Here is a 72,089-nt window from a genome sequence, read left to right on the forward strand (position 1 = left end):
GAGGCGGTTGAGGTGGTGCTCTGGGTGGTGTGATGGCTGTGGATTTGGTCCAGCCAGGGAGATCAAGGGAGAGGGGGAAGCTCAGCTCGGTAGAGAGAGAGAGAGAGAGAGAGAGAGAGAGAGAGAGAGAGAGAGAGAGAGAGAGAGAGAGAGAGAGAGAGGGAGAGAGATGGTGTGGTGGCTGTGGATTTGGTCCAGCCAGGGAGATCAAGGGAGAGGGGGAAACTCGGCTCGGCGGGGTGGGGGGGAGGAGAGGGAGGGAGAGAGAGAGAGAGAGAGAGAGAGAGAGAGAGAGAGAGAGAGAGAGAGAGAGAGAGAGAGAGAGAGAGAGAGAGAGAGAGAGCAGTGAGGGAGAGGGTGACCGAAGCTTGCCTTGGTGAGCTCGTCGAGTAGCGGTGAAAGGTGAAGGAGCGATTGGCGGGGCTTTTATAGCCAGGCAGAGCGGGTGACAATGCCAGCGGTGGTGCCCACGGTGGAGCTCGCGTGCGGTACGGTGCATTGAATTGTCAAAGGCGACAGTGCCGGTGGGGTGGTGTCGCAGATTTTGAGCGGCACAGGGCGGGATAAGTCGGGCTCGGCAGTCGAGGTGGTGCTCTAATTCTTTGCGTGTGTGCTCGAGCCGGTGGAGTTCTCAGGATTGATCTTTGTGCACGACGACCGTGAGAGAGGAGCATTGAAGCTGGGCGGTACGGGGCGGTGGTGGCGAGGTTAGGTGGGTAGCGGTGGTTGGTTCGGCGGCGGGGTCCAGCAACCAGCGGCTCGGGAGCACGCGTGCACGAGTGGGAGGGCGTGAGAGGAAGACGAAGGCTGGCTCGGGCTGGGCTGCGTGAGCGGCTGCGGAAGTGAGGGAGAGCAGGCTGGAAGGTGAGTTGGGCCAGAGGAAAAGAAGACGGGCCGTACCAGGAAAAAGAAAAGAGAGGGAGAAACGGGCCGGGAAAGGATGTTGTGTTGAAATGAGACCAAGGGGAAGGAGAGAGAGGAAAAAAGGTTTGAAATTTTTGTTTGGATTTTGAAAATTATTTGGATTTGATTTCTTTTGGAAATGATTTTTGGATTTTGATATTTGCTGAAAATTTGGAATGTTACAAACCTACCCCACTTAAAAAGAATTTTGTCCTTGAGATTCGGGATCTTCCTCAAACAGAAAGGGATACTTTTTTCTCAAAGCATCTTCTCGTTCCCACGTGGCTTCCACTTCAGTGTGCTTTCTCCACTACACGAGACATAGGCGTACCATTGATCCTCTGGTCTGACGGGTGACTGCATCCAAGATCTTCATTGGAACTTCCTAGTACCGGAGATCATCCTGTAAATCCAGTGTTTGCATGGTGACATGCTCTTCTGATATCATCAGACACTTCTACCGCTGGGAGATATGGAAGACATTATGCACATTTGCCAACTCTTGCGGTAGTTGTATCTGGTCGGCCACTGCATCAACTTTTCTCAGAACTTGATAAGGTCCTATGTACCGGGGAGCCAACTCTCCACGAACTCGGAACCTTCGGCTTCCTTGTATTGGTGAGACCTTAAGGTACACATATTCTCCAACCTTGAAGTCTAGGTCCCTTTTACTTTTGTCCGCGTAGCTCTTCTGACGGGATTGAGCTGCCTTCAGCTTTTCTCTTACTTCCGCGACTCAGTCTTCTGCCTCTTTGATCAGGGATGGTCCAAGTAAGATATGTTCTCCAACTTCAGACTACATTAAAGGTGTTCTACACTTTCGGCCATAAAGAGCCTCAAAAGGTGACATCTTTAAGCTAGCCTGGTAGCTATTATTTTATGAGAACTCTGCATAGGCCAAGCTTTTGTCCCAATCCTTTCCATAGGTTGGAGCATAGGCTCTTAACATGTCTTCTATGATCTGGTTGACTCTTTTAGTTTGTCCATTAGTCTGTGGATGATAAGAAGTGCTAAAATCTAGCTTGGTTCCCATTGCTGTATGTAAGCTCTTCCAGAACCTTGAGGTGAACTAAGAACCTCTGTCAGAGACAATCCTGCTGGGGACTCCATGTTGCTTGACTTTGTTGTCGATGTATAGCTGGGCTAACTTATCTCCACTGTAGTTGGTTCGTACAGGTATGAAGTGAGCAACCTTGGTGAGGCGGTCCACTATTACCCATACTGAGGTATTTCCCCTCTTGGTCTTAGGGAATCCGACTATGAAGTCCATGCCTACTTCGTCCCATTTCCACACAGGGATTGGTAGGGTTTGAAGTAATCCGGTAGGTTTCTGGTGTTCTGCCTTGACTCTCTGGTAGGTGTCGCACTGGGCAATAAACTTAGCTATGTCTGCCTTCATCCCATTCCACCAGAATTTTCCGTTTAGGCCCATGTACATCTTTGTGGCACCGGGATGGATAGAGTATGCCGAGTTGTGGGCCTCATCTAGAATTACTTCCTGGAATTTCCCTTCCTGGGGCACACAAAGCCTATCATTATACCATATGATTCTTTTTTCATCTACTCTAAAATTTAGAGCCTTATCTTCTCTGGTGTGCTTTTAGATCTTCATCAAATCCTAATCTGTGTGTTAGGCTTGCTTGACTTGCTCATCTAGGGTGGGTTGTACACTCAGGTTATGGATATAGACTTGAGGTACTATCTGTAGATTGAGTCTCTGCATCTTTATCTGCAGTGGGGCACTCTGGGCCTCTAAGTGATGGTAGTAAGCTTTTCGGCTTAGGGCGTCTGCCACAACATTAGCTTTTCCTGGATGATAGTGTATTTCCAGATCATAATTCTTGATTAACTCTAACCATCTTCTTTTTCTCATGTTCAAGTCTGACTGGGTGAAAAATGTATTTTAGGCTCTTATGATCAGTATAAATTTCACATTTATTTCCAGTCAGGTAGTGCCTCCAAATCTTGAGGGCATGCACTACTACTGCTAGTTCCAGGTCATGGGTCGAGTAGTTCTGCTCATGGGGTTTGAGCTGCCAAGAGGCATATGCTACCACCCTGCCCTCTTTCATTAGGACACATCCAAGGCCTTGCCTTGATGCATCACAGTAAAATACAAAGTCTTGGTGGATGTTGGATAAGATATGCACTGGGACAGTTGTCAACCTATCCTTTAATTCATGAAAACTCTTTTCACATGATTGTGTCCATTCAAACTTCTTTTCCTTCTTGAGAAGCTCGGTCATAGGTCTGGCGATCTTGGACAATCCTTCAATGAATCGGCGGTAATACCCCGCTAATCCCAGAAAGCTTCTGCAGACACGTTGGTTGGTTGCGGCCAATGGGCGACAGCTTCTACCTTCTCGGGGTCTACAGCAACTCCTTCCGTTGTTAGGACATGACCAAGGAAAGCAACCTTCTTTAGCAAAAATTCACACTTACTGAACTTGGCATACAACTTATGGGCTCTGAGCTTCTCCAGAATTACTCTTAGATACTGTTCGTGCTCTTGGGCACTTTTAGAATAAATTAGTATGTCGTCAATAAAGACTATGACAAACCGATCTAATTCCTCTATGAACACCTTATTCATGAGATTCATGAAGTACGCAGGTGCATTGGTTAAGTCGAAGGACATTACAGTAAACTCGTATTGTCCATATCTGGTTACAAAGGCTATTTTTGGGACATCCACTTCTCTTATTTTCAGTTGGTAGTAACCTGATCTTAAGTCGATCTTGAAGAAATACTTGGCTCCTTTCAGCTGGTCAAAGAGGTCATCTATTCTTGGCAAGGGGTACTTGTTCTTGATGGTTACTTCATTTAGGGATCTGTAATCCACACACATCCTCATGCTTCCATCTTTCTGCCTAACAAAGAGAACTGGTGATCCCCAAGGTGATGAACCAGGTCTAATGTATCCCTTATGTTGGAGTTCCCTCAACTATTCCTTCAGCTCGGCTAGCTCTCCGGCTGCCATGCGATAGGGCCTCTTGGCTATAGGGGTTGTCCCAGGGATGAGATCAATGATGAACTCAATATCCCGGTCTGGTGGCATACCAGGTAATTCCTTCGGAAAGACATCCGTATACTCATCGACCACTGGTACTTCTAGGGTCTTAGCCTCCAGATTACACACTATGGGGTCTGGCTTACTCCCAAGGGTATAACAGGTTACTCGTGTCCCTTCATAGTTGGTCAGGGTCACTATCCTAGCTGCACAGGCTATGGTGCCGTCATGCTAGGTTAACCAGTCCATTCCAATGATTAGATTTGTCCCTTTGGATTTAGGCACTACTAGGTCTATTAGGAATACTAACCTACTTAGAGTGATCCTTACCCGAGAGCATCCAAATTGACACTTAATGTTAGCTCCAAATGATCTTGTTATCAGGGGGGGGGTTTAAGTAATATTGTAGGTATAGCATGCTTTGACACAAAACTTGATGATATGAAAGAGTATGAGGCTCCAGAATCAAACAGTACTATTGCAAGTATTGATTCAACTCAAAACTCACCAAGCACAACTTCAGGCGCATCTTGAGCTTCCTGCGCGTGAATGTGGTTGACGTGAGCTCGTCCAAAGGACTATTGTGACCTCGCTGGTTGACTGGGGGCGTGTGAGGTTCCACGGCTGGCCCCATACATCACGGGCCAGGGTCCATTCACAGTGTTGGACTGGACAGATGTTTCTTGCTTCACTACTACAGAACAGTGAATCACTGCCGGCTCCAAAACCCCCTTCACTACTGGTTTTTGAGCAGGCAGTGAAAGGGGTTATCACTGCCGGTTGATAGATTCGGTCGGTAGTGATTCACTGGGTATCACTACCGGTTGGTGGTTTCAGTCGGCAATGTTGTGCCTACCGCCTTCTACTCGAGCCATGTCCTCCCTCTCTGTCCTCAATCTCTACGTCTCTCTCCCACTCAATACATACATACAATGAGACATGTAATGTAAATCAATAATAAAGGCACCTTCATTAATACATAGTAATTCATGTCTTATATTAATACATAGTAATTAATATCCTTCATTATAATAGTGTCATTTGGTGATATATAAGCTGTCTAACCCTCCGGTAGACTTCCTCCTCGTCGCATACTCTGTACTCGAAGGTACGATGTAATCTGAAGGTTTGTCACTGGTTGACAGCACAATCGGTTCATGAAACTCGTCATTTAGGTTGATAAAATGTTCTATGAAGAACCCAGCGATATGTTCTTGAAGGGCATTTATTTCTACAGGTTGTAACTCATTTGTGCGTAGTTTGGAGCACTGCGTTTGAAGAATCAAAAGAATTAGTCCTTGAACACGTCTAGAAATTAAATAGAAGACATCGATATGTTATTTCGTACCTCAAGATCATTGAACCTGACAGCGCCTCTATCCGGGCTGAATCCGTGCATGAAAGTTAGAACATAAAACGCGCAGAGATTCTTGCCGGGTGGCTGCCTCATACACTTCAAGAGGAAATGATTCGTTAGTGGAACTAATCAAACCTTTTTATTCAGTAGGAAATGCAAGACATGAATATTCCGTGCGTACTGGAAAGTCGGTTTTTACATTATACTCCTTCCTGAATGGAAATTGAATAACACTCTTTTTGTGGTATCTTGTGTATGCCCTGTACATGAATATGGATACCAATTAAACTTAGATACAATCGTCGAGACGATGAAATGATTGAGTTTACCTGTTTAGCATGTTGATGAGGTTTTGGTAAATTGTCTGAGCTCTCTTTTGTGAGTCCAAGACAATGATCTTGCTTAAGTCTAAGTGGATGACAAGGAGGATCCAATGAAAGCTGCAGGAATATTATGTCACCATAGCAAATTAGTACTAGAATCAAGTTGCCCATAAAAGCAGAACGCCCAGGCGTGCAAGCACGTACTCATAGCTGTAGGGTAAGAGTATGAGTTTCTTGTTATGGTGGTGAAGCAGACACTTCAATATGTAGTTCTCGGTGAAGTCTGGACTATCCCTTACAAGCGTCTCGTTCACAAGCCCAGGATCGATGAATCCTACTTTACGACCAAATTGTTGTTTGCATGCGCGGTTGTCCATTCTATGAAATAGAGAAGTTAGCTATGCAATTTTAAGGTACAAGATCATATAACGTGATTTATATACATAAGTCACTTACAGAGTCCACACTATGACTATAGCTATGTCGAGGGCATCTTCCTTGTACAGTTCATACAAGTCCTTGAAATACACCCAGAAGGAGCTGTCCCTGTTGAGAAAATATTCGTCTGTGTATATTACGTGGAACGCCTGCAAACCCTGCCTGGATTGCTCCAAGTACCACTAATATAATCGGCGCATTTGAGTTGTAAGGTTTCTTTCTATATTTGGTTTGACCAAAAGTTTGGTCAACTCAAATGGCCATGTAACATCTAACTTTACAATATTCACTCCCACAGTAAGCTGTGCTAGTTCTTCTGCTGATAGTCCAAAAGTAGCCAGGAAGTCCCTAATGCTTGGTGTATCCTGAATGATTGGAGTTGATTTGCTCTTGGCCTGCTTCTTACTAATACGTTCATAGTCACTCAGCAGCTTACTTGAAGCCACCTCTGTTTGTTTAGATTTGGCCATATTCATGAAAAATTTCATGGTATCTTCAGGCACAATAGGCTTCGGTGGAGGTGGTGGAGGATTAAAATGAGCCGTGAAACTAGCGTCCACAATCTTTTTGGTTTCCTTAGCAGTGAGTGAATAGAAATCCTTGGGTTCCGCCAACTTCTTATGTACCACTGACTTCTTAGATGATGTCGTCTGCTTGGATCTTGCAGAACCTGATCTTGTTTTTCGAGCTGATGGCTGGCTTGTTGATAGTGTTGGCTTATTGAGTAGTGGACTTCTTCGAGGCGATGGCTGAGGAGGTGGACTTCTTTTGGGAGATGGTTGAGGAGAGGGAGATCTTCGAGGCAACGGCGGCCCAGGGCGTAGTGGAGAGTAGAGATTCTCGATAGCTGTCCCTGGTGGAAACACTATGTAGGTCTTCTCCCACACGATGAATGTGTGCTCATTCTCTCCTATAGTGTTCGCCCCCTCCTCTACGGGGTAGTCCACCTCAACATGACGGTACTGGTCAACTGCCTCGTCTACTTCAACCACGGCGTAGCCCTCCGGTATCGGACGTCCATGCAAATGTTCATGGGAGCCGCGGGGATAAGCCACACCGGAAGCCACCTTGATGGTAATGTTCCTAGCACCAATATGTAGTTCACACGATGTCCGTGCTGTGATGAGGTCCACGGGATAAGTGATGGGGTCAGCTCCTGGAACTCCCGTGGATGCACAGCTACTCCGACGAGCACCGGGGCTGGAGCGCGCAACATTAGGAGATGTTGCAGGCCGTTCCCGATCGCTCACAATGGCGCCCCGTTCATGCATGAGGGCTTGTTGTACCGCTTGTGCTATGTTTTTGTCTGTTTGTTCCCTCTCACGTTGTAGCGCTTGTTCAAGTATTTGCATCATCCTAGCTTGTTCTGCCTCTCGCTCTGCTTAGGATCTCTTTCGACTCTTGTAACTGTCGATGCCGCCTGGGAATCCATATTTCCAACCCATCACCCCAACGTCTCGAGTGCAACCACTGTGCTCCACGTTTCCCAGGGCCAAAGTGAGCTCGTCCCTATCCCTGTCTGGCTTGAAAGAGCCTTGAGCAGACTACTTGTGGGCTTCCGCAAGCTTTTTGCAAGAGTTCGCGTCACTCCCTGGTCTTTGGAGTTCGTAAAGCATAAGCTTCCATCAGATGAGTAATAAGCACCCCTCCCAAGAAGGAAGCACGTCGATCGATCGCTCCAGCCCTCCATCTCAGGCGTGACACATCTCTCTCGTAGTTGATCTAGCTGTTATTGCCACTGCTGTTCTTTCCTCATGTACCCACAACTACGGACATTGTGGGGGTAGAGGTTCTTGTTTGAGTTTGCTTTGTTCACCTCACTCAACCTCTGTGCTTCTTCCGACGACTTGTACTCTGCAAAGGCTTGCCAATGATCTTCCAGTTGCGGCCACTTGCGGAAATCTGGTGTTGCACCTTTCTGCACATACGTTTTGTTCAGTGTGCCCTTCCAGTTCTTAAATGAAAGGCCCATGATCATTAGAGTCTTACGCTTAACTACTTCCACATCTGTGCCTTCAGGGAAGTCGAACTTCTCTAATATCTTGGGCCACAAGATGTTGTTCTTGATCGAATCAAGAACCATGTGCGGATCACCACATTCGCCAATTCACAATCTGTAGCTGATGGGCACGTGATCCTTAACAGTATTCCCACAGACTGACTTGTAGGGCCCCATAACTCTCTCTGGTGCAATTGGCTCGCCTGCTGGTGAGACCTCTATGATCACAAATCGTCCTGTAGGCATCTTCGAGGGACCTCGGACATGATGCCGCTCCTGGGATTGCTCGTTGTCGTGACCCTCTGGAGCATCAAGCATCTGCGCATAAGCGAAAAAACTATTGAGAACCTATATGATAATATGTAGAAAAGATGCATTCATCTACTTATGAATTACCTCATCGCCTCCATAGGTGTCTCTGTTTGTTCCAGGTTGAGGTAGTGGCTCGGGCTACATTCTTCAATGTTTGACGGTGGCACTACATCTCCTTCTAGAACTTGGGCTGGATCAACAGTTGGTGATGCCATCCATTCCTAGCAATTTTGCATATGATGACGATGAGCAGTTGAGTATTCTATATATAAAGAGCAGAGGAAGGAGGGAGATAGAGATAAAGCCGACGAGGGAGGGAGGGAGGCTGTCAAAAGAGTGAGATAACCATGAAGGAGTCGATAGATAGAATGCATACACATATAATATTGTAAATGAGTACGTTACGACCACATTTAATAAAAAAGTCACATCTCACATAGCAAAATAAGCATAAAGGTACTGACAGTTGACACATTGATATTACAAGTCACACCATCTTACATAGTAAAATAATAATGATTACAACCAGAATTAGGATTATGACATCTTTACACGTGAAATCACACTTCTTATTTTTGAAGTTAGCAAATTTTAACTCAGCTTGGATGACTTGACTGTTGTATACCGCAACAGCTTCATGTTTGGACTTGTATACTTTGTAACATGCTCTTTTGAATCCATTAACTTATACGTGGCATTCCTCCTAATTAGAGAACACTCCACTTTGCCGACCACGATGAATAACATACCATGTCATAGCAATCCTAAATTTCAGAGAATATGCAAAAATGATATACTACAAACCATAGTAACACCAAAGAATATTCTTGCAAGAAACTATTAGGCAAAGTGGCTCTAGCAAATAGCCTTATTAGGACTTTAGTACTGATTACTTATTCAGAGAGAAAGCATTGTCTTGAGAGAAGCTACTCTCTGAACTAGTAGGACTGGCACATAAATGCTAACTTGAGAATAATGCTTCCTCTCCGAACAGGTAATCAGTACTAAAGTCCTAGAAGTAATAAAGAAATACGGCCTCGAGCCATATCATCATCGCCACTATTTTATTGTATTTCAAAAGAAGAAAACCAACAAAGAGTCTATTATTTGATTGATCCGTATCAGATTATGGAGATAATTATATACAACTGCAAGCTCGACTGGGATAGTGAAAAGACGTGCAAGGTGCATATGTAATAACCATCCCAGTCGAGCTTTGCAGTCATATGTATGGTAAATAGTTCTCCAATTTCATCATGTGTAAAAAACTAAAACAAGTAAGAAAACAGTGCAGTTAAGATATGCAGAAACAAGAGATACAACTTTGATATAAAATTGATATGCAGAAAAGGTCATTAACAAGGCTCCATGATCTTCATCGCATCAGATGTTCGATCCTTATTCTGTTCACACAAGCACTTGACATAACCTTAACATTTATACCAACATTTCTATCCAATAATTAGCACCCTCCCAACTCATACCAGTGTTTACCATTTTATGGCTATCACCCCAGCAATCAAAATATGAAACTACCCAAGAGGAATTTCATCCAGATAAATGATAATGTGCTTCGCATTACAGTGACAAGCATTCCTCATTCAAAATTTTAAACTACACCATGAAACTTCCATTCTAGACCTTTCCCCCCTTGACGATTGCAGAACTGCATAAGCCAAGGATTTGCAGCTAAATGTGCAAACATACACCAACACTTCCACTCCTACAAGAACATACATTTTGCTTGTTCCAACATTACACCCCAAACTGGAAATCCAGAGTTAACAAATTCAATCAACATGTTCCTCTATTAAAATTCAATCCACGGATATTAGCAAATGAAATGTTTCAATCTACAGCAAATGTGTACCATTGGCCACCTTTCCGCGAGCTAATTTCTTAATACCCCGGTATCATTTCAGCAATACCAGAGGCAAACATAGACCAGTACCTAATTTACAAATTTGGCTAATGCATCACATTCCAATGAAACAGGAGCGAATAATCAAATATGAACAAGGAAGCAAACAATCAAGCAAATGTTAGATGTTCAACAACAGCTCAGGGCGGCAAATACCGCCACAACTTTAGAAACTCCCAAAAGGAGAGGAGAGGAGAGGAGGAGGATGGTGGGAGATGTCGTCACTAACCTTGGGACGGTGGGGCTCCGAGACGGGGACGACGGGGCTCCAAGAAGGGGAGGCTGGGGCTCCGAGATGGGGACGGCAGTGTCGGGGCTCCGGGACGGGGACGGCCGTGTCGGGGCTCCGGGACGGGGACGCTGCGGCTCCGGGATGGGGATGACGACGTTAGGGGGGGCTGCGAAGAAGGGGAAATTTTTTCCAAGTGTCAGAGGGCGCGAGGTGTCGAGCAGTTTTATAGGGGGAGGACATTCACTGCCGGCTGAAAAAGTCCACCGGCAGTGAAAGGTGACCTTCACTGTCGGCTCAATAGAACAACCGACAGTGTAAAGGGTTTCACTGCCGGCCCAAAGTCCACCGCCAGTAAAAGTAGTTTCACTGCCGGTCGAATATGTGCATCGGCAGTGAAACCCGTTTCACTATAGGTACGGGGAGGAAAAAAAATTGATTTAGCGCACCGAGACTCGAACCCACGGCCTGCTCCAAGTAAAACTGAACAAACCGCTATGCTACTCAAATGTTTTTGATTGAGTTTGTACTATATATTTTATTAACACTTTAATAACCTAAAATCCTAATACATATTTCACTACTGGCCCATGTAGTCCACCGGCAGTGAAAGTTGTTTCCCTGCCGGTCGAATATGTTCACCGGCAGTGAAACCCCTTCCGTGCTCCTTACCTACCGCAACCTCATCGGTGCCACCGCTGTTGCGCAAGTCACCCTCATCTTCGAGAGGTACGCAGTGCACAGCACCAGTGGCGGACTCAAAACAAAAATAACTGGGTGTCTTACTTATTAGATTAGATATCTAAGTGTCCTCCTTGTTAGACTAAGGAGTGTTATATGAGCCTGATACATATGATGGATCATTGAAAGACGAAAAATTACTTGATATCTTGTACACCCTCCACCTATAAAGTTGGTCCGCCCCTACATAGCACAACATGTCTTGTTCTCTTGCTAGCTCCAGTAAATGGGCGTGGGTGTCGGATAGGTTGGACTTGACTGTCCTTCGCAATTGTTTTCATATTTTTCGTTGTCTTCACTCGAGTAATATGGCTCTTGGTGTGACAATTTCCAATGGGTCTCCTTGATGAACAAGCTAGGACAGGAACAAGTTCTCCTTTATGTTAGGAATTTTGGATAGGTGAGACATGGATTTAACGTGAAAAACACTCCAATATGGAGGTAAAAAGTCATGGGAGACAAATATCTATTATGATGACTCAGGGTATAAGTACAGGAGTTGACTTATGTTTATAGATGCTAGTTAGACTTATCTGTAAACTTTAAGGCATAATATCTAACACTTTAGACTTTTTGTTTTGATGATCAACCCTGCTATAGTGCTATACCATACTTGCATATAGGAGCAGAATAGAAAACTTTTGACAGTCGTCTACTCAGTAAGAGAGCAAGTCTAGGTAACATTGATAGACATGCTGGACCTTGGAAACATGAGATTATGACATGTTCCATTCTACCAGGGGTATTCAACACCGGCGTGGCATTCATCCTGGGCAGTCAAGCATCATGGGCCAATCTACCCTCCCATGTTCAACTTGTTGGCGATGATCGCCACAGTAATCATGGACTCATTGTTGCTTGGGACCAGTATCTTTTTAGGGAGGTGAGTACTTGTTGTTGACCAGAGAGATGGAAGCCTGTTTGCTCAGAGCTGTGTAATTGTGCACTGTAGCAAATACGGCAAATGTCAAGAAGGATACAACATATATAATTTGATGCCACTGGCTGCTTGCCTCCCTGATCTGCAGCATACTGGAGATATTGCTCGTCATCTTAGGTCTGTATGCGTTTCTATGGGGGAAAGTGAAGGAGCTGCAGTGAGCTGCTGCCGAGCAGAAGGCTGACCAGAAGCAGGATACCGCAAATGGCGAGCAGAGTGGACATGAGCTGCAGGTGCAGCATGGAGATGAAATAGCGTAACCCTAGCGCGAACATAAAAAAAATGAAGCATACTAGCATATAGATCGCAGGCTAGTCATTCCTGTGTTGGAACTAATCTTGATACTTTGTATCTCTGTATGTTTATTTCCTTTGCATGTAGTTAGTGTATTTGTGTAGGTCGTCGCATACTGGCTGGTGTACGTGTGAGACGTGCAAAGCTAGTATGATGTCAGGTTCCAGTACATGCATAACGAGTGCCAACGTGTCGTGTGAAGCGGTGTTGCATGCGAACCATGGAGCCAATGGACTGCAGAGGAATTAGTGGTGATAAGCATTCAGTTGCACGTAATTAGGAGTGTGATTAGTCATGGGAAGCCAAGCCAAAGAGCCACGTTTGAGGATATGTTAGTGCATGCATGTTTTAGATTGTTAGTGGAGTTAGTGGGAGCTAGTCTCCTGAGTTGTTGTGTAAGTACCGGATCGAGTTAGAGCTTACCGGTTGAGTCCTTTATATACTTGTACTTAGTGGTTGCATCAGAAGAAGGAGAAAGAAAGAAAATGTGGTGTTGCTGTGCGAGACAGCACGTAGCCAAGATACTAGTGTCTTCTTCCTCTTGTGCTTGAGTGTTGTGTGAAACAATAGAGAGCAAACTTTCACAATAGAGGGCAAACACTGAGAGAGAGAGTGTGTACTGTGCGCGAAGCACACTGAGATAGAGAGGTGGGCCTTCATCCTGACCATTAGTGGCAATGATAATGAACATGTGTAGTGAGACTCAGTAGTTTGGCATAACATTCCATGACAAGTTTCGGTGGAAACAAGGACACATAATAGAGTTGAAAACAATGAAGGGTTGGACTATTGCATCGTGTTTTTGTTCGATGGGTATATAATCTCTGATCCATTTCATTTTTAATTTGGAAAAATATGTTCCGACATGTAAATGCTACCACAAATTCTATTCAGCTTGCGTAGAGATTCGTGCAGCAATTTCCCCTGTTGTCGTCCAAACCAGGCTTCACAATTTCGTTTTAAAAAAAAAGACCAGCCGGTATGACCGGTAGCCGAATTTCAGAAAATTTCGGTCCGAAATTCTTTTAAAATCCGAATTTCGGATGGTTTTTAACTGAAAATATCATATTTTTTCAAATTCAATTAAATTTCGTCCAAAACCAGTACCTGTATACCCGATATGTCCATTTTTCGGGATGGTCCTGTAAGACCGAAATTGTGGACCCTGGTCCAAACAAGCAAGAGGATGAGCCTTGGAGTCCGGATCCCGAAGGGGTTAGGGAAGGAAAGTAGTAAGAATGTTGTACTCTTGGGTGGGGTTATTATTGAGCATAATTAGATCCAGAGCCTTGGTGCAGCAATTAATTATGCTAATGAAACCACTAAATAATTACGTGGGCCTCATGTAAGCTTAGTGGTTTGTCAGACTAATTACGAGCTTACCTGAATAGGATAATAATATCCATGGCCCACATGTCATGCATACCCTTGGATTTATTATGTCAAAATATTATTGCGTGCTAACCAATAGGGATGAGTGTAATAGTATAAAATATTTTTGTTCTTTCAAGCCCACCAGTAAGGCAGTAAGTCACATTCATGAGTACTACGCTTGGATAGTTGGGCCATCAGCTTCCAAAAAGACAGCGCGTACACTAGTACACAGAGGCCAGAGGCCAAGTGCAGTTGGTTCGGAACCCACACTCAAGCGACTGAGATAACACAATTATTACACTCCATTTCTAGGTAGAACAGATTGGGATAATCGTATTATGGCACTCAGTTCTTGAGACACTGCACTAGTATATATTCTATCATAGTCAGTTCTAACTATGAACCGACTATATTTTAATGTATTTATACAGTTAGTTCTCATTTAGTACCGATTGTATTTTTCTACACATGCATCATAGAAATTTGAATTTCGGTCTAGCCTTAGGAATTTGCTAGCCATGCCCTATGAGGAAAAAGCACATCACAAGCAGTCCATTCATCAGGGGCAGTATATATCAAAGTCCATTCATCATCACAAGCAATATATATCGAGTTCATTCATCATAGGCATTAAATTTAGAAGGATTATCAATGAACCACAAGTGTATCATTCACATTGAACCACAAGTTTACCATTCAAGCAAGTTTATAGAGATACACTGACCAACCAAGTCGAGTCATGAAACTCTCCTTTTCTATTGATAACCTCCCTCAATATGAAGGAACACAACTAGCCTTGGATCTTTCCGAGCTCGGAGTCATGAAGAGCCCTTTGGTCACATTCTTGGGAGGCCATCTGTAACAATCAATTCAACTTAGAACAAATATGTAACAATCAAATTAACATAAAAATGTGAAACAAGTCACATAAGTGGTAGAATGACAAACCTAGGTGACTTCTTTGAAGTTCATCTTCATGGTACGCATGTAGTGGCAAACGTAGTACCCACAAAGCATGGTGCCGGGTGGTTGCTTGTTGCACTATAAAAATGAAGTTACATAATCATCCGTTCAAAATACTCATTAAAAAATGTGACATATATGAGAAATATGTGATTACCAGAAAATGTGTACGGACATACATTGTGTCCTTGGATCCATTGTGCTTCCCTCCTTTTAGGATGTATGTCTTGAAAGACCTATATGTAAACGAGTTACAAAAGTTATCATCTAGATTATATATGTAAGAGGACAATTTATACATGAGTTGTTTTACCTCTAGATTATATATGTCAATCAGTTCTTGGTAGCTAGTTGGATCATAGTCCAAGGGGTCCAAGTAGTATCCAATGGTCGTTGCGCAGTATGAGGACAAGTAGTATCCAGTGGTTGTTGCACATGTACATATTAGGGTTTGGTTCTCGATAGTCAGTTTAATGCGCAGGGTTATCATCGAATAACTTACTTAAAGCTGTAAGCTCTGAGTATATGATCCTTATGTTGTTGCTGGAGCATAGTATTTGTTATGTACTACTCGACCTCATATGGCTGCTTTTGATGGTAATCCTGGCAGATTGTTTGTGGGTCAAGGAATCCAATTGCCTTCTTGAGGACTTTGGCTTCCTGATACATGTATTTGTAGACAGGAAAGGAGTTAGGGACACGTGATTTATTGGTACTAAGATGAGCATAGCCTGAGGTTGTAGACACTTACAATGTCCATCATCCTAGAAGACTGTTGTCCAGGCGTTGGAGGTGGTAGATAAAATGCAAGTCATCAAAGTCGATAATCAATTTACCCTCCTAGTAAAGAAAATTCTTATACTTGTATGAAACAATGAGGCAATACTATTCCATCTCGTTGGTAACCTTCATGTACCTCTTCCTTTGTCCTATGAACAAATGCCCTCTTCATATTGTTGTATTTGTGACCCTGCATAAGAAATGCCAGTGATGCATGTACATAATTTTGTGGGAGTGATTTAGCCACACACAGTCAGTTTCATCATAACACTGCACACACATGCTTCCCTTTTATAGTCTGTCCCGATAGGTTTCCAGGGGCTGGGAAATCATTGATGGTCATGAACAACACGACACGTAGGTTAAAGTACTCTTTTTTTTTACTCATCCCAGGCATGAACCCCTTCTTTCCACAATGTTGTAATATTTTTCATTAGTGGTCATAGGAACACATCTATATCATTGTCAAGTTGCGTTGGCTCTTGGATAAGTATTGACATCATAAGGTACATTTGCTTGTTTCCTCAAGCCAAGTGTTGTGTTTGTTGCTGATGTTACCGAAGGGATTAATTCCATTAATACTCATCCTAAACCTTAAATTCCTTGTTTCCGCACTGAAGCCTTCATAGATTATGTCGATCTTTATCCATTGGATAACATCGGCATGGTGTCACAGTTTTCCATCTTTCTTATGCTTGTCGGAGTGCCACCACAGCATTGCGAAGTCCCTTGGGTTTATGAACAAACGCTGGAAGCGGGGATTATAGGTAGATACCACACCTTGGTCAGAATTGCTTTCGTCATCCCACCTCGTAGTCATCAGAGTCATCCTTTGTCTTGTATCGAGATGCCTTGCACACCAGACAAGCAACCATATCAGCATACTCTTTACGATAGAGGATACAGTGGTTCTAACATGTGTCGATTTTTTTGATCTTTCAATCCCAATGGACATATAATCTTCTTTGCCATGTACGTGCTAGTGGGCAACACGTTTTCCTCCAGAAGCATGTCTTGTAAGAGACGTAGCAACTCCGTGAAACTTTTATCGTACTAACAATGGGTTGACTTAAATTTGAGAAGTTCAAGCACTGAATGCAACAATGTATACTTCTCATCACAACCCAGAAACAAAGGTTTCTTCGAGTCCTCGGTCAAATCCGTGAATTTGTCAAACCCTTTCTCTTTACATAGAGCTTCTGCATCGCGCAACACGTGATACACATTAATATTGTCATCTTTGTCATTGGCACTGTTATAACCACCTCCCCGCTCTTCTTCATCGTGCTTGCTCCAACATATATATCCCTCAATATAACCCCTTCGAATCAAGTATGATCTAATATGCCTTGAGTTGTCCCACATCTTCTTATTGCCACAATCAATGCATGGGCAAAGTATATGCTCCTTCTTCTTCTTCAACTTGTCCTCCTCAGCGGCTCTTACGAAGCTAGGCACGCCATTTATGTATTCATCACCATATCTCAACGCATCATACATCTATCCATGATCCATCTATAAATTTAGAAAATAAATTGTCAATCAATCTATATATTTTTATCTTTTTAAACTTTATGTAATTAAAATTCAATAAATTTTTTGAAAATAAAATATAACCAAAATGAGATGGAAATTTTTCTTATTTCATAGCTACATACCTTGCCATATTCGACCTAATTAAATGCATGAATCTTCTTAGATTAGATCTAGATTGAAATACTAAATTTGATCAAAATTGTTGATCTCCACATGGCTAGAAAGCTAGACTCATATAGATCTCTGCCATGGAACAAGAATTTGATCTAAGATACAAGCTCTAAATGGCTAGAATATGATGCAGCTCATTCTACACCTAAACCCTAATTTACTAACAATTCTAGATCTAATATATGGAATCAAGATAGCTAGATCAATGTTACTTACCTTGCATGACCAAGAATGACTACCAACTCCAAAATTCAGTTTCTCCAAAAAAAAAACCTCCAAAATTCAGGCTTCCTCCACTGAATCATGGAAAATGGAGGTTGCCTCTGAGCAACTCCATTTCAGACCAATCATCTACTATTCGGGTAGTTCTGCTCGGTCTGAACCGGAGCTACTCGAAGAAGATATATTGATTTTATTCCAGTTGGTTCTCAACCAGAACTGACTGGAATATATACAATAACACAGTCGGTTTCTAGAAAGAACCAACTATCTATTATCATAGTCGATTCTTTTTGCATACCAACTCTGATAATATATATATATATTCCAGTTGGTTCTAGACAAGAACAGACTGGGATAATATGCAGTCGGTTGATGAGCAGAATCAACTGGAATAATTCCTATATGACCAACTACTATATGCTGATTCACCCCGTGGAGCAAAAACCGACTGGACAAACCAGTTGGTTTTTCAAAACACTACGTGAAAAACGAACAAAGAAGACACAATTTAGTGACGGGTGATTACACTACCCGTCACTTATGTCGCCTCTGGTCGGGACCGGATATATACCCGTCACTTATAATATGTAATAGGTGACGAGTAATAATATTATCCATCACCTATAACATAAGTGACGGGTCTCCCGACACTAGTCGTAAGTGACTGGTCATGGTACAACCCATCACTTATGACTTGGCATAGGTGTCGGGTCTCCCTGAACCAGTAATAAGTGACGGGTGATAATATCACCCGTCACTTATTACTTACATCTGTTATAAACCTAGCTGGCAGCAACTGTACGGGCCGAACAGTAGTCAACAGTACCGTGCGCTTAGTTCTGGCGATTTTCTTCGGTTCCACTAGAGACTCTCTAATATTTTATTAATTTAAATTTTGAATTGATGCTAGGTCTTTGAAGGTTTGTATCTCCCCCTTTCCTTCTCCTCTAATCCCTATTTGGTAGATTTGTTGTGCTTTAAGTTGTAATCGGTCATTTTACATCTTTGTCCAAAATATTAGTACAAGTGAGTTATATTTATGTTAGATTTGGTACTAGGTTTGGCCGATCTACCGCGAGATGCCACAGATCTAGTGTATTTGTTGGAGTTCTTAATCGCGTGCTTAACCACGAAATTAAGGTCATTATTAATGAAGAATGAATGTTTTTACATTAATTGTAGATGACGGACAGAAGTTGGATGTACCTCGAGACCCGGACTTGTACGGAGTACCTGAGCGGGGTGAAGCATTTCATGAGTGCTACCTTGGTGGATATGAAAGATCGTGGTATAACGGCAATGTATTATCCATGTCGCAATTGCAGGAATGAAAAGAAGTTCCCGAAACCAGACAATATCCATTCACACTTGGTCATGCGTGGATTTAAAGAGAATTATACATGTTGGAACAAACATGGCGAAGAAGGCCTTAACGAGGGAGAGATGGATTGGGCCCTCTATGCCGATAGTGTGGATCAAGGACTTACACCTGATGAAATGGATCATGATCTCAGGGATGAGGACATATTAAGTTTGAATGATAATGATCTTGAGGATTTTGTGGAGAATGTGGACCAGATGGTGCGGGATGTTGAGCGGCATGACAAGTATATTCAATGGTGAGTTTGCTAAATTCCAGGAATTTGTGCGGGATTCTAAAACGCCCCTTTATCCCAACTGTAAGGAGAAGTACACACGGATCTTTGGGAACCTAAAGCTTCTACAACTGAAGGCAACCCATGGTTAGACTGACAAGAGTTTTGAAGCATTGCTGGATCTGCTAAGGGACATGTTGCCGAAGGGGAACTTGGTGCTCGAGGGCATCTACGACGCAAAGAAGAAATGTCTTTTAAGATTGAAAATAGAAAAAAATACATGCATGTAAGCAGGATTGTATCTTGTTTCGTGGAGAGTATGCAGAGCTGGATCAATGCCCCGTGTGTAGAACCCATCGATATAAGCGTAGAAATGACGGTGGTGACGGGGATGAAGACAAGAAAAGTAAAGGTGGTCCTAGGAAGGTGGTGTGGTATTTTCCTGTAATTCCTCGTCTGAAGCGTCTATTTGCCAACAGAAAGGAGGTCCAATTGGTGCGTTGGCATAAGGAGGGTCGTAAGAACGACACAATGATATGGCACCTAGCAAATTCCGCTCAGTGGTGAATCGTTGATTCCACATTTGGTTGGTTTGCCGAAGAATTGAGAGATATTAGGTTTGTTATGAGTACGGATGGCATGAATCCATTCGGTAACATGAGTACCTCACATAGCACCTGACATGTTGTATTGTCGATCTACAACCTTCCACCCTGGCTTTATAACAAGTGGAAATACATTATGTTGTCAATCTTGATATCAGGACAGAAACAACCTGGCAATGATATAGATGTGTACCTCAGGCCTTTAGTCGATGATCTTAAAAAACTCTGGTCGGAAGGCGTCGAGGTTTGGGATTAGTACAAGCAAGAGTACTTTACCTTGCACGTCATGTTGTTCTTCACCATCAATGATCTGCCAACACTTCGTAACTTGTGAGGTCAGAGTAAAAGAAAAGGTGCAGCATGCCCCTATTGCTTAGATGACACATGCAATTTGAGATTGAACAACTCAAAGAAAACAGTATACTTGCGGCATCGACATTTCCTTCCTAGGAAACACCCGTATTGAAACATGGACAAGCAATTTGATGGCACAAGGGACAAAGTGTTACCTCCGAGGTATTTCAGCGGGAAAGATGTCCACAATCAGGTTTAGAATATCAATGTTGTCCTTGCCAAGCGAAATCAATCCTCTAAGGATGATGAACAGTTAGGAATGTGGAACAAGAAATCAATACTATTTGAGCTAGAGTATTGGAAAAAATTAGATGTTCGTCATTCTATCGACAACATGCATGTAAAGAAGAATATATATGAGAGTCTGATCGGTACATTGCTCCAAATGAAATGAAAAGGAAAGGATCATGAGAACGCATGAGTTGACCTTGAAGAAATGAGCTTAAAGCTGGAGCTCCATGCACAAGATACGGACAAAGGAAAACACCTACCCCCAGCAGCTATCGCTCTCTCCAGGAAGGAGAAAAACGATATGTACAGGCCGAGTCGAAGTAAAAGGTGACGGGTAATATTATCACCCGTCACCTATGACTGATATATATAGGCTGAGTCGAAGTAAAAGGTGACAGGTAATATTATCACTCGTCACCTATGACTTTTTTGTATATAACCCTAGCTAGTCCCCGCGCGCGCAGTCTCGTTTTGCCTAAGTCTTTTTGCCTGCACAAAGCTAGGGTTCGCCCTCCACCCACCGCCACGAGCCGTCATCGTCCACCCGTCGCCATCGACCCGTCGTCGTCGCCCCGTCGCCATCGACCCGTCGCCGTCGCTCCGTCGCCACGCGCCGTCGCCCCCCGACCGATCTTTGTCCCCACCGTCACCCCGTCGCCGTCGTCAAGGTTTGCGCCCTCTTCCTCGCTACATGCAGTTCAGTTCTAGGAGATAGAGAGGAGTCACAAGGTGTGATGCACAAGGAGAAGGAGATGGTGCTCTAGTTCTTGTTGTTCTATACAAGAGTCATCGGTTCTGGTGTGGTAGTCATCGGTTCTGATGGTGCACAAGGAGGAGATGGTCCATAGGATTTCATTATCCTTGAGAAAACAATATTGAACAGTACTGGTTATATATTTACATATATGTTATTATTTTTAGACATGTGATAGGAATGTATTCATAGATATATGAGTATGGTGTACATACTTAGCGGTATTGTACGTATGTTACCTTGTAATAGGGAAAAAACATGGGTAGAGGTCGATAATCTTGGTATGTTGTCGATGTAATTCATGAATCAATCCCCCCTTCTCCTTCTCCCTTAGAGAATCATATTGTTATTTCATGAGATAATTAAGGGTTAAAGTATTTCTTGCATGAATGGTATTGTCCAATAGAGAAAACCCAACTATGTTATAACTGACCGTTTTTACAAATTACAGCTAGTGTATGTAAATACACACACACACACACACACACACACACACACACACACACACACACACACACACATATATATGACTAGTATAGTAATCAAAAAGAGATTCACCACACACATATAGCTAAACAAACATATCAAGTAGCAGCTGTGTGTCAGTCCATGTGCATGCATCTTTGAACTTTTTGACCAACGTACATACTTAACTAGCATAGCCGGCTACCTCAAGTATGTTTGAAGTGTTTCCAGCACATTGTATGTACACGCATGGCATCACCACAAGCCATAGATCCAATTATATGCATATAGTCATGATTATTTTTCTTTCACAAATATGCATGTACTCTAGATGCCCTCATGCTAGGTTTAATCTTGAAAGAAAGTCAAACTGAATTAGTAAAGATGAAAAAGTATGTGGTAGTATACTACATGAAGAACAACTATATATGCCATCAGTACGTCCAAAAAAGAATCTTGGAGATTCTTCATACTGCTGATCGAAACCATTGGAGTTAATTAATTACAGGCAGTCCTTACTTTCTTTGCCTGGACTTTACATTCCTCTGCTATTAGTGTTACTTTTCGGTTAATTATATATGTTAGTTGGGTGATAAGGTTTGTTAGTTGGAGCCAGTGGTGAAATTTGGATCATAATCGTTAACCCTGATTCCTTTTTTTTCCTCTAAGAAACCATGGGGAAGAAGATGACTGTCACCCCTAAGAAACCAAAAGCACAGAGGATGCTAGCACTAAAGGCCACCCTGGCACAAGATGGGACGGATAGGAGCCTAAGCCCGCCCCCGACGTCCTCCTCCAGCAGCAGCGAAAGCCAGTATCACAACCCGAGCCCTGACCCGTCACCGAATCGGGAGAGCCGACGTTGGGCAAGTGACGAAGAATACAATCTCGCCGAAGAGGTATTGATACAAGCGAGTCAATATATTTTATACTTGTTGAATGGAGGAATATTCTTTATTTATGTCAACTCCCATTTTTTCTCTCTAGGTGGCGGCAGCACAGTCTCCAAGCCAGACAGTTGGTAGTGTTGCACGTGCCCGAAAGCCAAGGATACAAACACAGTGGCCGACGGACAAGGTTACTGTCACAGGAATCGATGCTGATGGGCTGCCTACGGATGAAAAGGCCATGAAAAGATTTCGGAGGGTCGCATGGCTCATTGCTCGGGAGAGGGTGCCAATAACGACTAAGTTCAATGACCTCAGTGACGAGTCGAAGAGGGACTTGTTCAATAATGTCGTCATGGAGTATTTGGAGTACCCTAAAAACATGAGCGAGTGTCAAACGCCGCGGTTAATGCAACAATGAAAGCGATCGCAAAACTTCAACGAAGCTTTAAGAGCAAGCTTGTGAATCGGTACTTAGCAAAAGGGGTGGCACCCTATGAGAGCTACAAACACTTGAAACCGGAAGATTGTGATGCTTTTGTGCAGATGAAGAACTCAAAGCAATTCAAGAAGGAGAGTGAGAAGAAGAAGCAGTTTCGGGCTAAGAACAAGCATGGCCATAGGACCGGCACAGCAGGTTACGCTGGGAAAAGGGCGCAATGGCAGGCAAAGGATGATAAATTAGCCAGAGAAGGCCGCGAGAATCCTTGGAATCAATTCCCGGGACGATCACAATCATATTTGTGTGCAAGGGGTGAGTTGTCCGATAGCAGGGAAATCACATTCAAAAACAGCAAAACCTAGGCAGTAGCAGAAAATGTCAAAGAAAAGGCAACCGAAGCCAGCCAAGGTTCTTTCACTGGGGTTAGGGAAAGTGATGTTCTCACAGCGACACTGGGAAACCCGGAGCACCCAGGTCGAGTGCAAGGTGTATCAAGTTCACAGGGCTAGAAATACGGCTTTCCCGAAGACATCGGGATGTACAAGAAGAGGAAGAGGTCAGATGCAGTGGATGTGGATGCATTGACACGGGACATCACCCAGAAAGTTTACTCAAGCATCATGGGGCAGCTTACAGCAAAGGGAATAGAGATTTCCATGCCACAGGATTTTAGCCCTGGAGCTGCAAGGAAAAGTAGTTGCGCCTCCAGGGAGGTCGAGCAACAAGTAGCTGCTATCGAGACTGAGCTGGATACAATCGACCTGCTAGAAGGGCTCATGTCCTGCAGCCTTGTAATCAGGCCTGGCAGATATCACATCGAGGTTGCAAGGGACCAGGTGCTTCCAGGCGTCCATATCTTATATACGGTCCCGATACGTGCAGGCTATACCGTTGTTACGGTGGATATGGTAAATATCAATGCCATTGATCATGTGTTGGAGGTCCCCCCCTAATGAGGAAGTCATAACTCTCGGTGAAGCTCTTCATCAAAGGATCCAGTGGAAGAGAAGTGACATCGTGGTCTCCAGTGCATCCTAGTCTGGACGAGCTCCAAGTGCACCACCACCGCATCGGTCACCTCCTGAGAAGGCAGTGCCTTCTCCTCCTCCAGAGAAGCCGGCTTCACCACATTCTCCTTGGCATCTGTTAGCCTCGCTTCCAGACCCAATACCATCTCCCAGAGAGCCCAAAAAAGAAGAAAGAAAAGGAGGTCGAGAAGAAAGACTCTAAGAAGCCCCTGTCGGAGATATCGAAGGCTATTGTACCGGCAAAGTCGAAGTCCATTGTATCGATGAAGAAGTTCACAGACATTGCACCAGTGTGGACTCAGGCCAACACGAAATTCAAATATGGGAAGCCCTTGATGACGGTAGATGAGCTAGCAAGGGCGGGAAAAGCATGTATCGACCTGCATAATTATTACGTACAGACTTGTAGAGATAGCAATGATCAGTCCATAGTCGTACATTACAAACGACGACACTTCTTAAGTGATCAAGACGGCTACTTCATTGTGGGTTTCAATGACTTATACGACCTCTCCAACCTTGATAGCCTGGATGTATCGTTATTATAGGTCTTCACATTGTAAGTCCCTTGATACTAGATATTCATTAATTAATATCATTAAGATTTGAATCTAACTATGTCCTTATCTATAGACACTTGATGAAAGAAACAAGGAAGAACAAGAATCCCGTCGCAGTTCTTGACCCTAGGGCCATTACAATATCGGTCATCCAACTTCACCTTGACTACGCTGCGGATCATGTGGCCAGTGCAATACAACAATACTCAAAAGTGAAGTACCTAATGGGCGCCCACAACACCAGTAGCCATTGGATCTTACTTAACATTTGCAAAAGGCAACATCTGCAGGCCAGTGGGACTTGGTGTTCTACATCGACTCGTCAAGACCAACATCTGCAAAAGGCAAACTTAGATCGCGTGATTACAGCGTTGTAAAACAACTCCTTGATACGTAAGTTTTGCCTATCTTAGTTCACATATTAAACTTTTCTAACATTCAAAGGCTCCATAATCGATCCCTCTTTATGCAGGGCTTTCGACAAGTACCTTCAAGTACAACCTGACTACGACACGAAAGCCGGTCGTAGGCTGACACACAAGTCCAGGTACGCGGTAAGTGCTACCAAACAAAATACCAAATATTCTTTGTTGCTGCTTTTTTCTCTTTTCATCTAACAGTAAAGTTTCTTTTCAGCAGTACCACCAACATCCACCGGGCAACACCTGTGGATTCTATGTTGCGTGGAACATGCTCCTCATGCTCCGAGCAAAGAATATCAAATCCCCCGATGTAAGTTCAATACAAGATTATTCATAACTAATTTTGGTAATTAGTTTAATTTCATGGTAACATGACATTGGTTACGCGTTAAATTATGCAGCAATATAAGTGTATGTTTCTCGACGCCGGTGCACTCCTGGATATTTGACGATGAATCGCTGAGTTCATGGTGTCTGATATTATCAGCCCACAGGGCGAGTTTCACTACAGAAGCCTTAAGTTGTGAAGTCTTAAGTAATTATGAGTTGATCAGAACTTTGTAACATTTGTGATTCTATAATGAATATATTTGAACTTTGTAATATTTGTAATCATGTGATAAAGTGAGTACTCCTATAAGTGTGTTTGTCGATATGTGTTTGAATGTGTTGCTATTGTTTGCAGGGAGAAGACAGCTGTTAAATCCTAGTTACGTTCCAGGATGCAACCAGGAAACAACTCATTCCTACCAAGTAAGAGAAATATAAGTGATAGGTAAAATATCTACCCATCACTTATGTTAGTTACCCGTCACTTATGTCCTTCTTCCAGTACATAGGTGAAAGTTATAAGTGACGGGTAACATAACTACCCGTCACTTATAAAGAATATAAGTGATATATGTAGAAGTCACCCGTCATTTATAAATAATTTATAGGCTAGTTACTTGTCACTTATTATACATATAAATGACGAGCGAAAAGCTCACCCGTCACCTATAACTTTTTCCTCAGTACATAGGAAACGGTCATAGGTGACATGTAACAGTTAATACCCGTCACCTTTATTCATCATTAGTGACGAGTACGAAACCATCACCAATAACTAATCATCAGTGACGCGTTCGAGATAACACCCATATTCATTTTTTACGTAGTGAAACTGACTACGATGTAGGTTTTTAACGGACTGAGTTTAAGGTTTTTGTAGTAGCGGTAGTTTCTTTTTACTCTACTTATCCTCCACGTCACACCGGTTCTAGCAGTTCCTGTAGTGTTCGCCTGCAGCACACAACCTTCCTAAAGTCAATTCCGACAGCACCTACAGTGTCGTGCGGCTACCATTGGATTTTAGTATGTCGGTTAATCAACTAAGCCACTTCCACGTGGGCCATCAAAAGTAGCCAGAAGATTTCTCTTCCTACGGCCAATATTTTACTTAGAGCTAGGACCGATCCATTCGCAACTTCGGATCAGGTCTAACATCTCAGCTTCCGTAGGCGCCAAGTTTCTTGAGCCTATAAATGAGGGTTCTTCAGCTGCTCTTAGCCATACACAAGCTCCAGCCTTCCTCACGTACACCCATATACATATACTTATACACACATACACTATATATTAGTGCTGGTCTAGATCATTAGCACACCATTAGGACATTGTACTTAATAATTAAGCTATATATATATATTGGTTTTCATGTGTCGACTACGCCGGATTCCTATATCAAGGCCAAGGCGTTATACCGCTAGTCGGCAAGGGAAAAGTATACACAGTTGATTATAAACAGTTGGTCGATACTATTATTTCTAACTTTGGCTTCCCGGATCTATATTTTGACTATACTCGAGATGAAGATGTTTTTAAGCCTCTGTTTATGTTTAGTATAGACAAGAAATAAACCATTAGATTATCTTTTTTTATTTTATTTGGGGATAATACTTTTGAAGGCGAAACTTTTAAGTTCACACACACAAAGTATGCTTGTAAGCTTCACCTTCAAAAACTTGTAAGCTTACACACACAAAGTATACTGCTAACTTGTAAGCTTGTAAACTTACAAGTACGCTTACAAGCTCCGCCTTCAAAAATATGCTTCCCAAATAAAGTATGAAAATGATGATCTAATGGTCTATTTCTTGGTCTATACTGAACATAAACAAAGGCTCTAAAAATGTCTCCATCTCAAGTACTGTCAAAATAAGGAGCTGGGAAGCCAAAGTCACCATGATAGTATCGACCAACTATGTATACCCACAACTATAAAATTATATATCACTGCTAATTCCAAATCCCTCATCACTGCTGGTTTTAGAACCGACAGTGGGTTACGGAAAGTGAAAGTTGGGTTGACATCACTACCGGTGTTTTAGAACTGGCAATGAAGCCTTTTTTCATAAAACAAAATAAAAGAAAAAGAAAAGAAAAATGTGGCACCCAGGACCTCGCCGTGCTCGCTGCAGTGGATCCCACCATTGCGACACCCTACACGCAGAAACACGGTGGCATGAAGGCCATCGTCACAGCACATAAACGCCCACACGCTGCCGTTGCTGACCCACCCACGTGCGGAGATCCTCGAGCCCTCCTCCACCGTTGATTTCTCAACTATTCATGGCCGACAAGAGCCTGTGGGCAACAAACACGCCGAGCACGAATCTGGCGACGACCGCGGCGACCATCTGCTCTTTGCTGCCGACCACCTCTGCCCTCTTGAACCTGGCTTCCTCTCGCGGCACCGTGAAGTCCGCTGCAGCCTTCACCTCGGCCATCCTCGCTAACACCATATCTGACCCAGTAACCAGCACCTTGGGCACAGTGAGGGACAGCACGCTATCGTCGAAGTGACCGGTGACCCGGGCGCATCGAAGCAGGGCATGGCAGAGGCTAGGTAGAGATTCAGCGACAAGAGAGGATAAGGGGGAGAGAGAGAGGATGACGTGAGAGAGAAAGGATAAGGGAGACGAGCGGACATGAGGCTTTGATTAGACCAGACTTAGATTTTTTAGGCCAGGATGGGTGAGTGGACGTGAACGGTGATGACTAAACTGGATTCAATGCTAAATTCAGGTCTGGCTCTTGGTTCACTATCAGTTATTTTTTAAAACCGACAGTGATATTTTTTTTCTTACGAAACGGTTGAAAAACAAATCACTACCGGTTTTAATTGATTCAATAGTGATAAGACGGTAAAAAAGATTATTTCTATAGTAGTGACCTTTCCCTCGCCGACTAGCGTATAACGTCTTAGCCTTGATATAGAAATCTAGCGTAATCGACACTTGAAAACCAATATATATATAACATTCTAGAAAACCCAAAACTATAGCTTAACTATTAGTGTCCTAGTATTGTGCTAGTGACCTAAACAGCACTAATATATAGTGTATGTGTGTTAAGTGTGTGTATATGTGTGTACGAGGAAGACTCGAGCTTGTGTATGCCTACCAGCAGCCGGAGAGCCCATCCTATTCATAGGCTAAGAAACTTGGCGCCTGCGGAAGCTGAGATGCTTGACGTGATCCAAAGTTGTGATTGGATTGGTCCTGGCTCTAAGTAAAATATTGACCACAGGAAGAGAAATCTTCTGGTTACTATTGATGGCCCACGTAGAAGTGGCTCATCTGATTAACCGACATAGTAAATTCCTTTGGCAGCTGCATGTAGCTGATTAAGGTTGTGTGCTGGAGAAGAAAACTACAGGAGCTGCTAGAACTTGTGTGACGTGGAGGATAAATACAGTAAAAGGAAAGCACGTGTGCTGCCTCTTTGGAAGCTGATGTACCAACTTTATACGAGAGTAGTACTTATGAATGACTTACTAGTGGACTTTAAAGAACAAAATACTAATCCAAGTCGGTTCAAAATTAGTCATCATAATCAGTTTTCAAACAATAGTTAGTTTTCTGCTCCATGGGCTGTCAGATTTTCACAAGTGATCGAAAATATATTATTCCATATGGTTGTTTACACAAACCAACTAAAATAATATGATATATTATCATAGTAGGTTATTCTTCTTAACCAACTATGATAATGCACATTTCCCAGTCGGTTTTAGTTACAAACTGACTGGGATAATGTGTGACATTATCGCAATCGGTTATTCTCCTTAACCGACTATGATAATACGAGCCCTATATTTAGTAGCAGCATCTTCACCGAGCAATACTGTTTAGATTGAGCAGCTGTGACCTGAATAGTGGCTGCTCGGGGTGGTCCTTCATTCTATTACAAGAGTGTGCTATAGGAGCAAATTTTGGAGGAGGAAGTGGAGAAGGATTAAGGTAGGTGATCTACCTAGCTTATTGATTACTTAGTTTAGATCTAGATTTATGGTTAGTTTGCCATAGATTCATGCTAATTTGCCCTAGATTCATGATTAGTTTGCTCTAGGGCTTGAAATTTACATATAGTTCTTGATCCATGTAAGGTATCCCCTTGAATTTAGCAATCTTTCCATGTAGAGATCCCAAATCTTGCTCCAATTTGAGGTTTAATTCATTAGGTGTAGATGGGATCTAAGAAGATTCATGAATGGGGAATTTAATTATTTAGGTCAATATATATGCCAAGGTAGCTAGTAATCTAGGTATAAGTTTTAATGGATGGAAGAGATCTCATTTGGATGCATTTTGTTAATTGTACAATATTTAGTTAAAAATTAATTAAATTGATAATTGACACATCTTTTTTACTTAAATTTATAGATGGACAAAGAATTGATGTATGATGCATCACAAGTTGACGACGAGTACATCAATAGCGTGATTGGTTTTATAAGTGCCGCCGAGTAGGACATGATGAAGAAGGAGAATCATCATATACTTCGCCCATGCATTGATTGTGAGAATAAGAAGATGTGAAGTGAACCCAGGGGAGTTTAATTATTTAGGTCAATATATATGCCAAGGTAGCTAGTAATCTAGGTATAAGTTTTAATGGATGGAAGAGATCTCATTTGGATGCATTTTGTTAATTGTACAATATTTAGTTAAAAATTAATTAAATTGATAATTGACACATCTTTTTTACTTAAATTTATAGATGGACAAAGAATTGATGTATGATGCATCACAAGTTGACGACGAGTACATCAATAGCGTGATTGGTTTTATAAGTGCCGCCGAGTAGGACATGATGAAGAAGGAGAATCATCATATACTTCGCCCATGCATTGATTGTGAGAATAAGAAGATGTGAAGTGAACCCAAGACTATCAAATTCCACTTGATTCGAAGGGGTTTCATGGAGAAGTACACATGTTCGAGCGAGCACGGTGAACATCAAGAAGGCGGTGACAACATCGCTGATGGTCAAGAAGAAGGTCCCGTTGAAGATGATATTATGATAGACAATGACATTCTTTATAATGAGGATCAAATGTTGCATGATGCAGAAGCTCTGTGCAAAGAGAAAGGGTTCAAAAAATTTGAGGCATTGATTGAAGATTCGAAGACACCTTTGTATCCGGGTTGTGATGAGAAATATACTCTGTTGCATTCGATGCTCGAACTTATGAGAGTGAAGTTAAGCGATGATATATCTGATAAATGTTTAACTGACTTGCTACATCTATTTCAAGACATGCTTCCGAAAGGAAATGTGTTGCCCACTAGCACATATAGAGCAAATAAGATTATTTTTCCATTACGCATGTCAGAACCATTGTATCCTCTATGACAAAGAGTACGCAGATATGGTTGCATGTCCGGTGTGCAAAGCTCCTTGATATAAAGAGAAAGAGGGATTTGATGATGATGGTGAGGCCATGAAGAAAGGAATTCCTGCCAAGGTCATGCGGTATTTCCTTGTTATTCTTCACTTACATCGTTTATTCGTGAACTCAAGGAACTCTGAATTGCTATGGTGGCACTCTAATAAGCGTAAGAGAGATGGAAAGCTGTGACACGCTGTGGATGTTATCCAATAGAGAAATATCGACGATAGCTATCCAACCTTCGGAGCAGAACCAAGGAATATAATGTTTGAGATGAGTATTAATAGAATGAACCCATTCGGTGACATGAGCAGTGCACATACCACCTGGCCCTGTGGTTCTCTGTATTTACAACTTTTCTCATTGGTTGTGCATGAAATGGAAGTACATTATGATGATGATGAAAATTATCTCAAGGCCAAAGCACCCTGGCAACAGTATAGATGTGTTCCTATGACCACTGAGGGAAGATCTTGCAACGTTGTGGAAAGAAGGGGTTCAGGTGTGCAAATGAGATTACTTCAACCTACGTACCTTGTTGTTTATGACCATCAATGATTGGCTGACCCTTGAAAACCCATCGTAATAGAATATAAAAGGATCTCAAGATTGTACACAGTGCTACAATGAAATCGAGAGCCTATGGCTGAATAAGTCACGCAAAATGGTGAACCTGCATCACCGGCAGTTCTTACGCAAGGGTGACAGATACTGCAAACTGAAAAAATAGTTTCTTGGGACAAAGGAGAGGGGTTCTGCTCCAAAAACTCATAGAGGGCAACAAGTCTATAATATGGTTAAGGGTGTCCAAGTTGTTTTTAAGAAGAGGAAGGGTGAACCGAGGAGCCATGAGAAGGTGATGTGAAAAAAGAGATCAATATTTAGAACTTACCCTATCGGAAGGGTCTAGATGTTCGACATTGCATTGATGTCATGCATGTAGAGAAGAATGTGTGGATAGCGTTGTTGGTCCCATACTGAACCTTCCTAGCAAAACAAAGGATGAAATCAAGACACGGAAGGACTATGTAGATTTGAATATCTAGCCCGAGATGCACCCTCAAGATAGTGGTAATGGCCGAATGTACCTTCCCCTAACTTGCTACACTTTGAAGAAGGTTGAAAAAACTGAAGTCTGCCAGTGCTTGCATGGTGTGAAAGTTCTGATGGGCTACTCAACCAACTGGAAGAAAAACGTTTCGATGAAGGGTTTGAAGTTGAATGGCATGAAGTCCCACGATTGCCATGTGTTGATGACAGAGCTCCTTCCTATTGCAATAAGAAGTATTAAGCCAGAAAATGTCCAAGTTGTAATCACATGTCTTTGTCACTTCTTTAATGCAATTTCATAGAAGGTCGTCATTCCCATCAATAAGTCGTTGAGTGGTGCATCGATTACATAAAAGGCATAAAATCAATTGGTAACCTTTTGTTAGAACAAGTCCACTTCACTGTCTTGCAACCGTTTTGAGAAGTGTAGCCGTATATCAAAAGGCACGTGGATAATCTACACACGAGTAATCCAGGACACTCGGATGATTGGTTCATGAAAGAGCACAACAATCATTTCACCCAATGATTTAAGGAGCAAAGACCAAAAGATAAAACGATGTTGTGGTTAGCACAAGGCTCATCAAGTATAATTGAATCATGGCAAGCATACGACATCAATAGGTACACGTCAAGGACACCAACCCTCTTCATGAAGCTTGACATTGGGAAGGCCTTTGACTCACTCAACTAAGGATACCTTCTAGATGTACTTCATAGACTAGGCTTTGGCCCAAAGTGGCACTAATGGATCTCACTACTGTTTGGGATGGCAACCTCTAGAGCCATATTGAACAGTATCCCATGGAACAACTTCCAACAACATGGCAGAGTTAGACAAGGCAACCCACTCTCTTCAATGCTTTTCATCTTAGCCATCGACCCTCTCTACAGAATCCTTGAGTTGGCTGGCCACAGGCACAGAATTTTGGCCCATGCTGGACAAACCTCGACTAAACTAAGGAATTTTATTTAGTTGTGTGAGATAATGTCTATCTCCCTCAGTACATGGATGGAGACAAGACGTAAGAGATACTTTTTTTCCAGAGGTTGACAACCTAAAAAAAGGAAATTGTTCCAAAAAAAAATAAAATTGGGGATACCCAGGTCACCCAAGCATCACCCCCTCTTTCTTTTCCTCATCATTTTTGTAAGTGCATCGCTCAGGATTTGAACTGAAAACCTCATACTTGTGACCTAAACCTCTTACCAGTGAGCTAGCTTGTATTTCACGGCAGGGTTCCAGGATATACTCCTTTTAACCTGTTATTGCTACATTAACTTGGAGCAAAACATTGAAATTAAACACAATCAAAGTTAAACACATGTTGAATTTGAATCATACATCCATTTATAAATTTAAAAAACAATGAATTTAAAGAAACAAGAAAATTTAATTTAATAATTGATCTTTTCATTATGCATGAGAGGAGATCAATAAATGATACATTTTAGCATATCACTTACACACTACACTATGCTACACTATCCTAGCCAGTAGTCGTGGCCATTGTTTTGCTGATCTTTTTCCAATTTACACAAATGAAAGATTAGCAATACAAAAGATATGGATTATACAAAATCCTCCGTCCGCATGCAAAAGGATGCTTAATCCAAAATGCTAATTTTGGATTAGCATGCATGACCTACAGACTAACATTGACATTGACACTAACACTAATCTAAGCCTAATCTAGCATAAAATGCTTCGTCGGCGCACCACCGAGGTTGGCAAAGTAGCTGACGACAACGAAGGCTGGCGGACCAAAGCTCAACCAACCTCCGTTGCCGTCATCATCAGAGACCACGGCGGCGGTGTCTCCCTTGACATCGTTGCCCACCACTGTGATGTGGCCCTCTGCACCAGCATCACCCACCGTGCCACCGTCCTCCTCTTCATCTGCTTCCTCTTCCTCCTATTCTTTCTTGGAGTCGGAGATGTCCAAGTCCTCATCTTTCTCGAACTCGCCGTTGGCCTCCTCTTCCTCGGACTCGCCGCTGGAATTACTGCAAACCCCCTCTCATGCGCTGCACCAGCACTCCTCTGTCTCTTCATGTTCCTCTTCCTCTTTGTCCTCTTCATCCTCCTTATCAAAGGGTGGTGGCGGCTAAGGGCACTCCCACCACTCGTCGAACTCATCATGACAATGACTACTGGATAATTACTATATCCGGACACCCTAGGGTTTCCCGTAATTATCGGGGCAATTCTCCATCTCCGAGAAGGGGTTTCCTAGATGAAAGAAAATCGCTCGTAGGAACCTAAGATATCTCGTAAATAAGGAAGTTTATCTCCAAGAACGAGAAAGAAGACTCTAGAGGACTTACGATGTCTCCCTATATATACGAAGCCTAGGGATCCTACAGAGGACAAGTCGAACAAGTCTATCTACAAGCTACAAGTAGAGCCAGGAAGTAACCGACTAGAATAGATCTATGTAGGCTAGCTACGCACCCCCTTGTAACAAGTTCAAATCAATACAAGACAAACATGGTGCAGTATTATTATCCTAAGGGAGGCCCAAATCTGTCTAAACCCCCGTCCATGTGTTCCTTTGACTCGTCTACTTAAAGCATCCCCCATCTATTCTACAAGTTCATAAGATTGGCGGTTCACCAATTATCAACATATCGTAGCCGACGGCCTCCTCCTGGATGGATGGAGACGTCGGAGTTGGACTCATCTGAGGAGACCTCCATGGCCCCCTCCCCCATATATTCCTTAGAAGGCCAACTAATCGGTGACAATGACAGCGTGGTCATGGAGGTGCAATGGAGCTACGAAAGAGGGAGCGGTGGAGATCGGTGCTAGGGAAGAGGGAGCGGTGGAGATCGGGGCTAGGGAAGAGGGAGTGGCGGCTGTGATTAGGGTTTTTGAGAAATTGGGATGGGAATGGGGTTTCTTGGGAGATAGAAAGAGTCGACCGACATGGGTTTCTTGGGAGATAAAGAGTCAGCGTGGGAGACGAAGTGTATTATTTTACTTATGGGTGAGAAGCGGAACCGTGAGAGAGAAGCCAGGCCCCTCGGTCCACCACAATTCTAGAGTGTTTCGTCAAAAATTGATATTACTCATGGGTACAAATTGGAACTGTGGGAGATATTTACTATCTCTCACGGTTCCAGCCATAAAGCTTGTTTCACATAGCTTCCAACTGGTACTAAGGGAGATAACTTTTTTCACACAGTTCCAAAGAAACCGTGTGATACAATGAGTCTCGTAGGAGCTTTTTGTGTAGTAGTGAAAGTTCATCGCATGGATCTTGATCCAAAATAAAATTCCAACCGCTAACAACCTCACAACCAAAGGAGCCACATCCTCCTAGCTGCTCTCTATGTCAAAACCACTGAGAAATTGATATGCACCTCTGCCTTCTTTGCCAGTACGCGAAGGCTATATGGTCTAAGGTTTCATCCATGAACCAATAGAACCCTCCATCAAACCTAGACCTGGCAAATTTCTTAAACACGGCAAATTTGTGGCACCAAGTATCAAGGAGCACGCAAAATGAAAGGAGGAAAGAAGTGAATGGCATAATCTACACAATGTGGAACGTTTGGAAGGAACATAATATGAGGATGTTCCAACACAAGTCCCTCACACACAATGAGGTTGCCAACATAAAATTCGAGGACATCTCACAACAAATAAAAGCCCTCTTTCTGTTGCCTAGTGTTCTCACTCTTGCAATGCTCCATTTTCGCTATTTGTCGTTGCTAATGCGTGAGTAATTCCGCATGCTTTGACGCCCTGCGTGGTAGTTTCTTTTTATTGTTTTAAAAACTCAAACTCTCTTCTACCTTAATGATATCGGCAAAGCTCTTGCCTAGCTTATTTGCAAAAAAAAAAAGATAAACTGTGAAAGATGTTATCATATTTGTATGGAAGCTACACTTTGTGTGGTAGCAAATCTGTTTGCCATGAGTAAGAAATATTGTAGCCAAGATATTTGTCCATCACTAGGGATGTCGAGAATAGGGATTAAGGACACTTAGCTCGATGCTAATAATTCAAACAGACGCCATCTATCAAGAAATTACCGAGGAGGGAAATACAGATAGACTCCAAATCATAGTGGGTAAATTATTGAGAAAAGGCTGGTACCTTTGCTCAATTGGTTGTCTGAAGAAGGAAAAGCAACATGAGAGGCTAGAAGAAAGAGGGAGCTGGAATGGGAAAGACGGGAGGAGTGAGGGTGAGGTGGAGAGCGAGGTGCACCTCGGGAAAAATGGAAAAATAATCTTATGAGATTTTATTTCTCTTATTTGGAATATAGATTTAATTTATAGTGTGGTACGTGATAAAAATTATCATAAAATTTTTGATGGAGGAAAAAAAAATCATGTGTGATAAAAGTAAGAAAGAGATAAATTACCACGTATCACACTACGAATTAGATAATATCCAAAATACAAGAGATCAAGTCTCTATAATTATTTTCCTGCACCTCGGTGGCATCGAAGTGATGATTCATAAGCCAAGAACACGATGGTTTGATTGCTAGTTCAGCTTCAATGACTATGGTTTGAAGGAGGGAGGCGATGAGGTCTAGAACAGTGACAGATCCAGGTCATAAAGTTGGAGATTTTCTCTTTTCTTTTGCTCTTAACTTTTTGGAAAAATGCAAACCCTTAGCGCGATGCTAATAATTCAAACAGACTCCATCTATCAAGAAATTACCGAGGAGGAAAATACAGATAGACTCCAAATCATAGTGGGTAAATTATTGAGAAAAGGCTGGTACCTTTGCTCAATTAGTTGTCTGACGAAGGAAAAGCAACATGAGAGGCTAGAAGAAAGAGGGAGCTGGAATGGGAAAGACGGGAGGAGTGAGGGTGAGGTGGAGAGCGGGGTGCACCTCGGGAAAAATGGAAAAATAATCTTATGAGATTTTATTTCTCTTATTTGGAATATAGATTTAATTTATAGTGTGGTACGTGATAAAAATTATCATAAAATTTTTGATGGAGGAAAAAAAATCATGTGTAATAAAAGTAAGAAAGAGATAAATTACCACGTATCACACTATGAATTAGATAATATCCAAAATACAAGAGATCAAGTCTCTAGAATTATTTTCCTGCACCTCGGTGGCATCGAAGTGATGATTCATAAGCCAAGAACACGATGGTTTGATTGCTAGTTCAGCTTCAATGACTATGGCTCGAAGGAGGGAGGCGATAAAGTAGGAGATTTTCTCTTTTCTTTTGCTCTTAACGTTTTGGAAAAATGCAAACCCTTAAAAGCCATTTGGTTTTTGACTTTCCTCCTAAAAGTTGTTTTGTTGCAAAATCTCCCGAAAGGTTTGGTTTTATTGAAAAACACCCCAAAAATTCAAAACAATTTTTAAAAATCACAAAAAATTCTAAAAAACTAGAGACAATTTTAAGACCTTTCATAAAAAAAATTTCAAAAATAATATCATTTGCATCATATTTTATGGAGAGGAAGTTTGAAAAAAAAACGTGCAGATCATTTATTAATTTAAATTAAATGTATAGTTAATTATTTACTAATCCAAAAATCATGAAACCAATATTTTTAGTCTTCTTACATGATCCTCTCTCTTCTAAAAATACATGAAATCTTGAAATAGTTATTGTAACATAGAGAATTGAGTAAATGTGTTGCAGATAGATTAATTCATAACTAATCCATAACACCCCAAAATTATTGAAACTAGTTTTATTAGTTTACTTAAACAATTATTTGTGTAGGAAAAATAATGGTAGACATGACAAAGTTAAAATAACATGAGTTAATAAATGAGCTGCAAATTTTTCTTTTTTTTCAAACTTCCTCTCCATAAAATATGATGTAAAGAATATTATTTTTGAAAACAAATTTCAAGAAGGTCTTAGAATTATCTCTAGTTTTTTTAAAAACTTTTTTTGATTGTTTTTATTTTTTTAATTTTTGGGAGGGTTTTTCAATAAAGTCAAACTTTTAGGGGTGTTTTTTAACAAAAATAACTTTTAAGAAAAAAATCAAAATCCAAGTGATTTTTAGGGATTTTTACATTTTCCCTAATTTTTTTACCTCTTCTTCTTCATTTTCCATGCTCGAAAATTGAAAGGGGTTTGGGGCCCTCCCGATGTGCGCCTGAGTGGTAGGGGGCTTGAGCCCCTCTAGGGTAGATCCACCCCTCGCACAGAAGAGCCGAGGTCGCTTTTTTCCTACACGAATACTTTCAAACGCGCTGTTGATTAATGGGATTATCCTATAGTAGTATTGACAAATCGAACCGAAGCATTCGCCAAAAAGAAAAAAAATCGAACCGGACCGTAGTTGAACTAGAAAAGACCAAACCAAGGAGTGCCTGGGTTTGCCGGAAAGATGGTGCGAGTTGGACCGGACAGAGCCGGTTGAACCTGCCCGTTTTACGAACGACCGGTGAAGAGGGCAGCTTCAAGTTGAAGATAAACCGGGCACCTCCTGAAATCGGTGTTTCCCCCCCCCCCCCCCCCCGCTCTCCACCGCCTACCGCCGCCGAAATCTGTTCGTCGGCGACCTCGCAGCCAGCGTCACCGTCCTCCGCGCCCCCGTGCCCTCTACTGGTGCCGTACCGGCGCGGAGCGGAGATTGTTTCTTGGATCGATTTCTTCTTCTCCTGGTAAGTAACCCTAGCTTGCCCGGACGGATTGCTCTAGGAGTTCGTTCTGTTCTGGGGAATCTTCGGTTTGCTATCACTGCAGGCAATCAAATCCAAAAGCTGCGGATTCAGTTGCTGCAAATTTAATCTAATTAGTCTAGTTAGTCCATCCGTCTGTAATTTGGTCAGATTCCTCAACGCGAAAGATCAATCCATCCAAGGTGCCGTTGCAGTTTAGTTTCCGATAATTATTTCGGAGGTTGAGCTGAATTTGGCGGCACTGGGAAAGCCACCAGCTTTGGTTGTATCTGGTAGTCGGGGACCCTTCGATTGTGTATTAATTGGTGGTGTTTTGGTGGGTTTTTAGGCTCGTTAAGTTTTGATTGTGAGTTGAGTTGGTACTTAGTGGAGTTGGAGAGCATAAGCCTTGTTGACATTTTTATTTTCTATAATTGGGTGTTGGTTCTAAGTTTAGAGAACAAATCCAGGGTTGCTTCGGTCTCAAAAAAGAATCCAGGGTGCCATGGTATTGGTACTGTTGCTTTGTTTTTTTTTTAATTAACTAGATCATAAGATAGGATGTAAAAAATTACAGTTTTTGGTGAATGGGAGTACTCATTTAGTTATAATTTTTTAATGCAGAGTGGCCTTTGTGCTGTAATATCAGAATGTGTGATGCAACATATCAAGCATTTTTTTAAGAAAATAACTTATCTTGCAGGTGATCGGCTGTGGCATGGCAAGGAAGCTGTCAATTTGTCTCACCTTCTGTTTTCATAAATGATGTCCTTACTTCTGAAGGGCACAACAACTAAAAAATTATTCAAGTGGCCATGGAGAAGTGAATCAGAACTTTCAACACGTCTACTTGTTGAAATTCCACCTGAAATAGAATTGTCCGACTACAGGAGATTGCTGAGCTCTGATTGTGAGAGTCCACCAGTACATCTCCATGGGGAAGACTTAAAGGCCGAGCTAATTCCTGACTTGGATATTTTCTTCGAGAGGCTGTATGAATATTTTTGTGCAAAGGGTTTAAGATGCATCATCGTCAAGTGGATAATTGAGATCCTTAATGTTACATTTATGGTATGCTCTATTGGTTTTTTCTTCTTGTTTGTTGATTGGGGTGCCCTTGGCCATTTGAAATGTGGAGTGGAAGCACTTGAGTCAGGGGAGAAACCATGTGACTTGATGAAAGTCATTAAGAATGAGCCATTAGTTCCATTCACATTTGTGAAGATGATCACTATTGGATCAATGGGTATATTGATGACATATGGAATTATTAACTTTGTGAAGTTCTTTTTAAAATTGAGAAGCATGCTCAAAGTTCGCTACTTCTATTATAACAGGTAATATTTTATTCTCATGCATTCCATACACTGGTATAGAAAGTTGCTGACTTCTCTATATGTTCCCATTTTCTCTTTGTGTAGCCTTAAGGTCACAGATCTGGAGATTCAAACTATATCATGGCCCAAAGTAGTTGAGAAGGTTGTCCTTCTCCAGAAGTCACAGCAACTTTGCGTTGTTAAGGATCTTTCAGAGCATGATATCATCATGAGAATAATGCGTAAACAGAACTACTTGATTGGGATGGTTAACAAAGGCATCATTGCATTTCCTGTTCCCTGTTGGCTGCCTGGAGTTGGTCCAACTGTCAGTTCTCGTGTCCATGGAAGGAAAAGCTATCTGATGGTTCCAAAGACCCTAGAGTGGACATTAAATTGGTGCCTCTTCCAGAGCATGTTCGATAGGTAAGGAAATCTGCACCTGTTTTTGGTATCCTATAAGTATAAAAAAATTACCATTATTATTTTTGAAAATATTTGTTCAGAAGTGCTGTCAAGGGCGTTTTAGAACCAATAATAGTTATTACAGAAAAAGGAATTAATATGACAGAATAATGACACCTTCACTCTCAATGTCAAGAATTGAATACTGTTGCAATGAGTTGGTTCTATGCTTGTCTTAGTATATTTGTTCTTGAATACATTTGATATTGTTGAGAATTTGATGCTTTTGTGCCCCTGATAATTTAGCTTCATTTATAATTGGCCATGAGGATCATTAAGTGAAAAACCGAGTCATACCAAATCTAATTAATTTTTGGAAATAGCCTACGCCTGTGTTCTTGTATATGCTGCTCCTGATTTATGTACAGTGCAAAGCAATAGTCTTTACCTTATATGTTCAAGATGACTGACTGATAAAGGTGACCATGCAGAACATTTATTGTATTTTTTAATTGCGAACAATCATGGAAACAACTATTACGTTGTGGATATTGTATCTTCCATGATTATTCAGTCTTTCAATTCTTGTTTCGGTTCATGCAGTACCCTTCTCAAGTTCTCATATATATTGCTTGAAAATGTTTTATATATATATATATATTACACTTTTTGTGCATATATATATATATATATATTACACTTTTTGTGCATTGTTTGTTGATCCTGCTTTAACTTTTCATGTAAAGCTCATGTCATCTTCTTTTGCAGTAAATTTTGTGTTAGAAAAGATTTTCTAACAAGCTCACGCATCTTGAAAAAACGGCTTGTATGTATGGGTATTGCAATGCTTTTACTGTCACCCTGCCTTGTCATCTTCCCATTGGTATACATGTTTCTGAGACATGCTGAAGAATTCTACAATCACCCCAGTACAGCGTCATCTCGAAGATGGTCGAATTTATCAAGGTGGATTTTGCGGGAGTACAATGAGGTCGTTTCTCACCTCAAACCGAGTTGTAGATCATATGTTGTTAAAACCTTTTCTTTTCCTTTTTTCCCCTAATACTACTGCTACAATTTCAGGTTGAGCATTTCTTTAGGCATAGGATGAACAACTGCACGGTTCACTCTTTGAATTATTTAAAGCAGTTTCCAACGCCATTAATATCTATTATCGCAAAATTTATATCGTTTGTATCTGGTGGCTTGGCTGGCATTCTTCTCATCCTTGGATTTCTCGATGAATCTATCCTTGAGGGCCATGTAAGTTGTTTATTTCTGCATCTATTTTGTGTCACATAATCGATGCCCTTCATAGTTCCATCTTTTTAAAACCTAATTTTTATGATCTATGTAGGTTTTTGGCCGAAATCTTTTGTGGTATGCTGTTATTTTTGGAACTATAGCAGCTATTAGTCGGAAAGTTGTGGCAGATGATCTTCAAGTGATTGACCCAGAAGGAGCCATGACTATTGTTGTCCAACAGACACATTACATGCCAAAAAGGTGGCGTGGTAAAGAGAGCAGTGATCTTGTGCGGAAAGAGTTTGAAACTCTTTTTCAGGTAATTCACTTCCATTAGATGTTGCTTTTGAGTAGTCAAAGTCATTAATTTGATTGATTTCATGCAAACTGCACATGCCCAAGTGACAAGTGTTTACTGTAGTTTCTAGTTACTATGTGACTGGCATTTTCAGAACTTACATCTTTTTCCTTTGGGAAGTATCCAGAACTCAAACCTTGTGGGATCTATTTCTTTTTACTTCATTTTACCTTCTAGTGAATTGCAATATTCACCTAGATGCTAGATGTAGACAGACGGTCACCTCGTCACTAGCATCTAGGCTGTCTAGACTAAGATTGGAGGGTCTAGATGCTTTTGTACTGTAGCAGTAAAAATGCAAACAAATAGCTACATGTTCCATACTACATTACTATATTTTCAAGTGAGATTTGAGGCATACCTTCCAAAGCCAGAAATGCAACTTCAATCATCCATTGTCCTCTAGTTCATCAATCAATAATCATCATAACAATTTGAATTATATGCCTACAAAAGACTATGGCAAGTGTTAGTTAGATTTCAAACCACAAATGTCAGGCTGAAAGACATAGTTCTTACAAACAGCCCAAATATAAAATAGTTCTCACATCTCACATAGTCACATAGCGACATGACAAATCACAAATCACAAATGACAGACATGGTTCTCAGTTCTCACAAACATAACAAGCATAATAAATAGATAACTGATAATGATAGGTGAATAAGTGATAATATGATGATCAAATATAGTGTCTAATCATCATTCTCCCCCACCCCCATGTGCTCATAATCCATTATAGGGATCACTTGAGCCTATATATTCCTGCCCGCACAACTGGAGGACAATAGTTGCACTTAATCACATCCAAGTTGGTTGGATCCTGCAAGATTCCATGCTCCCACCCTATGTCATTGGAGTTCCTCTTCAGGCTACACGTGGTGTTGGTGGAAGGAGCCGATGTAGCAGACAACATCCTGCACCTAATCAAACAAACATAAAATAATTCAAGCAGTCAATAGCAGAGCACACACGAGCAATAGCAGAGCACTAGTAGTCAAGCACTAGCAGAGCACATCAAGAACATTGAACATACCACTCAACAAGAACAGATCCGCCGCTGTGGCCTGCGGAGGAGTCCATATGCCGCTGCAGGGGAGTAGAGCACAGATCCGCCGGGTCTGAGGCACCGCTGTAGAGGAGGGCAGGCGGCGATGGCGGTGGACCGGTGGACGGTAGGAGGCGAGCGTGGAGCAGTGGTGGAGGTGGTGACTGGGGAGGCGGGCAGGTGGTGACGGCGGTGTGCGTGCTGGACTGGATCAGCGAGCGGAGGCGAGGGCGGATCTGTTGTCGAGCGAGAGCGATGGCGGCGCGCCCTAATGCTCGCTTTGCCTCTCTCTCTCTCTCCCCCGCGCGCGCTCTCTCTCCTTTCCTCCCACACGGTTGACTAGACTGTCTTTGACCAGCGTTGACCATCTAGACGGTCTAGCCGTCTAGAGGTGGGACTACCCTTTAAACTGGACACCAAGCCCTCAACTAGCGTCTAGACTCTAGTTGTCGTCTAGATGCGCTAGACGACCGTCTACGCGAACACAGTGATTTGCATATTGCAGCAGGCCAGTTCTTGTAAAATATTTAAAGTTTCACGACTTCTATGTTTAGATTTATTTGCATAAATCTTAGGGGTCAATTGGCCTGACTTGATGCACTGGTCTACAGGGTATTTTACTATGTAAATACTGGGTTAATATATAACATCATTTTATTTTTATTCCCTCTCTCTCAAGTTATTTGGAAAATAATCCCACTCAGATCATTTTAGTCTAAATCTGCAACTGAGAATGAGAGCTCATCATTTTTCTTTCTCAGATGATACTTCTACAAAGATTGTTCTTACTAGTTTTAAAATTCTTTGCCTTACTAGTTCTAGATGATATACCTTTATGATAAGAGAAAACGAGCTCAGCGCCATTGCAGAAAAATACCATATGATTAGGCTGACAAGTGGGAGGCTGCAGACATATGTCATTGACAAGTTGGTGGTATTTCCTAACTTAGGGGATATTTGCTACAATACTCAGAATACTTTGGTTCTTTGCTACCCACTATTGAACTGTTTAGATATATGGGTTGATTTGTATTTCATAGTAACTCAGTAAACTAATGCTTACCTGGAAGCACTGTACATTTACAAGTAGTTTGCTATTATTTATGTAGCTTACCTGAGATCCAGTGTGTAGATGGTACAACTTTGCTTTTGGTAGTGTAGCTGATTACATGTAAATTGCAATTGCAGTATACCATAACAATGCTTTTAGAAGAGATGGCGTCCATTTTCATCACTCCTTACTTGCTAATATTTGTGGTACCAAAGGTAATGTTTTGAACAAGATCAAGAAAAGTTAGCTTCTAGATAATGTTGTAAAATGGTTGAGTTTTCCCATGTACAGTGCGTCAACGATATTCTTCACTTCATTTCAGACTTCACAGTTTATGTAGATGGAGTGGGAGATGTATGCAGGTTCGTTTTTGTATTTTTCTATTAATTATTATGATATACTACCGTTGCTGCTTTGCAACTTCTCTAACTTCATTCTTTTTGACAACTGAATAGTTTAAGCTTGTTTGATTTCCAAAGACACGGAAATAGAAACTATGGTTCACCATGTGATGCAGTAAAAGACATGAGGAGCTCCCAAGGGAAGATGGAGAAATCGTTATTAAGGTACATTTCATTTCGACACTTACCTGGTACTTTATGTTTTGGTTTTTATTCCAAATATGACTTGTGAATTATATTTTATAAGATTAAAAAGACCTTATTGTATTTGCTTAGACCTTATACCACTGTATGTTTCATCCTATGCCTTCTCTGAGTCATAACTCATACTGAATAATCATCCGAATCATTTTTTTTTTGCCATTGATGTATATAGACCTGTAGTAGACTTCTGGCACTGAGGACAGTTAACATCTGTCACAAGTTCCTTCTCCATGGTAGCAGTTTGGCTGATTTTGTGCACAGAATCGTATCATATCATGTTAAAAAAATGAAGTGGAATCAAGAAGGCAATTCTAGAACATTCTATCCTTTCTTATTGTTCTTCAGTGAGCAGTAAAATATTGCACACAGGGTATTGCTTGATTATCTTCATTACTGACAAGATGAATTCTTCTTTGACAGTTGCAATTACAGATCTTTTAATGCAAGATTTCAATACGGGTTTGCCTGTATTGCGGGTTGCAGTAATGAAAGTAGCATCGAATCCACTATGTTCCTATTTAACTAGTGGCCATTTGTTTCCTTATTGATTTAATTCCATTCTTAATAATCGCATCCACACTGTAACAAAGAAAAACTAGTGTATGAAGTCTTTTCAAAGAAAAAATGGAGCCAAAAATAAGTTATACTATTGATCGCAGTTGGCCTTACATAATTATGCTATTTCATTATTTACAGTTTTCAAAGCACCTATACATCATGGGAGCCAAATCCAGAAGGCAAGCAGTTTTTGTGCAATCTCCAGAGATTCAAGGAAAAGCAAATCCGTAAAAATACTTTTCAAGCAATGGAAGATTCACAACTTGGATCAAGTACTAGAGGTCAAAGTGGCAATCTTTTCCATCGACTGCTCCCCAGGGATATCCATCCAGGCGATGGGATTATTTGTAACTTTATCCCTTTAGGACCGCTTGATGCAGATCAAAGGTCATATCCATATATCCTTGACTGGTATTACACATGTCACCCACACTCGGGTAGGGATGCCAACTCGTCTCCCCACCTTGGCGAAGCATCCCCTGAACCAGGAGAGGACATATGGCCACCTCTGAGCAAACCATTAACGGAGATTGAGGAGGAGCAAATCTGGGATTCTAATTTGTATGAAAGAGCTCGAAGCCACTTGGAGGCATCAACATCTAGTGCATTCTTTCAACGTGCCACCTCCCAGCGCCAAGTTAGGGAACAAAATTCTACAAGCCACCACTGGTGGGCTCAGGCCACCGCACGGCCAAATCATCCACAAGGCAGTTTTATTGAGCCTCCACCACACAGTTTTATTGAGCCTCCGGACATGGGAAATCACCACACAGCAGGCCAGTATTCCAGCCAGCACTGCAATTGGGCTCTGAGCTCTGCGCAGCATACTGATCCACAAGACAGTTTCCTTGAGCCTCCAAACTTTGGAAATCATTATACATCTGGTTATCATTCGAGCTATCACAGCAGTGACGCGTCGGAGGGAAACAAAGAGCTAGATCAAAGATATATCAGAAGCAACAGTAGTTGGAGAAGACCCCCAGCCCTGTCCAAGACAGGGTACATGGATGATGACCCTGACCTAGAGCAATGCTCGAGTTTCCATTTTGCCGATGTCAAGGATGACGAATATGAAGACGAAGATGGTCATGGCACAGCTCATATTTGTAGCTCTATGCCGGCCAGCCTTCATGTACGGATTATACCTAGAAGCAGTGACCCTGTTTAGTTAGAGAACACACACACGGAAAAAAAAAAACTAGTGATACTTGTCCAGATTGATCTCAGTTACATTAGAAACGAAAGACGCATATGTTAGTTTATTGTGAGCCGGCAAAGGTTGACAAATTCTTTTGTACAGATGAATTTGCTTACCTGATATATAGTCTTGTCCTCCCCCATGTTATGGGAGAGGAGCCATTCTTTTTGATAGAATGTGGAAGTGTTTCAATCAGCTAATTTACTGCTCACTTGTAGTCGTATGGTACTCAAGATCCATGAATCAGGAGAAAACTATAAATTTCATACAAATGGCTGTTCGCTTGCATGATCTGTTTCTGAAACAAGTGCTGATTTGCTTGATAGTATTACTATCACAATCGTTCAAGCATCATCAGCACTCCACTGACCATCGAGATGATTCAATAGTATTCACCAAAATTTTAAAAAACAACGATCGAAGTCACACTGCACTCAGTTTTCATCACACTAAGTGATTATACTACTAATGATGAACGCAATGCTGAAGATACAGGACATTAGTATATGATGCTTCTTTGAGTATCGTTTTCCAGTCAGCAGTAAAAAATATGGTTCTATGCAGCAGCCCAGGAAACGAAGGGTGAACATGCCACCTTAATCACCCGTGAAATCCTCCACTAACTTTTGCCATAGCAAAAGTCTTCTAAATTCTTCAAGCACGAACCATTTTGAATTCATTCAGGTAGTCAGATTAGCCAAAACAATGAGACAGTTATACTTGTAAAAATAAAAAGAACTGCGTTCTTCTCAGTTTTCAAAAAAAATATTTCAAGTTCTCAACTTATTCAAATTAAACAATGAGACTTAACATGTCAGGTGAAATGTAAATATTTTCTCATTTAATTGTGAAACTTTCTTGCACTAAATGGTACAACTGTAAATTCTAATTTAAACAAAAAAGTAGGAGTAATTGCTACGCGGAAACACGTACACACACACCCCACTGAGCTGATTGCGACCATTCTGAAATAGTTCAGAATGAAAGTACAGATAGAGGACAAATCAGTGAGCACAGAGTAAGACTGCAAAAGGAGGAAGTTGAAAGTTCATTTCTACATCACATGGCTCAACAGATGGCTTATCATATGGGATCATAACTGAAAGACAAATGATTATATTCCAGACAGGGTACATCATTTTATCCTTTCAAAAGCCAACTCGCCATTTCGATGGACCCAACATAAACTCGCTGCATATGGGAAATCCTCCGCTCTTTCTTCTGCCAAACCCTGTCCGCAAGTTTGTTCTGCAGGAGTGGTTACATGTTCAATACCATCAGGCAACATCTTTAACTGTGGACAGAGCAGGAGCTTGAGATCAACTATGCTCGTCATAGCCCCTCTTTCTATCTCGATTTCGTTGAGGTGTGGTCCACCCCTTATTTTCAGTATCATTAGGTTTGGAAATGATTTTGCAGAGAAGAATATCTTCTCACCATCGTATGCATCGTAAAGCTGAAGCTTTACTAACTGCTGTAACCCCTTAAGACAAGAAAATGTGTTTTTGTCTGTTAGATATATGGGTTAGCCCAATATATTTAAGGAAATTCCAAATAAATTTCAATGGCCTAATAAGTAGAGGTGGTATATCTTTTAGTTTCACTTTGTTAGTAGAGATGGAGGGAGATTAACTTAAAAGGAATTCTCTCATCTACTCCCTCCGATTGTAAATGTTGGTTGTTTTAGACTCATGCACAAGGATTAAGAAAGTAGATCAAATGACCTTGTTGCCCCTTATTTATTCTGCATTGAAAAAGATAACTCATTCATTTGTGAGAGTGATAGTTGAGGAGGCTAAAACGACTTACATTTGCAATCAGAGGGAGTATCCACTTAGCATGTGTGGATGAAAGTATGATTCTAGTAGCTTGTGCAGGTGCGGCATTTTTTTTAGTTTTATTCTTTTTTGCTGTGTGGGCAAATATATAAATATATGAAAATCGTGTCGGTTAAAAATCCGATCGTCACACGTAATAGAGAGCGTGATTCTCCCTCTATATATATATTTGCCAGCTGTTACCCCAAAGCATACACGCAATTATGGTTTTGCCTATTTTCTCTCTGTTACGCCATCGCACGTAGTCTACTCCATCCCGCTACGCCAGTGTGCACCGACGAACGGGAGAGCAGGTCTCCGGAACCCGTTGCTCTTGGGCCTTGCACCGGGAGAGGATGAATAAGATTTTTAGGAAGCACTCGTCGCGACTGCTCACAATTTGCTTCCTCTACATCATCGCAATCTGTTTCATCTACTTCATCTTCGTCGTCGTCTATTTGCATCACCATCATGGGGGCCTCTGCATCTCATGCTACCTTCGGGTACGTACACTATGATCTATTATATATTAGATACCTTGTTGGAGCTTGTCAGGCTTGTCGAGACCTTATCAGGACTTGTCGGAATCCTTCTCGAAAAGCTCGTCGGGTCTAGTCGGGCCTCGTCGAAGCTTGTTGTCTACATTTGTTCCTATTCATGTAATATTTAGGAATTAAATTAAATTAAATATAAAAGTGCTATTTTTTTAACAATCCAAAAACTTTATTGTAGGCACTTTAATTTAACGATGGTTGGTTTGGCCGATGCTAGCTTAATACTTTGAAAGAATAAAATGATTGCTAGGGATCAACTGAGATACTCCCAGATAATCAGATCACTCATGTACCTAGCTAGTGCTAAAGCCTGATATCTCATTGGCTTGTAATCAGATCACTGATGAACCGATTTACTTCTAACTCGGGTGATGATCATTGGCGTGCGCTTGAACGAGTCATGCGCTACCTAATAGGTACTATAGATTATGGACTTCACTATACTAGGTACCCATCAATACTGAAAGGTTATAGTGATTGAACTGGATATCTGATATTGATGAGATTAAGGCCACAAGTGGATATGTATTCACTCTTAGTGGTGCTGCTGACTCATGGAGGTCCTGCAAACAGACGATATTGATGAGGTCAATCATGGAAGCAGAACTCACAACATTAGACACAACCACTGTTGAGGCAGAATGACTGCGTGAGCTCTTGATGGATTTGCCAGTCCCAATGAACTGTGATAATTAAATGGTTATTGACAAAGTGAACAGTTCTAAGGACAGTATGAAATCCTCAAGATATGTAAAGAGACGATTGAAATCTGTTAGAAAACTGAGAAACTCCGGAGTGATAGCTTTGGATTATATCCAAATGACTAAGAATTTGACAGATCAATTTACAAAGGGACTATCATGGAATGTGATAGAGAATTTGGAGAACACATGTGTGCGCTCACTTGCCTCACCTCACCTCACCTCACCGATGCTTGGCACCTGCGAGAATGGTCCACCGAAATCGGGTCCAGTAGCTTGTGCAGGTGCGGCCTCCTTTTGTAGTTTTTTTTTGCTGTGTGGGCAAATAGATAAATTTATGAAAATCGTGTCGGTTAAAAATCTGATCATGGTACGTAATAGAGTCCGATTGTGGCGCGTCTCAACCGCGCTATTCTTCCTCTATATATATCTGCTAGCTACCACCACAAAGCATACACATAATTAGGGTTTTGCCTATTTTCTCTCTACTGCGCCATTGCACGTAGTCTACTCTATCCCGCTACATCGGCATGCACTGATGAACAGGAGAGCAGGTCTCTGGAACCCATGGCTCTTGGGATCCTTCATTGGGAGAGGGCAAATAAGATTTTTGGGAAGCGTTCATCGCGATTGCTCATGATCTGCTTCCTCTATATCATCACAATCTGCTTCATCTACTTCATCTTTATCGTCTATTGCATCGCCATCACGGGGGCCTGTGCATCTCACGTTGTTGTTGGGTACGTACACTACGATCTATTATATATTAGATACTTTGTCAGAGCTTGTCGGGCATGTCAACACCTTATCGGGGCTTGTCGGAATCCTTCTCGGAAACCTAGTCGGGTCTAGTCGGGGCTCGCTAGAGCTTGTTGTCTGCATATGTTCCTGTTCATATTATATTTAGGAATTGAATTAAATTAAATTTGAAAGTGTTATTTTTCCAACAGTGTCAAGTCTTGATCCAACAAGCCTCAGAAATGTGATATTCTTCAGATTACCAAGTGACGAGAAGAGATGAGGTAACGATTCTTTATATAATGCCCCTAAACAAAAGTGAAGCATAAGACACCGCATCCCGACAGCTGCGGATGGCGATGGCTGCGGATGATGGCAAGTGTGACAACCGGTTCCCGACTGCTATGGATGATGACCGTGACTGCAACAGGCAGGCGGTTGCACACTGAGATGATGAGGAACAACAGCGACGGGCTACAGCAATGGTGGAAAAAATTCTACCGCAATGCATGACGACGTAAAGATGGGAAAAATAATTTGGATTGTGGGTGCGAACTAGATTAACCCTAATCCTTGCTTTGATACCATGTTAACTTGACTGGAATTGTGGGAAAGAGAAGATATTTCATTCGGTAGCCTTGATGTCAATATATATATAGTCGGTTCTTATGGGCCAATATGTGACTAGAACTTATGGGACTAGATATATATAACATAAACAAATCAAACAACTCATCAGGCAACATCTTGATACGAGCACCTTGCAGATCTAGTGTCGATAGCAAAATTGAAGACATCAAGGTAGGCTTCAACAGATTAATACTGACATCATTCTAAAAAACGTGGAGTGCACGGAGATATGTTGCTTTAGATTGATTCGATTGTTCGATGTTGCTGCTCTGAATTGATAATTGTCAGCGCATTGTCGATTCGTCAACAGCCTGACAATGACGAGTAGCAGGCACAACGGTAGAATGAGTGGGAGAGGAATCAGAGCAGGAGACCAGAGGAAGAAGAAGAGGAATCAGAGTAGCACAGAGGTAGATTATCAGGAGTTCAAATGAGGTTTGTGTTCTAGTTAGTTTTTTTCCTCCTCTCCAAGCCAGACCGGTTTATAACCCACCGGCGCACAACTGGCCACAGATGGCACAAGCCAAGACACACGCACGCACGGTAGTTCACCCACTCTGGTCAATCACCCATGCATTCGAACGTCTGACTCGAACGGGCCTTGCGTCTCTGGTAGTCTGGTCCTCTCGGGCAATGACAGTCCTTCCCCCTTGGAGACCTGCTTGTCCCCAAGCAGGTGCATTTGGGAACCGTTGTTGTAGAGCGTTGATGTCCTCCCAAGAAGCCAGTTCCGATGGCAAATCAGATCACCGAATCAGAGCTTGGGCCACCGAAGCACCTCCACATTGGATTAAGCGCTTATCCAGCACCTACAAGGGAATTTGTAAGCCATGTGTGACATCAGGAAGTGTAGTGTTCACCTTATTCTTGGCTCCAACGGCCTATTTGAGCTGAGAAACGTGGAAGACTGGATGTATTGTTGCACTGTCTGGTATTTCAAGCTTGGAAGCAATTGAGCCCACTTTTGTGACCACATGATAGGGGCCATAAAACTTGAAAGACAACTTATGATTAGCACGGGTGGCCACTGATGACTGGACATACGGCTGTAGCTTCAAGAACACCAGGTCTCCCACTGCGAACTGCCGCTCGGACTTGTGCTTGTCCACCTGCGACTTGATACGCTGCTGAGCGCGGATGAGATGCTGACGCACCAACCGAGTCATGAGTGCCCTCTCTTGAAGCCACTCTTGCAATTCAAGGACTACACATACTGCAGTTGAATCAATGCCAAAGTGATGCGGTTGATGGCCATATAAGACTTCGAATGGTGATCATCCTAGCGAGGAATGGTGGCAGGTGTTGTACCAAAATTCAGCAAGTGACAGCTATCCACACCATTTGCCTGGACAAGCATGCACAAAAGAGCGAAAATAAGTTTCCAAGCACTAATTAATTCGCTCGGTCTGATCATCAGTTTGCGGATGGTATGAAGTACTCATTCGGAGTTGCGTACCTGACAGTCGGAAGAGCTCTTGCCAAAAGGCACTGGTGAAAATCCTATCATAGTCCGACACAATAGACAAAGGCATGCCGTGCAGCTTATAGATGTGGTGAAAGGGTGAAGAAGAGGCAGGAAATGAGCATAGTGAGAAAACTTATCCACAATCACCATGATGCAGTTAGCGGATCCGGAGCGCGGTAAGCCTTCGATGAAGTCCATTGTGAGCATTTGCCAAGCGCCACCAGGAATCAGGAGTGGTTGCAGAAGACCAGGATAGCGTGCTAGATCCAGCTTCGCTTGCTGGCAGATTTGGCAATTGGCGACGTACTGTTGCACATCAGACTTCATGCCCACCCAATAAAATAGCTGCTTGATTCTGCGATAAGTAACTGGGAACCCCGAGTGCCCACCAATCACACTGTCATGTAACGCTGTCGGTGGGTGAACACCGCAAGCGGGGATCCTGAGGGACCCCCTTTGAGGTTTGACCGGGTGGCTGATTCTGGATCTACCTCGTACGTGGATTTCATGTGAATATGTGAGATGTAGGCGGGACGGATGATCGTCTGCTAGTGGGAGTAAATGCTCAAGGGATCGTCTGCCTATCTCTGGATCTCTTGTGTTACAAGATTTTTTGTCTAAGTCTAGAGCTTCGGTCTTGTTTCGAGCTTGGTGAACCTCTGCTTAGCTTGGCTTCTCTTCAAAGTCTCTTAGACTTGTTCGTCGAGTTTCAGACATGTCCTTCTACGGAGTGTACCCCCCTTTTATCCTGTCGGGGGAGGCTCGGCGTGCCCAAAAATGGGGGCACGAGTTCCCATGAGCCATAAATGGAAAGCCACCATCATGGGGCTACAACTTGATGTTACAGGGGTTGAAAAATGCACCTTCGGCTGGTCTTATCGCCCATTACGCTCAACTTTAGCGGATGCAGGGGGGCCCACTGGCCAGTCGCTGAACTGCCCTGCATGCCCTCTCGGTCAGAGCAGATCTGACACAGCAGTAGGCGATATGCCTCGAGCCCAGCGATGATATCTCCAAGCCGTTTCCTTTATGGGCCCCGCAGGGTGACGTGCGATGGGACCCATCACATTAAATGTCCCCACGCCTTCCTGCCAGGAGGTGGCAGGGACTGACGCACTCAGTACGACAGACGTGTGGGGGAGTGGTTGGAAGTGACAGGCCACGCTCTCTCTTAAATGCAGCATCGGGCCTCTCACCAATTGACACCTCACCGTTGAGCCCTTGTGGGGTCCACCGGTAAGGGGCTTCTCATGTCCTCGGGGAACTCTGGGTGCTGGGGACCACTGTTCATAGCCCTGAGCGCCCTCTCCCGGATATATCTCTTCTCGGCTCCTCGGGGAACTCCGGGCACTCAGGGACCACTGTTCATGGTCCCGAGCACCCCTCCCGGAATTGGCTCTTCTCGGGTCCTCGGGGAACTACGGGTACTCGGGGACCACTGTTCATGGTCCCGAGCACCCCTCTCGGAACTGCCTCTTCTCGGGTCGTCGGGGAACTCTGGGTACTCGGGGACCACTGTTCATGGTCCCGAGCACCCCTTTCGGAACTGGCTCTTCTCGGTCCTCGGGGAGATGGTCTCTGAGGGATGGCGCCACGTGGCATTCCGCGGTCCTGGCCTCGGGACTCGGGGACCCCTGGTTCCCATGTCACCGACAAACGCATACATCACCTTGTGCTGAATTTGTGTGTTCATACCCAACCACACATGCCCTTTGTAGCGAATAAACCCTGATTGCAGTTGGAACCGGCTGTGAGGATCAGTTTGCACGGCCAGTTCAGTGAGAAGGCGCTGAGCTTTAGGATCAGTGAGGTACCCTTGAATCACTTCATCAACCCGCTGAGGAGAATAGCTAGAGATCGACGATAGAGATCCAGTTGGTTGAGGTCGCCTTGATAGAGCATCGACAGCTTTGTTTTCTACTCCTTTTCTGTAGACAATACGGTACTGCAACCCGAGCAGTTTAGTAAAGGCTTTCTGCTGCCATGGGGTATTCAGGCGCTGTTCATTCATGTGAGACAAGCTCCTTTGATCAGAATAGATCACAAACTCAGCATGTTGCAAATAAGAGCGCCACTTTTCAACAGTAGTAAGAATGGCCAAAAATTCCTTCTCATATGTAGACAGGCCACTTGTTCTTGGTCCGAAGGCCTTGTTGACAAAGGTGAGAGGGTGCCCATCTTGAAGTAAAACTGCTCCCACTCCTTGATCTGATGCATCAATTTTGATAGCAAATGGCTTAGTAAAATTGGGAAGAGCCAGGACAGGTGCAGAGCATAAAGCATCCTTCAAGACCTAAAATGCTGTCTGATGTTCTTCAGTCCAGATGTACAGTGTAGATTTCGTGAGCAATTGGAACAATGGTCGACTGAATTACAGCAAAATGGTGCACGAATTTCATGTAATAACTAGCGAGACCCAAGAAGCTACGTAATTCCTTAGCTGAAAGTGGTCGTGGCCAAGAGTTGATGGCTTCAATTTTAGCATTATCAGTGGCAGTCCCTTGTGACTGATCACATGTCCCAAATAAGCAATTTCCTACTGCCCAAAGGAGCATTTACTGAGTTTAATCTGCCAGTGATCCTTTTGTAATAGCTGCAATAATGCTCCAGGTGCTGCAAATGCTCTTGCCAAGTTGGACTGTACACCAAAATATCATCGAAGAAGACCAGCACACACTTGCGCAGCAGAGGAGCTAGCATGATGTTCATAGCAGTTTGGAAGGTTGCGGGAGCACTGGATAACCCAAACGCCATCACTTTCAATTCAAAATGGCAGTGATGTGTTTGGAAAGCAGTTTTGTGCTCTTCTCCTGGTGCCAATTTGATTTGATGATAGCCAGCCCTCAAATCAAGGTTAGAAAACCAACTAGCATTAGCCAGTTCATCCAAAAGCTCATCCATAATAGGAACCGAGTACTTAACATTCATGGTCAGGGCATTAAGATGGCGGTAATTGACACAAAATCGCCATGTTCCATCCTTCTTCTTAACTAGCACCACTGGAGAAGAGAAAGAACTAGAACTATGCTGAATGATGCCACTGTCCAACATTTCAGAGACTTGCTTCTCGATCTCAGTCTCGAGGGTAGGTGCATATCTATAAGGCCTCATGCTGATAGGTCGAGCTCCAGGAACTAAGGGAATCTTGTGATCACATGGCCTGGAAGGATGGAGACCTCTGGGTGGAAGAAACACATCAGAGAATATATTCAGCAAGTTCTGAATTTTAGTGGGTAGCTTGCTAACCAACTCCTGTTCAGTGGCTGACAAGTCCTGCATACTGAATATTTGCACCATTGTACATTCAGGGACTTTGCTGAGGATGCCTTGGAGTGTAACATGAGTGCCCTGGTATGGTATCTACACCCATTTCAGTGCCTAATTTATCTTCATAGGACTATATTGTTCAAGCCAATCCATTCCAACTATCAAATCATAAGACTACAATGGCAGCACCTTAAGAGTAGACCGAAATTCATACCCATCTAGGAACCATGTAGTATCTACCAGCTCTTGATTACAATCCAAGACCTGACCATTAGCAACTTGCAGTCTTATGGGTCTGGCCATTTGAGATACCCCTTGCAACTTGTGAGTTATAGCACTGCTGAGAAAAGAATGTGAACTACCAGAATCAATAAGCACAAGTAGCTCTGTATTCTGAATCTGACCTGTCATCTTCACGTTTTGGAAGAATTCACTCCACTGCATGCTTCCTTGGATAGGGCCATCAAGGTACCGTCAACTGAATCACTATCTTGAAGATTTCCTTCCTCTTCACAATTGAATAGGTCCAAAACCTCCTCCATTCCATGCAAGGGTACAGTGGTAGCACATCTATGATCCTTACTCCATTTCTCAGCACATCTTTGACAGAGTCCTCTAGCTCTCTGGTAGGTCCGAAGAGCTGCCAATTTCTCATCTGCAGAAGAAATTTTGGCATATTCCACACCACGCTTATCCTGACTAAACATTGCACTGTCAAGTTTGTCAGTCTTTGGAGGCGGTGGCAGAGGATAAGGACCTTTGGTTGCTGGTTTTGAAGAGAATGGTAGATCAACGCACTTGAATTCCTTGCACCTACTTCCATCCAACATCTCCTCCTGCAAAATAGCCAAGGCACAAGCAGTATCCAAGTTTGATGGTCTCTGCATTTCTACAACAGAACAGATATCATCCCTTAACCCGTCTAAGAAGCGCATAGTGTAATACAAAGGATCAGATACAACTTGATAGGCATCAAGTTGATCAACCAGTTGCAAAAATTTCTCAACATATTCAGTGACGGTGCCTACTTGCTTGATGTGGAACAGTTGCCTAATCAAGTACTCATGCTGATCACGACCAAATCTCTCCCTAATCATACGGCACAAATCCTCCCAACCCGCATGAACTAGGCGCCGCTCGGCCGATTGCAGTCACCGCGCCACTGATCCAGTGAAATGCATTGTCGCAACTCTGATCCACATGGAGGGCTAAACCGAGTACATATCAAAATAATTCTCACATCGCAATTGCGAAAGTCTTGGTTGCTCCCCATTGAACTGTGGAAAGTTCATCTTAGGTAGTTTGGCCCCCCACTGCGATCGATCTGAGTAGCATGTGCGACTAGCGGAGTCAGGATTCATGGGTGCGCATGGTGTGGAGATGAAATCGGAGTTACCTCTGACTGGGAGATGAGTAAGGGTGGTGACCGACCCAAACCCACTCTCTCGGTGAAGATGTTAGACGGGGTGCCCCACTGGGTCATCGGCGTGTCCTCCGGCAAGTGAGCATGCGGACACCGACCCGTGTTGCGCCAACAAGCCAGGAGCGTCCGTTGATTGCTGGAGAATGATCCGCTCCAAATGCTTGTTGAGCTTGCCAACTTGTTGCTTGATGTCGTCGACGGCGGTCTCGATGTGCGACTTCCACGTCTCGATCGCTGTCGTCGCCACCTCCAATGCCATGACGTGCTCGTCCTTCTTTTGCTAGTTGTCGCAGAAGCATTGTTCCCATCGGAGATCGAACTCAGTGAAGTGCTTGTTCATCTCTTCGATGAAGCGCTTGTTTATCTCTTCGACGACCGCCTTGGACACAGGATCCATGGTGCCCAGCTTGCGTTGGAGACGCGTAAAGTGCTGGTGCTGCTCCAGGATTTGGTGGCTCTGGATACTAATTGTCAGTGCATTGTCGATTCGTCAACAACCTAACGATGATGAGTAGCAAGCACAACGGTAGAATGAGTGGGAGAGGAATCAGAGCAAGAGATCAGAGGAAGAAGAAGAGGAATCAGAGTAGCACAGAGGTAGATTATTAGGAGTTCAAATGAGGTTTGTATTCTAGTTAGGTTTTTTCCTCCTCTCCAAGCCAGACCTGTTTATAACCCACCAGCGCACAGCTGGCACAAGCCAAGACACACGCACGCACGCTAGTTCACCCACTCTGGTCCGATCACCCGTGCATTCGAATGTCTGACTCGAACTGGCCTTGCGTCTCTGGTAGTCTGGTCCTCTCAGGCCATGACAATAATCGACACATCCTCTCAACTGAAGATGTCCTAGATCCATCGCAAACTGTACAGACACATTCTTCAATTGTTTTGGTAAGCACAAGAAGACGCATGATATCATGCGTTCGATAGCTTTTCACTTGTCCAACTGCGTTCCTCATCACTAATTGTAGTAGGCTTCGGTTAACATTTTCATTTAGGTAGCCCTCTGCTATTTGCTCCAATGTTTTGTTCCCCTGTTCTTTGATGAATCCAACAGTCATCCAGTGCCTCATGATTCTCCTCCTCTTTATTAAATAATCATCTGGAAATAGTGTACAATGCAAAAAGCAATTCTTCAAATCATACGGAAGATCCTCCAAGCTAACCTTTAGAATAACATTAACATCAAGGATCACATTATTAGTTAGCTAAAGCTCTACTTCCTTGTAAAAGTTTTCCCAGTCAGAGTAAGTGGGTTGTTTGTAGGACCAGTGGCTCTCCCTCTTCTTCTTCCACCTCCCCCTCCTTTTTTTCTCTTCTTCTTCCTCTTCCATGCACAAAAATTGAGAGGGGGAGGGGGGCTGCCAAGTGCGCTTGGGGGTAGGGGCTTCAACCCCCCAAGCCCCTCGGTGGATCCGCTGGTGAGCAGGACAACATGCATGCAATTGCAATTGTGAGTCCATTACACTTAGCCACAGACTTTTGAGCTAAATGTGCCAATTCCTTTGGGCATGTTTGGTTATGATCTTTCCAAAATGCCTCATTGCAAATAGTTGCCATGTGTGGTATTCTTTGAGTGGTTCCAACTCAATTATATAGTTTAGAGGTCAGAGAAGGTGGTGGTCTGTGGCACGGAGTTGAGATCCAACAAGCTCAAATCATCTGCCACTCCCCTTCGTGGTTCAGAGCAGCAATTTGAGTGGTCGACGTTGGGAGGTGATACTAGATCATTTGTGCAAGTGATGAGAGGGCCTCCTTGAGTGAGAAAAAACATGGTAGGATGTGAGAGATTTGCTCCTCGCCATGAGGGTTTCGGTGCCGATCGCTATGGTTGCGGGCTTGGCCGCACTGGTGCTCGCGGCGGTTTCAGGAGAGGCAAGAGTGGTAGATACAACTGTCACCCTTAGAACAACCAAGATCAGTGGGGATAATGGAATTGGGAGGAACGACAATAGGGGAATGATAACCAGGACAAGGAGCAGTCTGAGGATCCCCAGATCCAGCAAGGGGAAGGTTCAAAGGGCAATGAACTTAGTTAGGAACAGTAGGAAATCAAGGGGAACATGACTGATGAAGGTGGTGAGGACAACACCAACCAAGGGTACGATCGTAACAATGCTGGGGATGATAGAAGAACTCAGGATTTCCCTCTGTGAAATCCTTGGGAGTATGTTGCCCCTTTTTGTGGTTCTGTTGTGCCAGGTCTAGGGTTCTATCTTATCCCTGCTAGGCAAGTGACAAGAAGGCCCAGGACATGGCTAGTTGTGCCATGTTCACTATAAAGGAGGGAGTGATTAATGCTAGAAAAATTGAATCTGAATTTAAAACTCTTGCTGGACCCTATTCTACCTGGAGGTGGTATGCTAAGAGATTGAAAGAGAACCAATTCCAGTTGAGATTTCCAACTGCAAAGAAAGTCAAAGAACTGTCACATTTCTTGGAAATGAGAATGAGAACAGTATCAACAACAATTATCAAAGTCAGTCAGCGGAACTCCTCTATTGGGTCAAAATGTCCTTTTGAGGTGGCCTGGTTCAGAATCAAAGGTATACCTTTGACAAAAGAGACAAAGCTATTTTTTGATATGTTGCCTCCTTGGTAGGCATGGCAATGGATGTGGACAAGAAAAACCTTGGAAAATATGAGTATGTCAGAACCAAAATTACTTGCAAAGCTGTGAACAAAGTGCTAGCTGTAGTTGAAGGAGCACTTGATTTTCACCTATATGACTTTCTCTTCCAAAGAGAGGTTGTCCAGGAAGGTGCTACTAATGCTGCTGGTAACAAATGGGTTAAGGTAAATAGAGATAAACCTGAACATCCTTCACCTAAGAAGCCCAAATCTACTGGTCATGGGGAAGAAACCAACAAGAATGATAGCACTACATAGATTGGGGGGGGGGGAATTCTAATGCACTAGTGAGGAAGTTATAGCTGATGCACATAAATCCTATAGGACCATGTGCCCATCCCCCACTCCTAGGGCTGATGTTGGCAAAGGAAAAACTATGGATGCTGCTCCAAGTGATGATGTTGAAAATGATGAGGGGTTGTTAATCGGTGACATCATTGCCCCAGGTGGAGATTCCTTGATGTTTGATGAGAAACCAAGTTGAGATGTACCTTGGTTTATATGTGATGAGTGATTAACAATGTTGCTATTTTGGTTTGTGGATTTATGGGATTGCATAAGCATGTATATGTACTACAATTATGATCTTGGCTAACCAAAGTTGCAGAGAATATGGAGTTGGCGTGTTTGTCTCTGAATCCAGGAAAATTGTACACGCCGGATGATCCAATGCTAGAGATTTTGTACACGCTGGAAGGTCTGGCATTTCAATGAGTTTCACACCAGAGTATTTTATCCCAGAGGCCATCGTGGAGAGTCTTTGGATGCTATGTTTGCTTGATTTGATGGAATTGTCAGCAACCTTAGATCCACTGGGGTTTTGCCTTACTCTAACCATGAGAGGATGATCAAGCTTCTCTATGCTCTCGATCATAGCATATGAGAAGTGAAGATCTCGAGCATTGAGGAGTCATCCAGTTGTGATACATTGACTTGTGATGAACTCTTCAGCAAGCTCAAATCCACAGAGATAGCCAAGGCGGTTAGAATAGGCTTAGGAAACCCCTTTTCCCAGAACATGGTGTTGGTTTCAAAACCTAGTGGTGGTAGTCAGTCTGGAGTTGGCCTTTCTTGTGCTAACCCTTCACCTAGTAGATTTGCTTCGTCTTCCTTGGTTTCTATGACTGAAGAGCAGGTGAACGCACTTGATGATGAGGATTTGGCTTTGATCATGAAGAAGTCCACCCGCTTCTACAACAACCGAAGAGACCAGAGGAGAGGCGATTCTCGTGCTTGTTATGAGTGTGGTGATACCACTCATTGCAAGACGAAATGTCTGAAGCTCAAGAAGAAGGAAGACCTTGGCCACGACCACGACAAGCACAAGAAGAAGAACAAGAAGCACTTCTTCATGAACCGTGATAAGATGACCAAGAAGGTGGCCAAGGTGGCATCTTGAGCTTTTGTGGTGTCACTCAACGATGCTGACACTTACTTGTGCAAGGAGGAGAGCTTGGAGGAGGAGGAGCCGCCCGTGAAGAGCAAGAGGAAGAATAAGGACTTCACCAGCCTTTGCTTCATGGAGGACGACAACAACAGCGACACCGAGCTTGATCCTTCTGAGGTGTCAATTTCCTACGACCAACTTTTTGTTCAGGTTGATGCCTTGAATGATGCTCTTGTTAGCCAGGATAGATTACTTAAGAAAGATGTTCATGATTTGAAGGAGCTTAAGTCTAGGTATGAGTGTGTGACAACTGAGTTTGCCTTGTTTAAGTTTAGGGAAAAAGATGAAGAGTGTGATAGTTGCCTTATGGTCATGAGTGAGCTTGTCGAGCTTTAGACTTTGCATGCTCAAGTCACCAGTCGGCTTGAGACTACTGAGGAGAAGCTTCTTGAGGAGGAGTCTAGGTCTACTCTCTTGGGCGTTTGCAAGAATTTTTCTTTACTTGCAAAGGATGTTGAGATGAAAGACAAGCGCATTAAGGAGCTAGAGTCTAGATTGGAGAGTGCTAAGTGTTTTAAGGATGGGCAACGAATTTTTCTACCTGCATTATTTTTAAGGAAAAACTCAGCTGGGTTAGAGGGCAAGTTCAGAAGCTTATGGCCGAGAATGAGTATCTCCTTTCTCTTGTGGAGAAATACTCAGAAGGCAAGGGCAAAATGAATCTAATTTTAGCGAAGACCAAGCTGTTCGCAGATAAGGTGGGTTTAGCTTTAGGATTAGGTTTTGAGAGGGTGGCTCACAATGGGCATGGTAAGACTATTTTTTCCACACCTACTACTCTTGAGGCTGAGAAATCTAAAATCAATGTCACACCACAACCCACTAAGAAGAAACCCAAACCACAACCCAAGAGAGCTTCACAACCTAAGATGAAAGCCCCTGTGAGAGAGTCTAGAGTGACTGGCAGTCAAAATTCTGAGAGACGCTACCACTTCACCTACTACTAGAGAGAGGGTCACTTAGGTAGGTTTTGCTTTCGCCGTAGGAGGGATGAGCGACGTGAGTAGGAGTGGAGTACTTGGGACATGTACCGCCTCTCTTTTGGTGTACATGAGCCTTTTCCTTGCTCTTACTCACGATGTTTCGGTGCTCTTCAGTTTTCTCCTAAAGGTGGTGCCTGGTGTGAATCTTACCATGATTCATATGGTTTTGGTTCATGTGTTAGAGGCTTTGAGTCACAACACTTTAGTGGCCCATGTTTTCCTCATCGTGGTACTCGCACTTAGCGCGCTAGTGTTGATTTGAATGCGCCTGCTTTTACTTCTTCAAGGCGGATGACTCAGTACTGAATTCCCAAGAGGTTTCTGTCTAACTCTAATACTGAGCTATCCACCTATTATTCTTCTCATATGTAGGTGGCAGGTGGTGGCCTGGAGAACAAGTGGCTCATCGACTCCGGTTGTTCGCGCCATATGACCGAAGATGCATCATGGTTCTCCAGCCTCACCCCGACGAAGTGGCGCGAGTACATTACATTCGGGGATGATAGAAAGGGAAGAGTGAAGGCCAAAGGTGATCAGGAGATGAGCGAAAGCATCTTTGTAGATGGTGACCTTCCAGCTCTTGGTGATGATGATGATGATCTACTACTTCCTACCACACATGCACTCGAATTGGCTCCTGCATCTTCTATACCAGCAGAGGGTACTGCAGCCTTTACTTCCATTTTAGCTACTTTTAAGCCTGCACCAGCAGCGTTTGAGGGGGAGTTTGTCTCACAACGCGAGGCTTCTTGACACATTCAGCGAGCACATCCCTCACAATTGATGATCGGTGACCTTGGTGAGAGGGCAACGAGGTCCAAATTTGCTCAATATACTCATTTCACAGATTCTACATTTGTTGCTTCTTTTGAGTCTCATAATGTTGGACACACTCTTTCTGATTCAAATTGGGTCAATGCCATGCATGAAGAATTAGAAATTTTTTAGAGAAACAAAGTTTGTTTGGTTCCTTGTAGAACCACTTCCAAATATCCACACTATAGGCACCAAATGGGTTTTCAAAAACAAATAGGGGGATAATGGGTCAGTGGTTAGAAATAAGGCTAAACTTGTAGCTCAGGGTTTCACTCAAATAGAGGGAATAAACTTTGGAGAGAACTTTGCACCGGTAGCTATACTAGAAGCCATTAGGATTCTCCTTGCATTCGCGGTATCTTAAGGTTTCAAGTTATACCAAATGGATGTCAAAAGTGCTTTCCTAAATGATTTCATAGAGTTAGAGGTCTTTGTCAAGCAATCCCCTAGTTTTGAGCACCCCAAATACCCATATAGAGTATACAAGCTTCAGAAGGCTTTGTATGGGCTTAAATAGACGCATAGGGCTTGGTATGATAGACTTATGTCTTTCTTGCTAGAGCATGGGTATGAGATGAGATCGGTGGATAAAACTTTGTTTACCTTTAGGCATGACAATGATTTCTTACTTGTGCAGATATACATAGATGATATTATTTTTGGTGGCTCTTCTCATGCACTTGTGGCCAAGTTTGCAGAAACTATGAGCAGGGAATTCGAGATGTCGATGATGGGCGAGCTCAACTTCTTCCTTGGGACGCAAATCAAGAAATGCATGCAAGGTACATTCGTCCACCAGATGAAGTACACTAAGGATCTGCTGAAGAAGTTTGACATAAGTGATGCCAAGCCCTTGGCGACACCGATGGCTACCTCGACCGTGCTTGATCCTAATAAAGATGGCGAGAAGGTAGACCAACGAGAATAGATGAGCATGATTTGCTCCTTCCTATACCTAACAACTACAAGACCCTACATCTACTTCACCGTTTGCTTGTGTGCACGGTTCCAAGCATCACCAAGAATATCTCATCGCCAAGCGGTGAAGTGCATATTGACGTATCTCAAACACACCCTTGAGTATGGTCTTTGGTTTTCTACTTCTTCTTCGCTTTATCTTCGAGGTTTTTCGGATGCCGACTTTGCTGGTTGTAGGATTGATAGGAAGAATACCTCCGGCACTTGTCATTTCTTAGGTACCTCTCTTGTTTGTTGGTTTTCTCGCAAGCAGTCCAGTGTTGTGTAGTCAACTGCTGAAGCTGAATATGTTGCTGCCGCTAGCTATTATTCTCAGATTTTGTGGATGGTTACTTTGAGAGATTTTAGGTTAGATTTCAAGAGTGTGCCACTTTTGTATGACAATACCAGTGCCATAAGCTTAGCTAATAACCCAGTTCAACACTCCAGAACCAAACACAGATGTGAGATTCCACTTATTGCGAGATCACAATGAGAAGGGATACATTGAGTTGAGATACATTGATACCCAACACCAGCTTGCCGATATCTTTACCAAGCCTCTTGATGCAACCATATTTGCCTATCTGAGAGGAGAGCTTGGAGTGTATCATCCCTATGACATTGTGTGAGGGGGACTTGTCTTTGTATATACTCTATCTTACTTTTGTTGCATTTTCATTGCATAGTATCATGTAAGATAATCATACTAGTTGAGCTTTGACTTGTATGTCTTTAGTATTTCCTTTTGCTAGTCTTGAATTTGGACTAAGTTGAGTAGTTGTGCGGAGCAAATTCTTAAGCTTATGCTCCTCTTGATACTTTGACATGAAACATTTCAAGCAAGCTAGCTTTCCTAAAGATGAAATTTGGTAATTTTATGAATCATGTAGACTATGAAATGCTACATTCTTGATCACCATGTTTGTAATTGTTTTGGCTTAGTCAATGCTTGTGTTAAGGCTAGTTTGATGAATATCTTGCTCTGGGCTTCTTGGTTCAAGATAGTGGATTGAGGAATATTGCACTATGTTTCTGTCTTTGTCAAATATTTAGCTCATGATAGAACCTTGAGGGAACATATGTTTCTTGTGTCGCAAAGACACTACATGACTTGATCTCGTAAAAACTTGATAAATTGTGAAATTTGAATACTCTTGAGCAATCAAGTATCTTGTGCTAACATGTGATCCAATACGGTTGTCCGGATGCTTCGTATGGTTTGCCAAAGAAGTGAACCCATGGTAGCTAAATTCAATTTAAGGACAAAATGAATTACAAAGAAATATGCCTAAATGCTCAATTTTTCTTAAACACTTGATCTAACTAAGTCTTGATTTCATATGTGAGCGTTTGCAAAACCTACTATCATGAATGTTTGTTTGCCTAGTTCAAGATTGAAGTTTGCTAGTTCTAAATGCTTGTATTACCTCGGCACGAGTAGATGCTTATGTGGTGGTCACTTTTAACATGATTCGGCAATGTGAACCTAAATGCGCCAACAATTCTTCAGGTTTAGCTTGTGTAGCTTCATGTTCTTGTGACACTGTATCTTGTTGAGTCTTTGTGCAATTGTGAGCTCCACATTCTACTCTCCATAGCCCTTTAATGCTTCTAGCTTTTGTAAATGCTTTGTGGTATACTTGTGAAAGCTTCTTAGGATTGCATGTTCATGCATTGTATAATGCTTTATCCTTGATGTTTGCAATGCCAAAGGGGGAGAAAATATGCATTAAGCTTTTGGGGAGAGAATAGCTTTTGGGGAGAAAATATGCACAGTCTTGCTCAATCAAAACATAATCTTGCATAAGGAAACCTGTGCATTCATCAAGGGGCAATTTCTGCATTTTAAGCTTGTTTTTGCTTCTCTTCGGGCTTATGCAATACTTCTTATGCCAAGTGATATTTTTTATTTTTTCTTGAATATTTGGTCACTTGGATGAGCTTCTATTGTTGGATTTCATCAAATCAAAATCTTTGTGCTTTAAGAGTTGTCAATGCACTCATCAAGGGGGAGATTGAGAAACCAAGTTGAGATATGCCTTGGTTTATATGTGATGAGTGATTGACAATGTTGCTATTTTGGTTTGTGGATTTATGGGATTGCATCAGCATGTATATGTACTGCAATTATGATCTTGGCTAACCAAAGTTGCATAGAATATGGTGTTGTAGTGTTTGTCTCTGAATCCAGAAAAATTGTACATGTCGGATGATCTGTCGTTGGGGATTTTGTACACGCTGGAAGGTCCAGCATTCAGATGAGTTTCACGCCGAAGTATTTTATCCCAGAGGAAAAAATTGATGTGTACACCGGAAGGTCTGGTGATGGAGTGAAGTGAACGCCGGAGCTTTTCTTGCAGAGAGGTTGCAAACTGGCTCTGGTGGAATTGTACTCGCCGGATGGTCCGATGTTCAAAGGGATGAACGCCGGATGCTTCACCAGAGCATTTCTTGAAGAGAGGTTGCAAGATGGCTGGTCCGTAGAAGAAGTACACGTCGGATGGTTCGGCGATGAGATGATGGACACGCGGGAGATTTTCTTGTAGAGAGGTTGCAAGACGGCTGATCTGATGGATTAAACTACCCGGATGGTCTGGCGTCCAAGAGGTGTATGCGCCGGAACATCCGACATTCATGTTTTCTGTGCTATGTCTCTTTCAACATAGATTTTGATTTCTTCTAACTGGATATGGAGTTTCAGATATGTGTTTGCTTGTGTCGTGTTGTGCAGGTAATGCATGCAACTTGGTAGCCGACGGCGAGATGATCGGGGCCAAGCGGGGTGCTTGGCGCCGGACGATCGAGGAGGCTGGATGAAGTCAAGGGTGGTCCTAGCTGGGCACATGGAGGTCAAGCAAAGCATGAGAAGATGGATGAAGACGACGTGTTGACAAAGTCAATCGAAGTGGATGCCGATGCAAGTGACAAGGCAGCCCGAGGGATCAAGAGCGGGAGAGACTTGCCGGCGATCAAGATCACAAGATGGAGTACATGTGTCGACATCGAGATGCTTGCTTGAGGTGAAAGCAAGTGGCAGCGAGTCACGCTTTGAGAAGCGTGTGAGGCGGTTTTGCGGTTTGACCTCAAAACCGTGGAAGGATGGAGCGCACGTGACATCACCACGAAGCTTGCGTTGAGGCAAAGCTAAGTCGTGAAGGCGCCATGGTCGTTCAATGGATGGAGCAAAAAATAGACCAAAATACCCCGATGGTAGGTAGGAGGCAATTGGAAGTGAGGGGTATTTTGGGAACAAGGAAACTTAAAGGCTAAGCTACCTCCCTAAGCCTATAAATAGAGGGATAGGGCTGTGTGCGTGGCTTGAGTCAACCATTTGAGTTTGTATGCTAGGATTTTTGAGGAAAGGAGAGAGTGCTTAGCCTATGTGTAGGTGAGAGCTTATGTGAACAAAGTAATGAAGATCATGTTGCCTCTTACGATTGTGTTCATCTCCTCCTAGTGTCCCTCTATTGGCTCCTTTGCTTTGTTGTGAGTTTTCCCCTTTTTGGTTGTGATTTTTTTTTGTGGTTAAGCTGAAATTTTCGCACCTTGGAAAGTCATTCTCCTTGTTCCTAGAGGTATAAAATTTACATACAAATGTATACAAGTTGGTCTTGAATTTCCTTATCTCTAAATCATTAACTTGGAAAGTTTCTGTACCAGGTGACTATCTTTTTAGGTTCAAAGTGTTCTTCCTTCAAGTTGCAATCTTTTTGTGGCTATGACTCGTGGAATAAGTTTCAATGGAACTTAGTGTTCATATACATCCACGAGAGCCATGCTTTCTTTAAGGATGTTTTGGTGCAATATGTCTTTCCTAAGTTTTTGCTTCCACTCTTGGTTTTGAGGTGCGTTGGGTGACAAAATAGGAGAAGGCTAGCAAAGAAATTTGTGAGGCGCCTATGCACCCCCTTCTAGTCGCCATTCTCGGTCCTACATTTGATCAAACCAACAACCAAACTGAATGTGTGGAAAATAGAAAGCTATGGGAAGTACAAATCCACACTACAGGAACTACTGTCATTAATGAATATGGTTCTAACTGGAATAAATCCAAGTTTGATTCCTTGGCTGCTATTGAAGCAAAAACAACCATTACCAGCAAGAAAATGGAGAAAGAGAAGGGTAGTCGGATTAATGAAGATACCTCTACTGATACCAAGGAGATGTTGGAGCTCTCTATGCTCAGAAATGAGATCTCTGAAGCAGGTAAAGAAAGGGTTGTATCTTTGAGCCCTGGGGAAGGTAGTTAGGAAGGACCTGCCCTGGATCTCAGCTAGGAAGAGGTGGAGCAACAGAGAAAACCTGAAGGTGAAACTGTGGTTAGGGTAGTGAATGAGATTTCTCAGGAAGAAAAAAATCTGCCAGCAAATGAGATGATAAGAAATCAAGTTAATGCTGACATATAGACTAATGAATCTTAGGAAGAAAAGGTTCAGAAGAAAGTTGAAAATCAAGCTCAAGAGGTTGTCAATGTCAGGCATAGTGAAAGACTCCAGAAACAACAGAACAACAACATGGAGATTGCTAGTAAAGCCACTTTCTTAACTAAGAAGAAAAACCTTGAAGGTACATCTCTAACTGATTCTAATTCTTTTGCTATTCTTAATGATTTAGATTTGGTGTCTAGATCTATGGGGATGAGTATAGCTATTTCTGTAAATGACATGAAATTTTTTGATGTGATTAAGGATTTGGAGGTGGCAAGACATAACTTGAAGGTCAGGAATGAAATTGGGGATCAAAATATATCTGTTAGTGATCAAAATGATCAAAACACTCTCCCCTTTGAGGAGCAGTTAGCACTTATTTTGGAATCAGATGAATCTGAAAAGGAGGGATTCTAAATTGTTTCATCAAGAAAAAAAGAAAAACACAAAAGTTTGAGTAATCAAAAGGTAAGTAGTTTACCAGAAGTGTGGAAAGCCAACCTCTTGATGGCGAAATCACTTCTAAAGGAGAGACCCCCATGATTTGCTCTGGGTGGAATCTCAGAAAAAGGCCACTTAATAAACCAAAATATAAATAATGATAGGTATCATTTGGAATTGTAGGGGGATCTCCAAAAAAGGAATGGGGTCTTTCTTGAGGGAGTTGATTCTAGAGCAACAAGCTAATTTCATTGGGTTGCAAGAAACAATGAGAAAAAAATTTGGAGGCAAATTCTTTAGAAAAATAGATGCTAGAAAATTCTATGCTTGGCACTGAATGCCTTCCTCTAGCAGGTCAGGTGGTATCTTATGTGGAATAAATCTGGACATATTTGATGTCGATTCTTTCTCTTCTGGAAAGTTTCACAGTCTAGCTAATGCGATTGATAAGAAATCATACATGAAATGGACAATGGCCACCATTTATGGCCCTGCTCATGAGGATGATAAAGAACAGTTCCTGCTTGATTTGTCTAACATTTGTCATGCTAACAAACATCCTTTGTTAATTGATGCGGACTTTAATATTTGTAAATTTAGCTTAGAAAAAAATAAGCGGTTTCAAGGGAACAGAGTTAGTGATATATTTAATTCCATTATAAACACATATGATCTAAGGGAGTTGTTCATGTCTGGTGGCAAATATACCTAGAGCAATAACAGAGTAAATCCAACTATGGAAAAATTGGACAGAGTCTTGATGAGTAAAGACTGCAAACAAATGTTTCCCCTAACTACACTTAAAAAGATCCCAGATATATGTCTGATCATAATCCCCTTGTGTTGAACACTAGTGATGAACCTAACAGACAACCAAAACCTTTCTGTTTTGAATTGTCTTGGCTCTCCCACCCTGATTTCAGGCCTAAAATTACTGAAATTTGGGGTAAACCAGTGACGGCTAAATCTAGCCTAGATGTGTGGTCAATAAAAGAGAAAAGGGTAAAGAAATTTTTGAAACGATGGGGAGACAATATTAGAGAAGAGAACAGGAAAAAGAAGAAAAAACTCAATGAAGAATTGCTTGGCCTTGAGAATCTAGAGGAAGAAGATTTCCTAAATGATGCTCAACTAAGAAGAAAAAGTGGGATCCAATTTGAGTTGATGCATATGTTGGAAGAGGAAGAAATATATTGGAATAAAAGGTCCAATTCTAAGTGTCTTTTAAAGGGGGACAGCAACACATAATTTTTTCATAGAATTGCAAATAGTAGAAAAAGGAAGAATACTACCTTCTGCCTCCAACAGGATGATAGAATTACGAGGGTGATGAAAATCTACTCCTCCATGCCACTGAATACTATAAACAACTTTTTGGTCATGGGGATAAGCCTTTATTCCATTTTGATGCAAATTGCTGGAGTGGTGTTGAAAAAATAAATGATGATGAAAATGCTGATCTAACTAGACCATTCACAATAGAAGAAGTGAAATTTGCTATTCTCTATGGAGAAAAATACAGCTCCAGGAACTGACCATTTACCTATTGAATTCTATCAACAATGTTGGGACATTATTGAGATTGAGTTGATGAATATGTTCCATGATTTCTATGAGCATGATTTAGACATTTGTAGGCTAAATTATAGGATTATCAAACTGAAAGAGGCCAATAACATACAATAATACAGACCTATCTGCCTCCTAAATGTAAGCTACAAGATTTTTACTAAGGTGCTGACCTTGAGACTTGAAAAGTACATGCATAGACTGATAGATTAATGCCATAATGCATTTATAAAAGATAGAAATATTATGGAGGGGATAATGTGCCTACATGAAATCTTGCATGACACTAGAGTAAAAAAGAAGAGTAGATTGGTGTTGAAACTAGACTTTCAAAAAGCATACGATAAGGTCAATTGGGAGTTTCTCTTCAAATGCCTTGAACAAAGGGGGTTTAATGAGAAATGGTGCCATTGGATGAAAGTAGTGGTAACCTAGGGTACCCTCAGTGTGAAAGTAAATGGAAAAATTGGGCCTTATTTTCAAAGCAAAAAAGGTGTCATGCAAGATGATCCTATGTTCCCCTTCCTTTTTAACATTGCTGCTAATACCCTTGCTAAAATGATTGCTATGGCCAAACAAAATCAACTTATTAGAGATTTGATACCTGAATATATTGAGAATGGGGTTGCCATTCTTCAATATGCAGATGACACAATAATGCTCTTGAAAGACAATGTAGAAATGGCAATGAACCTAAAATTTCTCCTTTACAATTATGAAGCCATGTCTAGGCTCAAAATTAATTTAAAAAAGTGAAGTTCTCATGATAGGTCAAGAGGAGGAAAAGAAACATTTTTATGCTGAAATGTTCATTTGTGCCATTGGTGATTGACCTATTAAATACCTCGGAGTCCCTATGGCCAACATTAGACTTCATGTGATACATTGGTTACCATTGGATGAGAAATTAATAAAGAGACTTGATGAATTGCAAGGCAATTCCCTTTCCCTTGGAGGCAGAACCACCCTGGTCAATTCCAGCCTGGGCAGTGTGCCCATTTATCATATGTCCATGTATCTCATACCTAATACTATTCATGCAAAACTGGACAAAACTAGGAATAAATTCTTTTGGCGAGGTAAATCTTGTTAGACTGAGATTGACGACTAGAGGGAGGTGAATAGGCGCCTTATGAAATTCTTTTGAATTGGATAGCCTTCTCCTTCGTTTCACCCAACGCACCTCAACAACTCAAGCGGAAGCAAAATCTAGAGAGAAACAAGTTGCAATCAAGAATGAAGAAGGAAATCATGGCTCTCATAATTGTATGTGAACTCTAGGTTCCAATAAAACTCAATCCACAAGTCATCGCCATAAAAAGATTGCAACTTGATGAGAGAAATGCTTAGATCCAAAGAAGATCTCCTAAAGAAGAAATTCTCCAAGTTGATGATATAGAGGCAAGAGAATTCAAGACCCACTTGTATACATTTGTATCTCAATTTTATGCCTTTAGCAATAAGAAGAACAACTTCACACAGAGGAAAAATTTCAGCCCAAAAACAAAAAACGAAAATCTCATCCAAAAAGGAAAAACTCGCAACGAAGCAATGGAGCCAATAGAAGAAGACTAGAAGGAGATGAACACAAGCATTGGAAGAAACAATCTTTTCATTTCTTGCGGAGGACAACCCTCTTTTTGGCAGATTACAAGATAGTTTCTTCACAAAAAGCCCTCACCTAGGACATAGGCTAAGCTACCCTCTCCCTCTCCTCTAAAACACTAGCACTCAATCTCAAATGGCTAGCTCAAGCCACCCACATAACCCCACCCTTCTATTTATACGCCTAGGGAGGTAGCTTAGCTTTAAGTTTTGTTTTCCCAAAATACCCCTCACTTCCAATGGCCACCTACCTACTACTAGGGTAGTTTGGTCCATTTTTCACTGCGTCCATCGAACGACCATGACGCCTTCATGACTTAGTTTCACCTTGATGCAAGCTTTGTGATGATGCCACATGCACTTCATCCTTCTATGGTTTTGAGGCCAAACCGCAAAACCCCTTTGCACACTTCTCAAAGCGTGACTTGCTACCACTTGCATACATCTTATGCAAGCATCCTGGTGTCGACATGTGTACTCCGTCTTGCAATCCTGACCGCCAGCAAGTCTCTCCCACTCCCGATCCCTCGAACCGTCTTGTCACTTGTACCAGCATCCCCTTTGCTTGACTTTGCCAACACATCATTTTCATCG

General features: G+C 42.4%; 1 protein-coding gene and 1 pseudogene across 1 annotated transcript; one reads left to right on the forward strand and one right to left on the reverse strand.

The window, feature by feature from the left end:
- Window positions 1-38,061: 38,061 nt before the first annotated feature.
- LOC133907103 (autophagy-related protein 9-like) lies at window positions 38,062-46,218 on the forward strand. Its single transcript, XM_062349127.1, has 10 exons — window positions 38,062-38,236; window positions 38,937-39,570; window positions 39,655-39,975; window positions 40,723-40,945; window positions 41,038-41,217; window positions 41,312-41,518; window positions 43,795-43,872; window positions 43,949-44,019; window positions 44,113-44,223; window positions 44,959-46,218. The coding sequence occupies exons 2-10, from the start codon at window positions 38,996-38,998 to the stop codon at window positions 45,986-45,988; spliced, it is 2,796 nt and encodes a 931-aa protein (XP_062205111.1). The 5' UTR covers window positions 38,062-38,236; window positions 38,937-38,995; the 3' UTR covers window positions 45,989-46,218.
- An 893-nt stretch (window positions 46,219-47,111) lies between these two features.
- LOC133907211 (disease resistance protein RPM1-like) lies at window positions 47,112-58,211 on the reverse strand (annotated as a pseudogene).
- Between the last annotated feature and the right edge of the window lie 13,878 nt (window positions 58,212-72,089).

This window comes from Phragmites australis, chromosome 24 (genome assembly GCF_958298935.1).
Source record: "Phragmites australis chromosome 24, lpPhrAust1.1, whole genome shotgun sequence".
Classification (NCBI taxonomy): domain Eukaryota; kingdom Viridiplantae; phylum Streptophyta; class Magnoliopsida; order Poales; family Poaceae; genus Phragmites; species Phragmites australis.

Coding starts and splice junctions, on each gene's coding strand:
- LOC133907103 (XM_062349127.1), top strand. CDS start 38,996: ATGATGTCCTTACTTCTGAAGGGCACAACAACTAAAAAATTATTCAAG. Junction 39,976..40,722: donor TTCCAGAGCATGTTCGATAG/GTAAGGAAATCT, acceptor CTTCTTTTGCAG/TAAATTTTGTGTTAGAAAAG. Junction 41,519..43,794: donor AGTTTGAAACTCTTTTTCAG/GTAATTCACTTC, acceptor TTGCAATTGCAG/TATACCATAACAATGCTTTT.